The sequence below is a fragment of the Lonchura striata genome, chromosome 9 (assembly GCF_046129695.1).
Source record: "Lonchura striata isolate bLonStr1 chromosome 9, bLonStr1.mat, whole genome shotgun sequence".
Taxonomy (NCBI): Eukaryota; Metazoa; Chordata; class Aves; order Passeriformes; family Estrildidae; genus Lonchura; species Lonchura striata.
Window position 1 is genome coordinate 24,013,596 of NC_134611.1, and position 72,089 is coordinate 24,085,684.

At 36.4% G+C, this 72,089-nt stretch overlaps 1 long non-coding RNA gene across 1 annotated transcript; it reads right to left on the reverse strand.

Moving 5' to 3' along the window:
• Positions 1-3,565: 3,565 nt before the first annotated feature.
• Positions 3,566-53,057, reverse strand: LOC110479558 (uncharacterized). The gene is made up of 3 exons (XR_002466943.2): positions 52,974-53,057; positions 52,187-52,209; positions 3,566-3,639 (listed from the first exon to the last, which is right to left on the reverse strand). It is a non-coding gene; the product is annotated as an uncharacterized LOC110479558 (long non-coding RNA).
• Between the last annotated feature and the right edge of the window lie 19,032 nt (positions 53,058-72,089).

A 72,089-nucleotide genomic window follows, 5' to 3' on the forward strand; every position in this document is an offset into this window, starting at 1 on the left:
AATTAATACATGTAACAAAAAAAATCAGTTGCTGATAACTGCAAAGATTTCAAAAACTGCTATCGCATAATATCAGCTTCACTGCTGACTTTGTGGAATATAAAGAAAACATAAATAAAATTACTATTTTAAAACAAGAAGCCCTAAAGAAATTAATGTATTATGCTTGTAACCTGGTAACAAAACAAAGCTTTCAATGAATGTAGGGTTAACCTTGACATGAGAAATATTTCTGACAAATTTGATTGTGTTTTGCTTGATTATAAGATTACTTAGTGTAGCAATAAAATCTGAGATGCCTTTATTTAGTTTTAAAGGTTTCTTCCTCCCCATCCCCCATACTTTATCTTTTTTGTTTAAAATGATATACAAATTATTTTTATCCAACAAAGCTCTCCAAATTTAACACATCAGCAGTCCAATTTCATATGTCTATACATATATTCAATTTTTTTTTCTTTGTAATTTATCACGTGCCCATCCTATCTCAGTTCCTAGAAATACAATAACAGCACGCTGCACCTTTTCTGCCAGGAAAATTGGATAGCATAAGAAGGAAAAATTCAGGTCAACTTCAATTTTTTCGTTGAGAAATATGTAATGTGAAATTGGCAAGGCAGCAGTGAGGAAAACTATGGGGAGACAGAGGAAGTAGGCCAACAAAGAAAAGGATGTGTACCTCCTATAGCTGGTAAAAGGGTCAGGTAGAATAAAAAGTGGGCAGGAAAAGATCAAACGGGAAAAAGCAATTAACCCCTCGGCACTGGGAATTGGGATTTCCTGACACCAACTGCTAATACTGGCCTTAGGGGGTTAAAGGATCAAATAATAAGCCAAGTCCTGAAATAAAAGCTATCATTTTAGACAGTAAAGGAAGGTATTTCAAGTACATTCTGGGTTTCCAGACTAGCATGGTACAAGGGGAAAGGCATATAGGAGAAACACAGTGAAAGATAAATGGTAAAAATATTTTTCCAGATTTGGACTCAAACAGATTTCAACAAACCTTTTTTATTTTTTTCTTTCTGAATTAAACACAGCTTTGTCCTATATATCTGTGATCTGTGACCTCACCCAGCTCTTTTCTGATACTCAGGGAGATTTAACCTCCATTATTTTTGCAAGTTCCCTCTCATTTTGTGACTAACTTCTGAACATTGTCTATAGTAGCTGTAGGTGGCTCACTTAATTGCCTCAAACATTATGGTTCTTTTATTTCCTCCTTCACAGAAGAGGAAAAAAATAACACAGAGTAAAAAAAGAAAGGAAGTGACAACAGAGGAATTCCATAATAAAAACTCCAACAATTGATATTCAACAAATCTATGAAATCACAGAAATCTAACAGCAATAAAACTATGGTCATTATGGTAGAGGGGTTGTTTAAGGGGGTTTTTTTTCTGTTTTTATAAAAGCTAATAATTTCAGGACATCTCGGGAATTAGACTTATTAACTGTTTTAAAAGTTACTAATTACCTTTAAATTACTGTATTTTGTATAAAAAAGTACTGTATTTATTACTCTATTTTTAAACCAGTTGATGATTTATAGTATCAAAACTCTAGCTGAACAGAGGATGAAGCTGATTGGTTTTCTTCTGTGCAAACCAAGCACTCAGAACCTGTTATATGACTGCTGATCTTATCACAAAACTTCAGTGGATGAAAATAATCTATCCGTAGTTAAATCAGTGGAACTTCATTGATTCCCACTAGCTACAAATCCAACATGACTGCATTCTGAAATTTACAACATTTTTCAATGGCACTTAACCTCTTACCACTTAGAAATATTACAAAAAAAATAAACTTTGACACCAGCTTTAGTGTTTTGTTTGAAATTTTGTTTATAGGTGCAGGATTCTTTGTCAACTGCCTGTCTTCATGCAGGTGTAATAGAGATTAGGTACCAGGAGCCTGAGAGCAATTTTAAAAAGGCACAGAATCTGTTATTCCCTTGCAGTTGCAAAACACCAAGAGGGACTACTAATAACTGCCTACAAAACAGTACCTCACAAGATTTGGGTTTCAGGGAGGAGATGCCATGAACTGGATATTGTCCCATGGTGCTGCCTTTGTACAGTCATGGCTTCAGTTCTGAATTGTGCTCACTGAATTCAGTGAAAACATCTCCATCATCTTCAGTGCTCCTGGTCCAGGCTCTGAGAGAGAACTGGAAACAAAGATTTCTACAAGGATTAAGAGCAGTGGGAAAGAAAAAAGTGATAGAAAAGATGACACAAAAGAGAAATTAGGAGGAAAAAAGACCAAGTTGTAGATTGTAGCACAATCCTACTGTGTTACAAGTAGGAAAAGACAGTGAACGTGTACGTGTTACAAGCTGCTCTACCAAATATTAAATAAATATATATATACATAAAATAAATAAACAAAAAAGTGCTCCCAAATAGAAAGTCCAACACACCTTGCAGTTCAAAAATCAGAAGTAATACATGACATGGCACTTTGCTAGGTGGCCTGAAAATATGCAGAGTGTCACTTCATGCAAAGTTATGATGTGATTCTCTAGAACACCAATCACAAAATGGATCCCTGAGGAAAAGTACTTGCCAACAGCTTCCTCTCCCAAAGGGAGTACCCAGCCAACACATTATATTCCTTTGAAGTGCTCTACACAAACATTCTCTAAATGAAACATCATATCCAATTCTTTGCTTCCCCAATATTCATATAATGAAGTCTAAAATAAAATATTTCTTCCTAGGCCAAAACAGAGATGAAAAAAGTATGAGTTTGATAAAATATTAAAGAACATCTGGATTATTATCAGGATTCTACCATTCTTCACAGTATTCATTGTCCAAACCTTATTTGAGAAGAAAGGAATTCTTGACCTCCTAGAGCCTGAGAACATAGTATTACTCCTTTCAAATGTAGACCAAATGAAGTTATTAGAATATAAACTCAACCTTTGGCTTACCACCAATTAATACTTTTGTCATAAATTCAACAGCTTCCTAGAAAGCAGGGGAAGAAGGTGACAAATGGAAAAGATCACACAGTAAATGATCAAATAAGGTTTAAAATACATGGAACACATACTTTACAAATATGTTAAACTTATTTGAAGTTGCCTCCAAATAACTCAGAGCCATACTATTTTATAACAGTCTGCATGGAACTAAGGCTAATTCTTTTTAAAATTTGCATTATGCAAGCATATAGATATTCTGATAATGCAAAACAGCTTTTCAGTGAATATTCCAGGCCCATACTACAATGCTGTAGGAAATTGCCTCAACACCCTGTAACATTATTTAAAGTCAGTTATCTGCTCTTCCACTGTACCCTTAGGGAGAGACAGTAGCCAGCATGATATAGAATTTAAATTCTGTGAACCAAACGAACATAGGCAAAAACTGACCATAAAGCTGCATTTTGGAGGTGATCCTGGAACTCTATTCTCAAAGCATTGTTCTCTCTCTGTACATTATCTTTACTCTTACCTGTTTGTCCTAAGGAGATTAGTGGTTATAACAGCTCTGTACTCACAGCCCACCACTCCCTTCTCTTACCTCAGAGAAATTTCAGAGTTAGTAGGCCACTCCTGCCATACCAAGCAAACAGGATTGTTTCTCTCCTCGGAAGCTGCTGCTGTGAAGGCAGAGCTGCCTGCATCTACAACAGGCAAAGACAGGGTGAAACCCATCATGACTCAGTTAAAGGATAAAAAGTTCCACCTGTGTGCTGGTGTCTGTGTAAAAGGGCTCACCCAAATTCCTGGGATAGCATGAGCATGCACTTGCAGAAAAGAATGAAAAAACTTAAAGGAAAACTGACATGATTCTCAAACTTTAGTCTCATACTTCCTTTTTTACTTTAAAAAATAAAAATTATGGAAATCTGAGATGGTCCTGCTGAAGTTGTCATTCTTATATCTGCTACAGACATGATCCCTCCCCATGATTTTCAGCCTCACCCCCCACAACATCTCAAAATCATGCCCAATCATTCTCCTTGGAGACAACTCCAGGGAATTTCATATATACGCTGTATGCTGAAAATAGCTAAACTGTTGCTCATTGCACCAATTAATTAAACGCATATATCACTAGTGACATGAAGATAAATTGAAAAAAACCCAAATTCAATCACAGTTTTGGCACAAAGACTGAGATGTTCCTGTCAAGTAATCTGCAAGCCTAACTTCTACACAATAACTTCTGTCCCCCTAAACCTTTCTGGTTTTGAAATCATTTCTGCAAGATATCAGAGTGTTCTGATGTTGCTTGATTAGAAGACTAGTTAATTCTGCCAAAGATCATCTCTCCAAGGTATATTTCAAACAGAAATATAAGTGCTTTGAACCAAATTTTGAAGGAAGGCCTTCCTTCCTTCCTTCCCCACTGCCTATGATGATACATAATCTGACAGGTACTCAAACCAGATCAGAATGCCATTTACTGCTGTTACTGAAAGCCATTTCCTACTTATTTTTTTACAAGTCAGTAGGGTAAGGTTCATGACAAGATTAATCAACTGCAGTCCACAGATGGTTAAGAAACCTTAGCTGATCACAAAAACACTTTGAACTGATGATCACAGAAAAGCAATACATTGCTTTCTTATATCCTGGGGTGGAGAGTGGGGAAGGTGGGAATTCCTTTTTGATGTCACAATTGCTAGTTAACAAACCAGGTGACAGATAAAATGCTCCCAGTTTAGACCTAAGTCAGTTCCTAGACTTAAAGTGTTTACCACTATAAACTGCTCTCAACTTCTAAATGCAAGGCACAGAATCTTTTTTTATCACTGATAAATCTTATATTCAGAAAAATCTCTTTCCCTGCCAGAAGCTTTTCATTCCATGGCTTTTAACAGTCTTTGACTCCTTCATCTGTTCAGGGTTGTGAATAATTGGAAATCAAGCTGTACTTGCAAAATATTTGTCACATATAATCATAAAATAAACAAAATATACCACGAATTTCTAATCGAGACTGGTAGATTAGCAATTCTAAAGTTTAGTTCTTGAATGAATAAACCTGTAATTGCACAGTATAATTTGGCAGGGATCCCTTAGGAAACACGGTATGAAAATACATCATATTATCCTAATTTCATGTAATATTTTCCAAATTATATTGGTATTCCTTCAGAAAGTTCAAAGCAAAAAATAGCATCTACATATATTTGTTTCAATATACATTTCCTTTTATATATATTCTGTAGAAAAGATTTCTCCCCCCCATAGTTATCCTTGGATTGCTGGAAAATGACAGCTATAATTGTACAGGAGAACCTTCTACCTTCCCTGAAGGGCAGAGATTACAGCAGGAAACAGTCTGAAAACCAGCCAAATGCTTGTTTTAAACTGCTTGAATGCTTTGCAAGTGAGGCATTTTTCAGCTGGGGCTCTTCTTTCAACCACACAGAACAATGGCTCATATAAATGCAAAGCAGGTATGAGAAACAGGCAGCATGGTTTCCCCAATCTGAGGCTATTAACCATCTGACCCAGCACTGGCAGGATGCATCTCAACAGCGTCACCACTCCCTCTGACACAGCCCAAGGACCAGGGAACACATTGTGAAAGATAAAGGGGCAAAACAAAAAGCATAAAGTCTTCCATCCTCCTAGGCAAAGAAATATATTGCAGTAGAACTTTTAAAGTATTTTTCCCTGTTTTACACAGCTTGCTTTTTACATAAAGGAAACAGGAGGACAAAGTCCTCTCTTACACAAAACCTTTGAAAAGCTGTTTGAAAAGCTTTACAATTTCAACAGAGGCTTCCTGCAGCCCTTTGAGAAGGCAAACAGTGCTTTTAAGTGTGATATTCTTATTCTTTTCAACTTGTAGATAAAATCCAGGTCTGATGGAGAGCATCCCCCATGTGCACTAGTTTTGCAAGGGAAGTTAAATTTATCTCACTGATAGCGTCATAAGCATGCAGTGGACAAGAAAACATATGTCAGAAAATCACCACAGTAAAATGAACACCACCAAGTCTGCAAATATGAGCACAGCATCAGACAGATACCTTTTAGGCAAGGTTATTAACACAAACTAGTTCAGTAATAGAACAGTACAGTAACCATGCAAGCTCCTCACATGTGGATAAAGACAAGCAGATGGTTATAAAGGTGAGATTCAACACCTAATTCCCATCCCAAATAAAGATATTTTCCTCAGTTAGTATCTAAATTACCAGAATTTAATCTCTAATATCAAAATACCCAAGGAGGTTCCTTGCAATGATGCAAATTTTCTTTGTGACCTTAGTTTCCCTGAATTGTTTCCATTTATGCAGTGGAAATCAGGATGTGAAGATACAGAAAGAGACAACTCACACCTAAACACATGCAAGCATTCCAACAGTACTTGCAGCTAAGTATGTTCAACACTGTATACCCCATGCCTAATTGCAAAATGCTGATTATGGTTTTTGAGAGTAGAGAATTACAAGAGGTGCTGAAAATGTTTACTCATGTTTCTTCTGGCCAGGCAGTGTGAGTCCTACAGGCTGAATTCAGGTGAACCTGTAAGGAAAGCATGGGGGTGTCACCTCCTGTACCAACAATCAGGCAGAACACCTTTCAGTAGGAGTTTCTCTACTGCAGATCTGAACTGGAACTATGGCAAAGGTTCAACAAAACACAGTGAATCTATGAGCCTTTATTGGTGTGAATTGAAAGCATAAATTACCAGCTCTTCATTTCAACAGGGAGCTAGGCTGTGCTTAAACTTTAGCTCACGGGGCAAGGATTATGGTTCTTAACCATGATTAATTAATGAAAAGATGAAATTCACCAACAACTCTATCTTCTGTGCACTCCTGTCATGCATTTAATATGAGCTCATGCTTTCAAGCTTGTTGCTTTTGCTAAAATAACATACATTAGATGTTCAAAATGTGAACTTCCATTCAGTTCCATGTCTCCATCCTGTGGTGTCTTTCACTGAAAAAATAGGAATTTCCCTTTACAGCTCCCCATAAGAACCATGAAATAGGCTGAAAGGGTACCATTTGCTTACATACACATATTTGCAACTAGAGAAAAAAAACAAACAAACAAACAAAACTATTTAGAAATACTGTATATATAGTATTTGGGGAAAATCAGTTACCTGGTCTGTGCCACTGTCATTCATGTTATTTAACACAAACGCAGGCCAGATCAGAAAATAATAAAAAGTGACGGATTTTTAATTGAGAGTTTTTAATTGGGTTCCAATTCAATATTTTTTGAAGAAACCCAAAAATAGATATCATGTGCTAGTCTCAGTGGCAATTGTTCAGGTTTGAAATAAAAAAAATATTAACATATGAAAATATATCATATAAAGGATAACTATGCTGTTTTAAACATTATTTCCAGCCTGTACTTCCACCTTATGTAACACAAGTTGCCTGCTTATTAATCTTTAAGACACAATTCCAGTTTTAGCTCTAAGGGAGACATTTTTGAAGACATTTTCTTAACTTATTAAGGTAAATATGATGTATGGCATTAATCTAACAAGACATGAAATTATTTTAGACATGCAGGAAATGAAAGTCAATTTCCACATGTATCAAAAATGCATGCAGGTTAAAACTTGCACAAAACTCAGCTTGGAGAAGGCTGAAAATTAGTTACTCAGCTGATCTGGGAATATGAAATTAGACTTTGGTGAAATATTAAAATTCTTGTTTTGAAAAATCTACCTATGATCAAATACTAAACATTATTACCATCCTTATTGAAGGAATTCTTATGCAAGGAATTTATTTTGCTCTGTAATAAGCATATACCACATAGGTTTGGGATGGTAACAGGAATTCTTCTGCATACATATACCAGATTTTAAATTACTTTTACCTCTGAGATGACCTCGGTTGGTTGGAGCAATAACACCAAGGTTGTGTGTTTGGTCCCCATGTGACTCGTTCACTTAGGAGTTGCTCTCCATGGTCCTTGTGAATCCCTCCCAACTCAGAATATCCTGTGATGTAATTTTTAATTCTTCCTGGACCACTTTTGAAATTCTAAAATCCAGACTATATCAATGTTTCTTAACTCACACCTTTATTCTACAATTCTACAGTTGCACAAAACTTTTCAGATAAAGACAAAATATAAATTTACTGACAAATGCAACAAAATTTAACTAAATGTCTAATAATATTTCATGACCAGATTAAATTTGCCTTTTCACCTGTTTTCAAACCAAGGACTAAAAAAATCTGTGCCCATAAATATGATAAAAATCTGACTGAAAAAGAGATTAAGTACTGAAAATATAAACCAGCACTGAGTCAAATGGAGGAAAAGAACAGTACAGACTTTTGACAAGAGATGGATATTAAGTCTACTTTTTATTACACACATATGCAATGGTTTTTATATCAACCAACTGTTTGTACGCTGACTGGTTCCTACACTCTCCTATTCCACTGGACTGGAGAAGAAATCCTTGCACTTTTACCCTTTGAAGCAGTACTCACATTTACAGAGAATCTAAAGCAGCTGCCCTCACTGAAACCACAATGAGCATTACAAATGGCATGGCAGGGCAGCACACCACTACCTATTCCACTGGGCACAGTGCCTCTCACCACAAGAAATCCATTATCCTCTACTCTGCTAGGCATGAAAGGGTCATGACTTTCTGTCACGAATCTGTGCCCTCGTTGAATTCGCACTCCCGTTTCTGTACTGTGCTTTAATGACCTCCATACACAGGCATCTATCAGGCACTTCTTAAGCTCCATTTTTAATCAAAATTCTACCAGTTTTGGTTTTTCTCTAAAGAAATATCTATGCACATTTTAGGAGTACATTAAATCATTAAAATATGCTTAAGAATCTGGGCACCTCCTTTCCTTTCTCTCTTCCTACCACAATCTTCTTGGGCTACCAAAAACACCTCCTTACATTTCCTAGTGCATATTTCTGCAGAGAATTGTATAATGAGTGATGCACTTCACTCACAAGACAGAAACATTGGTATATTTGATTGATATAGGACAGTGAGTTAATGGTAAAGGCAACCCTGGTTTAACAAGATTTGATGGCAAGGTACACTAGAATTAGAACAGAGTCAGACAAAACTGTCAGGAAGACCCTGCCTTTGAGCCACAAGGTTGAGAAAGGACCTCCTTGTGCTCTAAACACCTTCTCAGAGAGCTGTCTACAGGCAGATGGATGCAGACAGTCTCAGATGTCAATGTCTATGTCTTTACATCAAAAGGCTCATATACACACAACCAATCCTTTCTGTTAGCCAAGAGGTCAGAGTTTTGATATGGTTGTTCCCACTTTCTTTACTGAGTAACTGATAAGGAATGCTGGTGTGCAGCCCACTGCTGGGCAGGGGAGCTCAACGGGCTGTGGGCTGTCCTCATGGAGTAAGGTGATTGAGCTAGAATCGTGGTCGTTCCTGCGAGGTGCAGGACAGCCCCGGGCTGCTGTGCTCCACTGGCCCCCTGAAGTCCAGCTGAAGCTGGATGCACACATCCTTGGTGGTGTGCACCACTTGTGGGGCAGCACAGCACCACCAGAGTCACTGAACTCTTCAGGCAGAAGAAACTCGAAGCCATGGACCAGCAACATGACCATTTATATTCTTATGATTTCCAGATTAAAATTTTGCTAAATAATTGGTAGTCACTTTTTACTCTTCTGCTTGACCCACTTGCCAGTTTTATCTGTGTCTGCAGTGGGTTGAAGTGGGAATTGCAATATATCAGATTAATACATCTATACAGCAAAACCAGCCAGAACCAGCCACATCCCTGCTTTGGATCAAAATGGGGCATTTTTCATGTACAAGTTAATGAAGATATTCATTAAGCTAACATTACCATTAAAAAAGACAAAAGCAATTTTGGTGTAACTACTAACCAAATAAATGATCAAATACAGAAATACGGTGGTAGACTTCTGGTAAACCAAAGATAGCTTCAAAGATCTATGGGTTTAAATTCAATGTTTTCTGAAGAAACCAAAAGCAAAACTTCAAAGCAAAACCTGATAAAATGCCTGCACCAATACTGATTCAAAAAGTAAAGTGAGCTTCTTTACATATTTCTTTATGCATTTCCTTCTGCAATTTATTTATACATGAAACTACTTGTAGTCCAGAAAAGAGTGTCTTTTTACTGATTAAGATAAGAAACTTCCAAAGTAATTTAAATTTAATATAATCTGATTACATGAATGTTAATAAAGAAGTAATATACTTTGTATGTTCATCCTACCAAATTTCACACCAGTTTTTATGTTTAAACAAGCTCCTATAAAAAACTTTATTGAAACTCAATCTTCAAAAGGATGAATCTGTATCTGGCACTTTGGCTTTGCAATGAGACTACAGCTGGATGCCAAATGAACTTCAAACCATAGGCCAGGTTGGATGGAGCTCTGAACAACCTGAACTAGCAGCTGCCATCCCCACCCATGGCAGGGGAGTTGGAGGATTCCTGCCTGAAAATACGATATATTCAACACACATTGGAAGGAAAGCAATGCCATTATGAACACTTTATTTCATCTCTATTTATTATTAGGGTTATTCAGCATAACTTTGTAAGCTAAAATTAAGCTCTGCATATCCAGACAAGTGGCCTCCCCATTGTTTTCTCTAGGTATTTATGAAGGTGCCTGTCCACAGATAGGATTCAATGTAAGGTGGTGATCTCAAGTATGATCACATAGTGAAGGAAGAGTTGTAAATTCCCAATTTTGTGCTTAAATATACTGTTTTATTTAATGGGAACCCACTTGCAGAATTTAATATAGAATCTCTGCAAAGTGCTCATTTTTGTTCAGCTTTTCAAATCTTCTCTATAGCAAGAGCGACTCAAAAAATTTTCAGTAAGTGGTATCAAGTGGGCCCAAAATACCCATTGACCTTGAAAGCAGAAAATGGAAACAGTCACTTCAAATGATGTAATTTGTATTCTCCAGTAGTGTTAGAGTGAATATCATCCAGCTAATCTGTAGAACTCTCAAACCATTATCATTTACCCTATGAAACAGATCGTTGTCAGAAGAAGAGCAGGCAATATTGGAGAAGTACTCTTTACTCAGCTTTTATACAAGAGTCAAGAGATTTCTGATGTTCTCAGGGATGTAACCATCACAAATATTCTGGGAGTAAAGACACATTTTATACTATTTCCACAGATCACAACAATACAAAAACACCTCCAGACAGTGAGTGACAGCAATTTAAGAACAGTGAGGGTTTTAAAAAAGCCTTTGAAATTTCAAAATATGAGGGTATTCAAGACTTAAGTAGGACAAAAAATCAGGGACGGGTCAGTAATTTACATTTTATATTACCAAAATGCAATAACAAATTTAACGGGTCAAACCAGCAAACTAAACAACCTTCCCTAAGCACAGATCAGCAGCACTGGAAACCTATTATACACAAATGGAAGGAACAATCTTATTTCTTGAAGACAATAATGGTATAAAAAGAAAAATCCACCACCACCACAACCCACCTGACCCCATAAACACAAAGTTCATATTTATAAGTCTGTGTTAGAGGCCACGAGCACTTAACTGCCAGTAACAGCCTTGCAATGCAATCCTTCCTCTGTCTCCCAGAGGTTATCCCTGTGTTAGCATGGTAACAAATATATGCTTCTTGTAGTTCCCAACCTAGATATGAATATTTTTAAATAAATTACTTCATCCTTATGATGCACACCGGACTTTCATCTTTCACACAAAGCCCCTTTTTTTTCCTCCCTCTCTCCTAATACAAATCTATTTCTAGAATGCAATCATATTAGCATTAGCACTTCTCCCAGCCTAAATAATGCAGGTATTCATCTGCTCTCACAGCATCAGCCCTCCCCTTCCTAGAAAGCACTGGCAGCACAACCATCCTCCTTTCCCAGTGGATATGGCTTTGCAGTGTTAATGTGGTGTGGAAGGCAGCACACTCAGGGAATACAGGCCATATTTCACACATGGATATCTGGATTGAATGAAACAAGTATCAGTGGAACTGTCAACTGCAAAGTACAAATGGTGATGATAACTCCAGAATCTAACTACAAATGTTGCTGTAAGTAGCAAAATCCAGATGCTACAAAGTCTGGGGCAAGCATTCAAAATATTTTAATATACATTTCTAAACTTCTTCAACAAAAATATTTTGTCTGATTTCAGGTCAAATTCCTCAAGACTTCTAGTTGACACTAGTGATTTGAAATTACGATCACAAATATATCTTCATTTTAAAAAAGAAAATACACAATTTGCTACAAAACCTGTTTTTAATAGTGTCAAAAATTTTAACATAGCCAAGATAATTACAGATCAGAAATTCAACTCCGTATAGAGAAATTCCAGTTGGTTACATTCTCAGATGTGCTAAACTGTGCAACTGAGGATGCTCCACACAAAATCACTCCACTGTGGAATGAAAATACTATCACATTGAAAAATTATTAAAATAATTTACAATCAAGTTGGCTTGGTAATAAACCATGTGACATGCATCACCTGTGGCAAAAGAAACTGTTGGTATTACACAGAATTTATACTCTTGTTGACAGGGAAGAGAAATCTTTCTCAGAGGTGGTAGAGGAAAACAGTGTACAAAGAGTTCTAATGAAATATATTGTAAATAGTCCTACAATAATTAATTTTGTCTTATGTACCAGTTGCTGCTATGATCATAATTTCATTATTTATTCTATTACTTTCGTTCTGCAGTGTTAGAGTTGTAAATTTGAAGTATTTGCTGCTCTTTAGACAGAGAAAAGGCTATATTATGACTACTGTAGATTCTGGCTTAAAAGATGATTTTTACAAAAAATATTTGATCTGGGGGCATATAAGGAAAAGAAGATGAATAATGCAAACACAAGGAATAAGAAATGCTCAGACAGAAGAAAAGCTTTGGGTTCTGCAGACTAGTACGCAATACAAACTGGGAAATAAGTAGGTAGTATATGGCTGTACCGGCTGATAAAGTCCAGATTGTTCCCATCACAAAATTTCAAAATCTACTTAAATTTTGGTGGTTCCTTCGTCAATAGAGGGAGGGCATAAATTTTGTGATGTAGTTTAAGGTGTTAAATTCCTTCAATCCTGTAAATATATTTTAAATATTTCTTTTCATAATTTTTAGCTCTTAAAACAGTGCTACTCACAGCCTTCCTGCATTTTTTGCAAAGCACTTTCTTAATGCCATCACTTCTATTTTTTTCCAGTGTAGTGATGGCCAGTACACTGGAGCAATACTTCTCATACATGATTGGAAATAAATATAGTTTTTTTTTTCCCAGGTAGTATTGTAACTTGCTAAATACATCACATTCCTTATCTGTCAAAATGACAGCAGCTGCAAATGTCCCTCAACTATATGCTGATATGTCTTGAATGTGGATGAAAACAACTAAACACCTACACGTTAACAGATGTAAACAAGGTAATGTACATGTTTGATGCAACACATATGCAAAAACAATCAAATCACTTAGGCTCTCTCCATAGAGGTCCAGAAAAGCCTTAGCCCAGCTGCTTAGTCTAATCCAAGGTTTACCTTTTACAGACAACTCCTTCTCAGATATTGCTGAATCCATATTTGGGTACAAGTTTTGCTTTTGCTTTATTTAGAATCTAGATTGGTATCTGCATGTAGGGAAAATTAAGACATTTTATAGTCTTCCATAAGAGAAGTGCTGCTGACCACAAACAGCTCAAGCATATGACTACAGGAATTTTCATTGCATATATTTTCTTCAAAGCAAAACAATCTTATGGCTGTTCATTAAAAATTACTTAGGTTTAGCACCTCTTTATATTCTGTCCAAATCCCTTCCTTCTTTGACTAGGGCAGATTTATGAAGGAGCGTAAAATCATGGGCTTTATTTTAAAAAATATATAAGCAATTGTTGGTGAAAACATGCTGGGAGCAATATACAGTTTTTGTGCTTCTTCACTGGTTTGGATTACATCTACTGCATTTTTAGGAGAAGACTTTGAAAACAATTATTTGAGTACATTTCTTTGCATCCCAAATAATTTTTGTAGAGCTCATATCACATCAGAGGTGTGCCTTGGTGGACTTAATCCATCAAATAGATTTTAAAATCCAATCAAATGAAACTAAGCAGCCTGGGTCCTTAGGGACATATGGCAGTAAATGAATTACTTAACAATGAATGAAAGAGATAATAACCATCACAAGACTATATTATTTTTAGATGCATATGCATATAACATACAGAAAAGGAAATGCCTTGTGCAGTATGAATAGTAGATTACAACCTCAATAGATAAACTGATAAAACAATGTCAGCTGAAAGGTTTTCATTTCAGAAATGATAACAAAAAATCTTTTAAGTGGGAAGAAAATGTGGTTTTAAATATATATTTCAACCATCAAAATATGTGATTGTGATGTAACAAAAAGATACCTGTACAATAGAAAAAGCAGATGGGGTAAAAAATTATTCCCCAAGTATAGTCTTAAAAAGTATCCTTTGTTCTCCTCCATGGGTTACCATAAACCTCACTGAGATCAATGGGAATAGTTCAGAAAGGCCCAAGCTGTTTACAGATTATGACAATTTCAGGAGTTTGACATAAATAACAGCAGGAACCAGCACCTGCAAACACTTAGTGGCAATTTGATATTACCTGCAAAATATGTGGCTTTAATACACAGCAATAGATTAATGTTACTATCTGACAGCATAGTGCAAGTGAAAATATTAATGCCAGGATAAACGCAGTTTCAGAAATTGCGGACATTTGAAAAATAAACTACTTGACACTTGAACTCCTGAGTTAGTTTTACAATTTATATGAGGTGTCCAGAGCAGATGCAGAGTTAATTAAAATGCAAAGACTCAAATCAAAGATTAAACCAATACTGCAGATATTATATTTGAATTAAAACTCAAAATATTCTTCTGCGACACAATCTGAGTGGCTGTCATGTAAACTACCTGGTGTAAAACAAAGTAATGTAATAACTGTTTGCAATTTGCTAGGAGGGACATTATGATTAGGCATCAGATATATTTTGCAAAAGAAGCCCCTTGACTTTTGGGCTCTTTTCTCAGCTACGAGATGGGCTGGGATTTGACACTGGTGTGATGGCAAAGGAACTGGGCCAATAAGGAATAAAGAAGTACAGTGGCGATAGTAAGATATACATATATATATATATATATATATATATATATGACTGACCCAAATTCACAGAAAGCTCTCATGACTAACAGCATAACCATTTTCAGCATCCAGCAGGAGCACAAGCAGACATATTTCAGTGTTTTTTTCAGTGGTTTCTCTTTTTATCCTTTTTCTCTAAAGACTACACAAAACAATCGTGTTTGAAATTAAATGACTGTTTTAATTACATTTTTTTAAACTGATACAGATATACTCTCTCACTTGGTTTATATTTTAGAATTTTTCATTCATTATTTTATTACTATTGGTCCCTTAAGATTGTCATATTGAGTTTTTCTAGTCTCTGAAGTAATGAATATTGTAATTAAATCTTGGTTGAAGGTAGTTCAGAGCCAAATGGTGCTCATTTCTTCCAAGCATCTGGTTGCCAATTCAACTTTTAGTTTGCTGGCTTTGATAATTCTTTGACCCCGATCAAAGAACTTTTTAATAGAGCTCTTAGTGGCTATTTATATGAGAAGATAAGAACAAAGAACAAAACTACAGAAAAAGCTTATTAGGAACTAAAATGATGATGTTTTTTACCCTGTCTTGCTCTCCTCTCCTTCAGAGCAATCACAAGGATAGAGAAGTGAAAACAGGTGGAGTTCACTAAAAAAGCCTGTTCATTGTCCCAGAGGGACTACAAATTACATTAACAGTTCAATCCTGTCCTCCTCAGTCCCATGGAACTCAGAGGCAGTTTCGAGTAAAGCAGAACTCAACCTACCTGGCAGGTATATTAACAGAGCTGGAATGTGAGTACCTAAATTTAGTGAAAGCCTGCTGTGCAGATGCTGAGGAGCAATTACCACATGAGAGATGAGCTTTTGTCGTGATGTGCTTGTAACTCTTTCGGGGCCATGGAATCTCAGTCCCATTACATCTTGGACAAAAATACATCAGGACAGGAGAATAAGGAATGAGAAAGGGCAGAGATTGTTCCATAGCACAGAATCCAATAAGGTCTTCTAAGAACTGCAATGGGGAAGAGCTGGTCTCCAGTCAGCCTCATAGACAGAGGAAGTGGCCTGTAAGAGCAGAGCTCTTGTTGGGAGAAAGTGTTTCTCCAAAAATGACAAGACACTCAACTATCACATTCTGTTTTCTTGCTAAAAGTACATCTATTTTCATAATCATATAAACAGCAGAGTGTTACAGCAAACTAAAACAATCCTCAGTCAAGTAACAGAAAATAATCTGTTCCACCCATGTGCTCCTCCAACCATTGACAGCACTCACAGAAACTCTGCCCTAAACCAGCAGGGATATACCTGTAATGGTAAATATGGTATCCTTGGACAATTGAAGTCTTGTCATCTACACTGTTATAGATGTCTGCAGTATTGTCAGAAAGGACTGGGTGGCTGGTAGGGGTTTTGGTTGTTTGCTTCTTTGTTTGGGGTTTTTAATCTTTATTTGAAGGAGCCTTTTGACATCCATTTTTAAGGGATTACAGTTTGACAAACACTCCATCTGTATACGAGTTTCATGTATATACAAACAAAACACATGGACTTCACTCCTTTCTCAGCATGAGCTTTGCTATTCCTGTCTTTTCAATTCCTAAATAATCTTAAACACAGTGATACTGAGAAATAGGAGTTAGATAAATTATGTCCTCCCTTCACCAAAAAAAAAAAAAAAAAAAAGAAAAAAGACCCAAAACCCAAACAGCTTTTGGAGAAAGATTTTCCAGTGGGAGTTTTGTAGTTCTAGCTAATTAAGGTGCAGTAGCTGTGCTTTCCAGCCTTGGAGGAGTTACAGCACTGTCAGTGGGATATTGCTGCAAGCCCAAAGTACCTATCTTCCAGGATTAGCTAAATAGCAAATCATGCTGTGTGCCTCTGGTACCTGGAACTGCCTTGCAATGGCACTGTACCAACACTTCTTATACATTTCATTATAGGCACAAAAACTACACTGTGTATGTACATTATACTCTGATATTCCCAAGGTACTCTGTCCACTTCCAAGCATGTTTGTCTTTTTAATAATTCCAGTATTTCAGTAAGGATTAAACAATTTTAAATAGCAAAGACAGTAACAAACTAAAAACAGGGCTCTACTGATAAAGAATCAGCCTACATTATCTGGAAAAAAACACAGCTAATTCAAGTATGATAGAAAAACATCTATAACAGATGAAGGTTTGTAACAACTTTTGGAACAAATAAAAACCAACTACTGCCAATGAAACACCTGAAACCTCTTGAAGTGAGTTCTTACTGTATGAATAGAGTAAAAATAGCACTATGCAAGATCTTGCTCACCATTCACAACAAATGCATGGAATAATTTCCTCTCTCCATTTCACCTATTTGTTTTCCTGACATAATACATTTAAAGTCTTTTGTCTACAATGACTGATCACTTCCATTTTATATATAATAATCACAATAAAATATTACCAAAATATATCCACTCTCATACGATCAGATCAGAAATCTTGGATTGCTGAGATTTAGCTGATTTTGGTGGCTGAGTAGTTCTATCAGCAGCTTCTAAGACATATGTCAAATAATCATCACCTACTGGACTCCTGAGGAAAAAAAAAATCCTTTATAGCAACAAAGGAATTTGAGCTTAGAATATCTTCTTTTTTGAACTCCATAAGATATGAGAAGAGTCTACACCCCAACTTTGCATCAGTGCAGTTACAACTTTATATTAAACAAACTACTAAGAAATGAGAACAGGAAAATGAAGCTTAGAACTCCTTATTCCATCCACATTTTCCTTCTGAAAACTCTCACCTAGTACCCAAATGTCAGCTTTCTTGTCTTCTTGACAAGACTGCAGCTGCCTTATAGGTCACGTATTAAATTCTGTTCCACAGGATAAAACAAAACTTCCTTTTAATGTATGGATGAATTTAAAACGGAACATGAAAACTATGCAGAAATATGGAAGTCAGGTTCACTGTTGACATTTGAATCAACATCCTAAATCAAACCACCCAGCCTTAGCCCAATTTACAGTGATAAAATATTTATCATGCACACATGTGCTGTAATGACCCGAAGCAGTTATGTTTTCAAAGAACATTAAGGAGAATATGATCCCTTCTGGTGCAATTGTTGTCTGTCTCCTATTAAGACTAACGAGAACAAATTCTACCCAATCCTAGACCAAGTGGAAAATTCAGTTAACTTGACAACTGAATGACAATGATATAATTAGCAACCCATACAGCTTCCAAAAGCTCACAATCTCTTCCATGCAATAAATAAAGGAAATTATTTTTAGTTCCATGCATAAGACAGTCCCAAATAGCATCATAGGAAAGTGACCTTATAAAACAAATAATAAGAAGAATGACCCTCAGAAAAAATATCTCAGTACATTTTTTTCTAGCTTTCTTGCAATAGTTTATCTGTAGTTTAAAGTCATCATTTTGGTTCTTTGTTTTTACTACAATAATCAAGGGCAGGAGAGAGAGTGTCTTTTACTTTTTTTCTCTAATACATACAATATGAAATGCTCAGGAATGCAGAGAATGATGTCCTAATGGGATTTTTTTACATTCTCACAAGACTAAACCCAAGATGATGGATGGCTCTATCTCCACCTCATTGATAATTAGATTCCAAGTATCCTATTTGTTGCTCCCCTTTAATGGTTTTGAACAGCAGAAATTTTGTCAAATAGCAAAGAGGCTATTGAGTCTGAGCAAAATTTGACTTTTCGAAGTCAAAATAGCAGTAAAAATATAATTTGGAAATAAGTTTATCTGAAAGGTCAGCAGGTTTCTAGCCCCTTGTGGATCAGTTTTATCCCAAACAAATATGTCCCAATTTCCCTGACTACCTGGGGAATATTTCCCAGGAGGTTACAAAAGCAGGAATTCCTCTGTATTTTTTCTCAAATTGCATTAAAATCTTAACATTTTCCTTAATGATACATTACTCTGTTACTTTCTCTTCCTGCTTTCACCAAGATTAGGAAACAACAGATAACTTGGGAATTGGGTGTATCCATTAAGTAGGTAATTAGACCAAAAAAAAAAGCATATAAAAAACCAAAGTGAACATGCAGTTAATTTAAGTCACTGGGGTTTTGGTGCTGGGACAGACAAACTGCTGGCAGAAAATTACAATTGGAGCCAAGGCTGAAGGCTTTTAAGGTAACAGTTGCACCCATGGAAATTTCTCTTGAACCAGAAAAATGCTGCATTAGCTTGTTCTATCAGAAAAAACACAACCCCCTCCACACAGCTGAAAAAAACAAACAAGAAAGATCTGAAGTCTTATTATTCTCAGTTTCTATTACTAATTCATCTCATAGCTAAGGATTGCCTCAGCAACATGTGTTATGCCTTTTTACTCCAAATCATCATGCTGAAAAATGTCCAAATTTATCTCCCTCAAGATTCCTGCAGAAGAAAAAATGGCAGAATAAAATTTCATTTCCTATCTTTCTTTCATTTAGCTTTATTACTTAGAAACAAGATTTATTTCAAGTTTTACAAAGAAGTTTTTAGTTTTGGGATAAGAGATGAAGATTTTTTAAATGAAAGCATGTTTCTTAATATGTATGTAATCATATACTCCCACAGAGCTATAGTACATTCAAGAAAATGCAGAGCAGTTTAAAAATTTTCAAGTTAAGAAGTGCAAAGAACTAGAAAAAATATATCATTTGTCAAACTGGAATTTTGCTAGTCAGTCTCAGTCCTTCCTAAAAATATACAAATGGTGGGAAGAGGAGGGCATATTATACTACATGTGGTCAATTTTAGCTTAGCACTTCACCTAACTCACAAAACCATACTCCTTTTAAAATTGGTGCTCAAGACATCTGTACTTTTTAAGATTTAAAAAAATATATCTCTCTATTTACTTAGATTTATTTTAAATCTGCATATATAAGTATGCGAATTTTTTTAGCTTGTTTTTCCATGGAAACAGTAAAGAAATGACACTGAGGAGTTTGACTTTTTATTTCTATTTGCTGCCAGCTTTTGAGAATGATACAATGCCTTATTCTGTGAACTCCATCTTCATTATAACGTCACACTTGGGAGTCAAATGTTTTAATCATTACAGAGGATGTAGCAATTCAAGTGGTCATAATGAGATTAATAAAGCAAGAAGGTCCTTCAGATAGAACCTTATGTCATGTTAGGCCTTATTAGAAGAAGAAAGTATCCTGCTGCTGTGCAGCATAATCTGAAGGGAATGTCAATAACTGACACATGGTTGTTCATTAATTGTGATTCACTGCTTTGAGAAATTTATTTTATGTCCAGGAAAGCAGAACCCTGGAACTTCATTTAGGATGCTGTAAATTCATACCATGCTACAGCAAATTTCAGGATGCCAAAAGTTTCTGGAAGGTTCCTCTAATTAAGGTGTTCAGTACTGGGTGGGAATACAGCTGGCCACTCCTGACCTGCCAGCACAACACATTTTGCTGATCTGCAAACAGATAATGTATTCCTCAGCTGCCTCTGGGTCCTGAAGCCATAAATCAGTTTTTCTTCCACCGGGAAGAGCACTATCCTCATGTCAATTAATTCCTTTAAAACATACCCTCAGCATGCAGGGCCCTGGTTAGCATATTTGTTGTACATTCACAAGCCCGCGAGTGAAAATATTTTTAAGCTTCACTAAATGTACAGTTAGCTGGTAATCCATGTTTGACTTTAACAGAGCTGCCGATATCCAAATGGCAACTGAGAGAATCTCATGGCAAAATGAACTCTGCCCATGTCCCATTTTGTGTCTGCGCAAACACCAATACGGGTTGTGCTGCTCGGGGCTGGGCTGTGTGGCCTGGCTGCCGGGCAGCCCATGGAGCCAGGGCAGGGAGCAGAGGGAAGCTGTTCCCCTCTGCCCCACTGCCCTGGCTCTGGGGTCCAGCAGCCCGGGGCTGCCGGCCCTTTCCCAGTTCTGGCACTGCCAGCGCCAGGGATACAGCTGGCCACAGCTGGCCAGCCGAGCCAAGCAATGCCTGCTGCTGGGAACAGCAAAAATGCTGGGCTTGAAATCCCCTCTCCTCAGCTCACTCAGGTGCACAGCAAAGGCATCACAAACTCCACAACCCCTCAGGATTCTGCACCAAAACATTAAAAATATCTTACCAGTGTGCTTGATTTTTTCTGTCTAGTCTTGTCTCGACAACCTGAATGGTTTCAAGAGAGGCTCAGACTCACATTTCCTTTCTATCATGCATGCCCATCACTTCACCTGGTAAGTGATTGATTTTTACAGCCAATGCAATTTTCACAATCAGACATTATGATTGTAAAACTTACAACTAAATGCTGTAACGTTCAGCTCAAAATTCTTGCAAGTCTTCAGACCACAGTATTGCATTTCAGGGCACAATACAAAATCATAGCTCTTAACACAAGGGCATCTTATGGGGCAGGTCATAATAAGTTTATAACAATTTCTAAGCACTGAGTAAATATACAAATATAACTAGCTTCCGCATACATGATTACAAGTCGATTAGAAAATACCAATTCCATAAATTAAGTTTGAAAAGCAATACCTTCATATAAATCATACATACATTAAGCTGCTGTTTGCTGGAAAGTTATCTAGAGTCAGTTTGGACAGTAGCTCTTTCTCATAAAGAGATATCTCAGAAACATTGTAACCGTTTCAAAATTATCAAGTCAGACCCTTAGTAACCAAAAAGAAATTGTTTTATCATATTAAAAATAGTAAATATGATACGCATATGTAGAGTTTTAATATTTCCACGGAGTGAGATTTTGTTTTAATAAAAATATCTTCTTTAATTTTGTCTACTGCATGTATATTTTAGCCATTAATATCTACTTTCTCCTGCCAAACTTTCCAGACTCACTCTTTTCCAAGATTTTTCTGAAAAATATGATACTCTAACATACCTTAGTAAAAATAAAGTAGTCAGTCCATGGTGCTCTGAGTAAGATTACACTGCTCCTTTTCTACCTTCTATTTCATGATCCTACTCAAGCTAATGAAACAAAATTGAATTGATATACTTGTATATATATGATTATTGAAAAATTAGAAAATATCTAACTGTTCATATTAATAGTGAGAAAAGTAGCTGAAAAGGTGAAAATATTGATATTAAACATCATTCTGTAAGTACTGTAATTATACCAGTGTACTAAGCAGTTTGGCTTTCACAACCACAGGTTTGTCGTTCTTTTTTCTCCCCAAACTTTTCTTACCCTATTTATTGTGATGAAATAACAATATTTTTAAGAAGTCTGCATCCCATTTTAATGATGAATAAAATATGCTGTGGCAAGAATATCTTGAATTCTTATAACCTCAGAAAACCCCAGAATTAGTGTGGAAAGACTGCTACTAGGATGTACAGTTATTGCATCCCTACCATAGTGTGTATACATTTATGTTCTATTAGCAAGGGTAAATGAGTATCATTTGACATTTATACATCTTTGGCTTCAGTAATATTAAGAGCAACAAAATTTAAAAAGGCTTTAAAACATGCTAAATTTGGAGTTTGAGCACACAAGGAAAATTGAACAAACACTTTAATTTAATTTATTCCACTTTACCAACAGAGTTTAATGGTTCTAATAATATTGTTAGTAATGCACATGATTGTAATAAGCAGAGCTCTATCTTCTACTTAATCATCAGTATATGAATATTAGCATTACAAAATACTACATTTATATATTTCTAAGTATGGTTTATTTATTTATCTAACCTTAATTGCACTCAAACCCACACAAAACTCATCCTGAGATGGTAGTATTTTGCAGACATCAGAACGGTTCTAAAACCATAATTCTGATCAATTTCAAACATTAAGGCTGAAATGTGAGAGAGGAATTAAAATAAATAATCACACAACTTTCATTTACACATATCTTACCACCAGACTTCACAGGTACCTATGGATTCTACTACCCAGGTGCATAGTATGTTGTATTTATGGTTTATCTGTCTTTAACTACAAGTGACTGATTGGCTATGTAGGCTTCAAAATATTTCCAGTCATGAACATCATTATTATTGTCTGTCCCAGCATGTGTCGCAGTTGAGATGGCCACCATACACCGTGTCACCATACAATATCAGAAAGCTTCACCCCACAGAGAGTAACATCAAACCACTTCAGGAAGCTGCAGGCTCTGCCCTTCTTGATCTTTAGCCCAGCCTTTTATCCCCTCATGTTCACACATTGCACCTGTGTGCCTCTGTTCCCTTTGGTGGCTGCTCAGTGCACCTGGGCACTCCCTGGCTCATTGCTGTCAGTGCTGCTCACCTGCTGCTCACAGCTGAGCCCACTGGGGATGAGGCTCCCACAGCCCCACTCCCAGTTGCCACCAGCTGTGGACCTACAATTGTCTATTAGCAATAAATAATAGCTAACAACCAGCAATTTTCCCTGAGTAACTTTCAGGATAGTGGGGTTTTTCCCCTCAAATTCAAAACCTACTAAACATAAATCTAGTTCAAAAACTAGATTTCTCCTTTAGAGTCACTCAAGTGATCCAGGTTCTCAGTTAAAGTGGTGCAGAGCTACTGAACACAAGAATTAAACAGCAAGTCTCTGAAAGAAATAAAAGCAATTTCTGTACTGGCAGCAGCCAGTATAGGGTTCATGGTTCAGAGTGGAGGTTCTGGATATGTGGATATTCCTGTGATTCAAAGACAATGACAAGTCTAAATCATGACATAATGAGCTATGAGCAAAGACCTAACTCTGATGCATGTCTATATTACATGATGAAAATAAACAAATGATTACCTGAGCTGCTGCCAGCTGCCAAAATTGCCAGCTGCTGCAACCTGCCAAAATTGTCCATTCAGACCCAGCTCCTCTGCTCTTGGATGTGAGCTCCTGTGTCTGCATGCCATATCTGTGCTGCCCCAGGCACTGCCCAGCGCTTGCCTGGTGTTTTGTATCTGCTCCCCTGCCACAGAAGAGGATTGGTGCTTACCACAAGCAGATGAGACACCCAGGAAAGGTCAAAGAGCTCTCTAGATATTTTTAATTATGGAATGAAGGCAATTACTAATTTCTGGGCTGTATGCGGACATTGATTTGAAATTGCAACCTAGTAGTTTTTAACACTCAATTAGACTTCAGTCGGGTAACCTTGGTTCTGAGGAAATGCCTGAGCCAGAATACACTGCTATACAAAGATATTACATTCTCCTTTTTCCCTCTTTAATATTTCTTCTCTTCTTTGGAATTCATCTGTCAAAAAAATTACAATAAATTTCTTCAATAATTTGCACTTCCCACAGGCAGTTCTGACATTTTTGCTAGGCAACACCATACCTTAACACATAATTTTCACTAGAACATCATTCACATCAGTATAACAAAAGGAGATTGTTAGAATAATTTTTCCCTGAATTGTATGCCATAATCAGGGAAAGGGGGGGAAAAAAGGATATTAGGAGATTTAAAAAGATTCCCTTTTCTGTATCTATTCAAACATCAAATCTTTCTCCTAACATTTTCTACTATTAATTATAGTATTTATTGGGTTTTTTTCTTAACAGTATGGTTCCAGATTTAGACTTTGAGATGCTACAGAGAGGTTCAACTGTCTGCATAATGTTTTTAAATCATTTTTGACCTTGTGAATCTGTGCCTCTCCAACGTGAACTAGTTTACCCTGATATGGTTCAGTGAAACAGTGAATCCAGTGGGTTCTGGATTCTATTCAGTTACTTCTGATAACTAGGTTTCATTTGAAAATGAAATGAACTACATCTGGTTGTGGTTTTGCTTCAATAAAAGGTCAGCTCCTGGACTTCGACAGAGAGCTGTTTGGGAAGTAAGTTGTGAAATGCCTCCTTAAGTTAGAAGCTTCAATGGAAACTGGTATGGAACCCTGTATTTGTTTCAGAGATAAGTCATTAAACGTTTGTATCCACATAAATTGCCATGAATATGCACAATCTGCTGTAAGAGTCTTATGAAAGATTAAACACTGAGTATACCAGAAAAATCCTGTGAGAATATCTGACACAATTGGAAGTTAGCATTCTAGTGCCCACAGCAGTATGCAGTATGAAAAAAAAAATCATGGCACAAGCTCTTTAATCATAAATCCTGTGAGTTTTCAATAGAAATCTTGCATATTGTCAATTTATAGTGTCAATTTATAGTTTTGTAAAGTCTGTGAAGCCAAGAAACAGCCAAGCTTTTTCTTTATCAGAACTCATGGATTTTTTTTGTAATCAGAAACAAATCCAAAAGGAAAAGCTCAAAGTGCACCTCAGTAATTATCTAGGATTCCCCTTTATCAAGGTTATGTCAATCCATCCATTTTCGTAGATAAACTAAGCTCCAGTAGCATCATGCTTCAAACAGTACTTTTAGCAACACTTTGTTCTAATCAGCCTATACCCCTATACTATTCACTGGGATCGGAAAAATCTGAAATGTGTGTAGTAACATAAAGAATTAGGAAGAAAACAACAACTGATAAAGTAAATTGCATTTGCAAGGAAATGTTTTATGAATATTGATTTACAAAGTCAAGTTTTATATATAAAAGAATGCTCAAACTTCAGAAAATACAGGCACTTATGTACAAACGAGACATTTATAGTGATCTTTTATTCATTACACACAAAATTAATCTCATGAAAACTTTCCATGCAATATTGGTTCTACTCCAGATGGCTACAATCTAATAATCATCTATTTGCATTAATTTGAAGAATTATACTCCTTACTGACACATACTTCCTGCAAGACAGAAGGTTATCTTGTTTTGTCAAGTGTCCATCCATCATTAAATTCTGCTTTCTAAATTTTACGTGCTCTGGGTTAGCTAAATAATTGTATTTAATTTTTTTTTTCCTATTCCAGAAGAATAGCACTAGTTTTGATATACAGTGACATTAAATAATATCTTCTGTTTCCCAAAAGCCTTCTTCATGAACTATGTAATACAACTGATTCACCTAAGAAATACAGATTTAAGTTATGTATGATGTTAAAGAGCTTTTCAAAACACTGGCTAAAGACTACATCAGGTTGTAGGACTGGAAGCAGAAAAAAGAAATCGTTTAACCTGTGTTTTGGCTAAACTATCACATCAAGATTTCTCCTGTTAAAAAGTACTGTAGGATGCCTTATAAGCAAGTGTGTTAAGAACCTGAGCTCTTAAATTTCCAAGGCTATAGTTATGATTCACCTAGATAAGACAATGCAATTTCCCAGAAAACCCAGCCAAACAAAAGGGACGAACAAATAAGCCAACAAACCACAAAAACCATGCAACAACAACAGCAACAAACACACACAAAAAAGGAAACCCTAAACAAACCATTTAACCAGCACGCAGCACCAGGCTGGATGCTTTAGCACACACCAAAGCAAAGCCCTGTGCAGGCAGCCACAGGCTCAGGCCAGGGCTGGGAAGGAAATGTTGCTGCAGCATGCACAGCACCCTGCCCCATAGTGGAAGCATTGCCTACACAAGCTTCATGCAGACAGCAAAGCAGGCAAATCACACCCCATCAAACCCAGCCTGCAGGTCCCTGACACTGCAACAAATGAGAGCGTGGATATCACCTGTCAGAGCACTGCACCATATAGAACTTCTGAACTTTTGTTTGGCCTCTTCTAGGAAAATTTCTCAGAATTTCTGACCCTTTTTTTCTTTAAAAAATTACCCAGGGTCAGTGGGTCCCAATGTACTAGACCTCCAAGGTAATGGGCTAGACACTTCAACTTATGGTTTAAAATATTGAGGTTCTCAAGTCTGCCGTTTGATTTCATTTCTGCTCATTTCCAATAGGAGTCTGTGCCTCATATAATCCAGCCCTTATTAGAAAACTTTCCTAAGGTTACCCCTTTGCCAATTAAGCTTTTTGGCATTAGAAGAACTTCGCAGTCAATCTCATGCACCACCACTTCCCATTGCCCTTCCAACCCTGTATTATTTTGATTCCGTGTCTTGTTCTTGAAACAGAAGGACTTTGCACAAAGACAGAGAAGAGAAACACATTTCATAAGAATGTTAATCTTATTTACCAGTACAAAAGGATTTGCACCTACACTCTGTTGAAGCTATTCAGACATTTTTATTCCAAACCCCTTATCTAACTTCATTCTTGACTGTATTTTGAAACAAAAAAACAAGAGAGATTCACTGAAAACAAGAGCCAAACATAATGAAGTCTGAGAAAAAAAATATCAACCATATTAGAGCTCTGCAGTTTGGCATGACAGGTAAGTATTTCTTTTCTTCAAAGACCTCAGTAAATCAGAGCAATGGTGCTGATGCCATGGGATAATTGTCTCTGATATGCTGCAGTGAGTGTTATTTATGGTTGTTTATAAAATATGCTGTCAGAATGGCAGGCTGCCTAGAACCTCAGCCTTATTTATGGATTCTCCTGTCTTCACATGCCCTTTTGTATGCCAAATTAAAAAAATCCCAAAAAGTTTCAACTCTATTCTCTTCAAACAAGAGCTCTTCCTTCAGAACACAAGATTTCTTATATTGCAAATCCACTATTAAGTTATTATGTGAATATCTATTGTGGAATATATATGTTCCTCCAGCAAAATACTTCCCACATTCTCTCATCAAAAGTCCAAATCCTGTGCTGAGTGATGACACAAGTAATGATACTTATGCCATCAGCATTCTACTTGATATAATTCAGTAGTCTGAACTTTTGCTTGGGGTTTTCAGTAATTATCAGGATTTCAGTAATTATCAGGATGCCAATATATCAATCTTTTGCCCCACAATTTTAAAAATATGGCTCTAAATACCCAGGACCTATAAGATGCCTTTGAAAACTACATAAAATGTTTTGTACAATTTTCTACTTAAGTATAGAAAATATCTACCTTGCCAAGTATATCTTTCATTTAAATTGGAAAAAGCCCCAAACTCACTAAAGTTTACTTTTTCTTTGGTAATGCTCTTCAAGAATTACCATTTAGTATCAGAGCATGGCTTGTAGAAAAGACGTAGGAGAGGTGGAGTTGTTTGTTTAAGTGTTAAATAGCAGAGCACAGGCATTCAGACGAAGTAGATCTGCAATCATCAGGGTAGATTTTTTTGATTGTTCTGACTGCTAAAAAATTTCAGTAATGGCAGACACTTAAATCAGAATCTAAGAGTGAGAAAAGTGAGCAGTCTGGTATATTCATGCATATTTTTATATATTTTTCGTACATTGAAGATTGGAGATATTGTCTAATAAGGTGTAATTAGTAAATGATATAATAAGAGTGAGAATCATTAATTACAATAAAATAAATTATTTCAATATGAATATTATATAGAGACCTAAAATATAAAATAAAATGTAAAAAATATATATGATCAAAGAATAAAATATAAAACAAAAAAATGTCCCAATGCTTTAACTCCAATCTTTAGTTGCAGCTTGGCATTTCTTAGCTTCATTAGGGAAGTGAGTTACATAGTTAAAGTGTGAAAACACCTCTAGCAGTTTACTAACAGTACTTCCCAAAATATAATGAACTGAGTTCCTGAGTTTGATTTTAATTGTACTATTTCTGGCCATGTTTTCAAAATATTACATGAAGAATAAACTATAAGAATGCTTTAACTGATTCCTACCGTAAAATAAACTGATCCAAAAATTCTCAAGGAAGTTGAATAACAAGAGAGATGGAATACTTTCTTTCCCAAGAAACATCAACTTTCCCAAGAAACTTTTCTGTCTTTAGGATTAGTTGTTTATATTGTAAAGAGTTAAGTATTCCCTGGCTGTTGGACAGAAATCTAAGGAGCAGATTTTGTTACAGAACATAACACCTGTAACTTCAATGAGTAAATCCAATTTGTAGTTGAAATTGAAAAGAACTCATCTCCTGAAGTTTCCTTCCTGTTGCTATAGAAGTAGCAGATATTTGGAGCAGACTGGTCTTTGCAAAACAAGACATTTCCCTCATCATGAGACCACACAAATTAATTCATAGAAAAAGGGAATCTAGATTAAACAAGCTGTCAGCTACATGCATTCGCTTAACTTTTAACAGAACACAGCACAGCCATGGCATACAATCAGGTACATTTATCCAAGGCTTTTTGCCAATGTTTCTGCCAGATGTTGTCTTCCCTGCATAATTTCTTGCTGATTACAAGCACTATGTGGGGAGGATATTTCAAACTACTATGTGGGGAGGATATTTCAAACTCTAACCATTTGGGAAAGGCAAATCTAACTACAGCCCCTAGGAACAGTAAGAAGCTGTAACCCAACAGATCTCCTTAAGACTCTCCCTTGTGAAATCCTACTGAGAGAAACTGATGTTTTATATTATTGAATTGCATAAAAACAATCAAAGACTACACAAAACACATCATTTAAACTACAGAAAACAGGTGCTGGCATTGGCAATCACCCAAAAATTCAGGTCCAAAGTATGCCTGTCCACACAAGCAGTGCCTAGAACAGGAGCTTTCTTGGCTGAGTGGTCATTAGAATACTGAACAATTCTTAAAGGCTTTGAACTCATCCAGACACCGCTGGAGTACAGAGCTCTTGCAGCTTCCAACTCTCAATAAAGGTAGCAAACAATTCTGATTTCTTTCTGTAAATGTAGACATGGTTGATTTTTATAGAGAAAAAGGTGGAGAAATAACAGAAGACAAACAGAGGTAAAATGCTGCATGGCAGTCACATAAAAGATACAAAGGTCTTGAATTTAGGAGGAGAAAGGCATCCACAGCAGGGGAAAAAGGAAAATAATTTCAAAAAAATTTGCTTTTGGGATGTCAAAATTACTCAGTTCAAAAATCAAATTCTTCATTCACTAAAGCAGTAGGAAGTAGAATAAAATAGGATTCAAAGGGGAAGTTGTACACATATACTCATCCCTCTTCAGAATGATTAGTGAAGGGATAGAGGTAACTATGGCAGTTTTGGCTCATGAGGAAAGCAGACACATACATAACAGTGGGAAAGAATTAAACTTTTTCTTCTCATTTATGACATGATCAAGAACACACAATACAACTTGATCAATCTGAATGTAAAGGAACTGCAGCATCTTTATGAGAAGATAAAGGCTTTTTTTATATAACTAGAGAATTAAGTAATTCTAGTTCATTAAGATCCAGAAGATGCCCAGAATCTTGCCTGAACTTCCCCTTATCCACTGATTGTACATCATCTAGTAATCATGTGGTATTTGCTGCTGGCTAGCTTTCAGCACAAAGACAGATGCCATGAGCTTCCTATTAGCATGATACAGAGAGTAGCAGCACTTGTAAATCAACATGATGGATTGCTCCAGGAAACGAGGTCCTTCTGATCCTTCTGATGGCAGCATTAGGCAACTTAGAATAGAATGTTTTGAGTTCAAAGAGACCTTAGAGATCATCCGGTTCCAACCCCCCTGCCATGGGTAGGGATATCTTCCACTTGATCAGGTTGCTCCAAGCCCCATCCAACCCTGTCTCAAACTCTTTCAGGAATGGGGGATTCACCAGTTCTCTGAACAACCTGGTCCAGGGTCTCATGTAAAGAATTTCTTCTTAATATCTAATTTAAACCTACTCTCTTTCAATTTGAAGCCACTCCCCTTTATCCTATCACTACATTCTCTTGTAAAAAGTCTCTCTTCATCTTTCTTGTAGGCTCCCTTCAGATACTGGAAGGATGCCATACTGGAAGTGACCCCAGAGCCGTTTCTTCTCCAGACTGAACAAGCCCAGATCTCTCAGCCTTTCCCCATAGGAAAAGTGCTCCAGCTAAGGTAATGCCCTCCTCTGGACTTGCTCCAACAGGTCAGTGTCCTGTCTGAGTCAAGAACTCCACTGGGGTCTCAGGAGAGTGGAGTAGAGGGGCAGAATCAGCTCCCTAATTTCTGCTGGTATCTTGTATAATTATTTCACACAGCATTCTACTTACAGCAGATAACTGTAGGTAACTAATCTTTCTTTCTTTGCAATGTTTGCAGAAAACCCTTGTTTCCTGTTCTGCTCTTTTTGAGACTAGACATATAAAGCTAAGACTCATACTACCACCATAGTCTGAAATCAGGGACTGTCCCATGACAGGGCAACTTCAGGATAAGACAGCATAGCATAGATAAGAAGTGCCACTAGCCATTTCTGCTTACAAGGAAAAAAATACAGTATTCAGCCTAGAAGATATTTAAAAATTAATTTGACAGGAATATGTATGAGATACACAACAAACATATGGCTTTAAAAGTCAATAATATCTTTCATTAACAGTAAAAGGACCATATAAATGTTACCTATAAAACAACATTATTGTTGTTCCTCCAACATGCCAATATCATAACATCTCACAAGCTAGAAAACTGTAAGGATGAATTAACATCACACACAACAATATGTTATATACAATTCACAAAACTTTATGGAGGAATCAAACTACATGAAGTAGGTTCAAACTTCCTAATGCCTACAACTGCATTACCCTTGTTTCTTTCATTTGTAACTGAAGGCTGCAGAAAGAAAAGAAAGGTGTAGATGCCAATCTTTGCTGCCTTGTGCTGCATTATTCCTTAGCAGAGAGAACATATTGAGTTGCAAAACACATTCCTCTGTTTCTTATGAGGAAGGGTTTTATTGTACTAAAATCCTGACCTATTTTGTTATTAATGATCTAGTTTTAGCAGAAAAAATTGTTCCAGTTACTTTCACTGTATCTTTAGACATTTTTTATATGATTACCTGCATTACAGTTTTCTGTAAGATCAAAACAAAATAAAGCATCCTTTAAATCCAGTCCATTTACATACAGATGGAGCCTCACACTGAGCATGGCTTGAATAGCTTCTAAACTATCCAAGCTGACTGATTAAACTGTAAGTGAACCACTTAATGGAGTGTAGCAATGTAAGGAATCCATCCTGCACACTTCCTTCACTTCAGAAAGGTGTTTCACAAATGCCACCTTACAGGCCTTTTCTGAGCACTTTTAACTACTGGCTTTAGAAAACAAACTTAGGAATTGAGCAGTGTGCTTCATTTTCTGCATCTATTTTCTCCACCTCTTCAGTGCCGCATGGGCTCCACCTTGGTTACACAAAAAGCAAGTGCATCAACAGCCGATCACTGACCGCAGGGATCGCACCCAGCCCCAGACATGCACCACCACAGCGTGCCACAGCACTGGGGCTCAAGCCTTTGGCACAGCTGCTCTGCCTGTCAAATAAGCAGCAAGGAAAAACTTACAAGAAAACTCCATGTGGCTCCCAAAATATCCCTGACACTTCCCAGCCACAAGAGAACTAATTCCAACAAGCAGGTTTGTCTAGTTGGTTGATTGGTTGGGAGTTTTTTCATCTATTAAAGATTTGCTCATTCACAGATCTAAAGGGATGAAAAGAAAAACCTTTTCACCTTTAGAGAGTATGAAACTTCCTGCCAGACTAAGAACAGTTACAGAAAATACATATTACTGAAAGAAACCAATACTTTTCTTCATGAAACCATATTAAAGACTTCCATCAACAGAGGAATAATTGAGCTTTTGGCAGCATGCACTACAAACACCTCTAAGTGATGGGATTTTTATCTTTAGTTAAAGTATCATCTGGTATTTTCTTGCCTTCCAAGAGAAGCATTTCCTTAATCATAAACAATAATAAAAATATTAGGTACTTATGATTTAATCAAATTTATCCCTTGTATCAACTTGTTATATATACCTTTAATTTCAAAACTCAGCTGTGATGTATCTGAACAACAGAAGCTGTAGTGTCCTCTGTTTTGGAGACATTTTCTTTTATTTACTTAATGTAAATAGCATTAACATACTATAAATGTCTGTCTCCTTGCATGATATGTTTATAAATGGTTTTGTAAATGCAACTTTTTCAAATGAAAACTCAAAGCTTGATTTTTAAGATATGCAAAATTTCTCATAGTTGATAGTTTCAGAAACATCACCATGAATCCTGCAAATGTGACTCAGCACTCCAGTATTTTATTATGTCAACCCAAGGCAGCTGGACCAAAATGAAACCAGACTGACAAACTGCTCAAGATGGATGCACATAGTCCTGTAAGTTTTCTTCAGGTTTCTTGTCTATAAATACAATTGTATTTTATCAAGGCCTGAGGACATGCAAGTTACTATAAACCCAGCTGAAATTGCTATTGTAGAAATCAAGACCTTTTTGACGTAGGACAGGTTTTACCACTTCTGTTGCCATATTCTCCAAAGAGCCTACATTAAAAATTAGCTTTCAGCACAAAGAAAGGTTTGCTTGCTTCCCTTTTATGATTCCCTATTGAGTAAGTTCCCAAGAGTCAGCTACCCTCCTAGAAGACTGCATATGTTATTATGGCAAATTGTAATACTCCAACTACAGGTTAGAAGGAAGGAAAAAAATACTTTTCAATACTACAAAAAAACATTCTCCAATGACAAACCTAGGAGGTTTGATGTTGTACAAGGCACTTTTTAAACTGCCTTGGGCACAAATTTCTGACAACTTCCATCCTTACAGCCAGTGAGGACAGATTGTCTAAATCTGCATTTCACTAAGCTATTGAAAAAACTTCTTCAAAAAATTCAGATTTGTGGTTTTTTTTCCTGCAAAACCTAAGAGGAATTGAAAGATACTTGATAAATAATTTTTAAATTGAGCGATGTATATATAATTGCAAACTAGAATATTCCATTAAGAAAACAGCATTGCAAATTCCTGTAAGATCAGTATCTTATTTTACCATACACAGGCCTCAGATAAGCTCCAGAAGGAAACCTGTCCCACAAGGTATGGCCACACTCAGCAGTGCCAGGGAAGCATCAGCACATTTATAGAAAGGTGACAGAAATTTCCTTTATCTTCAGAAAGACCATGTGTACTGCCAACAAACTTCAGAATCAGCTGAAGATTCAACTATACCAGAGCTCCCACCTCACTGCACCTGAGCCAGCTACATTTGTGGTAACACCCATGGAAACCTTTGTTTTATTTCTGGAAGTGCACACAGTGCCACTGTAGACATTTGGTCTCCATTATGTCAGAGCAGCCCCAGAAGCTGCTCCTGGCTCCACCCTGCCACGGCTGCCTGGGGAAAGGCAGGATAACACCTTCCTTCACTGGCCACCATCCTGGCTGGGCAGCTGGCAGCTTGGGCAAACTGAAAGCCAGAAACACAAAGAACTATTTCCTCACAAAAGGAGCACAGCATGGCAGAATCAGACCTCACATTTCTGCTTTAGCAGGTACAGAGACACAGAAAAACGTTTATTGTACTTTATTAACTGAGCAGTGGAACAACATTACTGTATTTTTTTCAATTTCCTCAAATATTATTAGCAGAATATTCTTGACAAGTTGTTTCAATACAGGATTTTAAGAGGTACCATGGCTAGCTGACACTCAGAATGGAATGTTTTATCTTTCACCAGGAAATATTGGCATGTTTTACATCATTGTCATGGCTTTATGAACCTGTCTCAATTTACTTGCATCTTTTTAAGCTGGTGACTCCAGAACTAAATACACTATTCTATTTTGATTATCAAGGTGATTGATGCAATGAAAATAATCTCTAATGTAGTTTGGGGTTTTTTTTTCAACACCAAAAAATATATTATCCTTTGACAAAACATCACTTTAGCAGTGTACATTCAACAGACTATGGATCAGTTATTTCAGTATATACTATGTATCAGTATAATTTTGTAATCATTATTCACCATTTCTCCAAATACCTCTTCACTGCACTATCACTCTTAATAATTTAATATTTTCTCCCTGGTCAATTGTTACAGTGAGCTCATGGGCACTCTATTTCCCCTTCCCCGGGACCCTGTGACTCTGATCAGATAACCCTGGACCCCTCCTTCCTGCCCCAACGGGGCTGCGGAGAGCCAGGGAAGCCCACCCTGTCCAAAGTCTGTACAGACCCTGACATTTCCTGTTCGTCCTCTTTTGCCCCGCTCTCCCCTGGGACACCACAGAATAAAGAGAGCTGAACCAACATACCTGGGGTAAGAGCCTCTTTTGGAAATCTTTGCCTTCTCCTGATATTCCTCCCCTCACAGCCTTGGACCTCTGGGCTAGCCTGATATTCAGGGGGCTGTTCGAGGGGGGGAACGTCAGTCAATGAAACAGGTGTTCCAAATATTAGTCTGAAAAAAACTATTAATACCCCAAATATTGTTAAAACTACTAATTTAGGAATTCCCTTTATTCAAAGTCCACCACTTAGTTTAGCACCCTTACATTTTCTTACCTGAACAAGTGCTTCCAAGAGTCTGTCATATAAAACACCATTACCTGTATCAGCCAATCTAAATCACATTAAAAATTATACCAAGCCAGTTTGGTGAGATTGATCTTCCATCAAGCCTTTTCAGGAGTTGTTAATTATACTTCCCAATTTCAATTATATTATTCAAGCCTTTTATCAATCACTCAATTATTTTGCATGAACTGAAGATGAAGATCTTAAGTCGTAACAAATGGAACAAGTGTTAATTTTCTTTTGATCTTTTGAAGGAAATCTTTTCATTTTTCTGAAAAAGATCCAACAAAACATCAATTTCCAAGTTTGTCTTAAAGAAATCTTTGAAAATTAGGTGGATTTTCTGAATGTTTTTCCAGTTTTCATAATATTTTTTGTGTCCATTCAGTTATTTGTGATACAATGTTTTATGTATAATTTTCTTAGTGTATTTACATTCCATGTATTATTAACTTCATCATCAATCACAAGAGTAATACAGATACATAATTTAATTCATTCTCACCTGGACTGTGGCAGCTGTACACATCTATTCCACTTCTATTTAACAGATCATGTTAGCTATTTCAAGTACATTAATTCAACTCAATACTGTTATCAAACTATACCCATTTAAACAAAACCTTCAAGTCTTAGATATTTTTGATGTCTTTTTCTTTTCCATCATCTTACTTTCTGTAATTATTCACTCTTACTTTGTAATTGCTCTAGTTTTGTACTGTATTTAGCATGAAATATTGTTTTCCTCCCCTTCTACCACATAAGTCTTCCCCAGTATGCTAAATATTGAGTCAGGAGAGTCATGCCAATGTCTTCAGTGTTGCCCTACTGATATTTATTGTATTTATTATTTTTTGTCTGAGGCTGCTGAGCAACTTTTAGAACTCCCTCTAAATACAATCTCCTGTGAAAATGTCATAGAAGCTGTTAATTGCATGAACCAGATTTGTTTAATTCACTTTTTAACTTTAGAGCCCTCACTCTAGTCTTGTTTACAGGAAGGAATATGTCAGAATGATTGGGATGGGCTTGAAAATTGTTCTACTCTGTGGCCCTACTGCAGCATTCCTTCTGATATGTATTTTGCTCCAAGTATGCTGCCCTCTCAGTGAGACTGAATTTACATTCCTTGTCCTTTTGCCCCTAAAAAGCATTTCCCAAGCCACAAATAAAGTCTCCTCTTCTGAACTGATGATTAGGCTGGAAAGGAGCTAAACTATATTTGACATAATTTTATCCTTAAGAAGCTTTGATTTTATGCAATGAAATATCTTTACTCTTGGGAATAATTTCTTTGTTAGACCTTTACACATATCTATTTAAAGATTTAATTCAATCTTAGATGATTTCCTTCTTTGAACAATTTTGCATATTATATTTTAAGACTTTCTAGTGTCAATGAGCATATTTTGTTTGCAAAGAATTTCATTAGATATCAAAAAAAGAAAATTCAGAGCCTTTTCCCTCAATGCATTTGCAGTTTCCAACTGCAACATCTTCAAGCTATTCTCCAAATAGGATCCAGATGTCTCTGTCTGTACATATTAGTAACATGTGAATATCAAAAAGAGTCAAATCACTATTGATTCCCAACACAGATAATTAGGGATGAATGTGTAAGTAAAGCTTTTTAATAGAATCCTGTCAATCACTTCCAAGCACTACTTTCTCATTATGTATTTGCTGAAACCATAGATGGAATTCTGCTGGTGACATTTGAGTGATAGTGACTTTGATTTCAAAGGAAATGTTTCAGGTTCATTTCATTACCTTGGAAAAGTAAAAGCAAATTTGCCTTATAAAAAGCAATTACTTCCTAGCTGACCAGTGCACAATAGCAATATAAAAAAAGATTTCTCATTCCACTATTCAAATCCTAAACTAGCAAACTAGTGTTTGATTTTGCTTTAAACCAATTTTACCTTGTTTGAATTGCAAAACCATTTAATCTTCATAAAGTAGGTTATTATAATGGAGATCATATTTTATTGGTACAGTACACCAGCATGGGACAAACAGGGTTTTTTTTTATGGTTTGGGGGTTTTTTCTCTCTTTGCTTGTTTTTATCTTTGGAAGGAATGCCTAAACCTGTAATACATACACCCTTGAGGTATGCAGCATTTTGAAACTCTGTAAAAATAACTGCAATAAAAAGTATTCCAACAATAATGCAAAAATATAGGTATTCACATTGTATGTGTCATATAACCAACATATCTCAGATGATATATAAAATGTAACCTCTCTCTTCCCATAATTGTTGTATTCATGTCCCAATATGTCCTATTTATTGTTGATCCAATAAGCAGGAGTTAAATTTTTCACTTACATGGTTTCTACAACGAGTTGTCTAAACTGATAATTTGTTCCCAGGCTTATTAACCATAATTTGCAATTACTTACATGGCAGCAAAAGCATAACATTGGAAGAGGATTCAGCGTAAAGAACTATAACTGCAAAAATTTCAGGTAATTCTAGTACCAAAAATGCTTTTATCTTCCACATTTAAACACAAATTGAGAATATTCTATCTTAAATTGCTTACTAGTCATGTCTACCAATTTAATTACAATTGCCTTGGAGTTGTCAACATGAGGTTACTGAGCATCATCACAGTATTCCTCAGCATCTTCTATTATAAAGTCACATTGAAAAATAAATAGATCAATATGCAATTATAAGCATCAGCAACAAGCATATAATTCAGCAGATCTACACAGTTCATTAGAAAAAATTGAAATAAACTCACAAGAAGTTGCCATATTTTCTGACCATATTTAAAAAGTGGCTAAAATAAAATCCATACTTTTCTCTGTAACACAGCATGTCTAATTGTATAAATTAATAGGTAAGAAGCACAATTCCAGAGCTTTTTAAATCTCTCCAATTGAGATAATCTAAATTTAAGATGCATAAATTGAAAATAAATATAAGTGGAGAAACCATTAAATTGATAGTAATACAAACTAGAAATCCAACAAAAAGCTTTAGAGAAAAAGCAAAATGAAATATTTTAAAAGCAGAGCACTTTCTCTCTGCATTTGAGTGCAAGGTGTGAACTGGTATACATGCCACAGATATGTGGTAGCAAGTGGAAGATTTCAGGAGTCAGTCCCAACTAATTTTTTATAAGGTAATGTATGATGAATCTGCAACTTTGACTTTAGGAATAAAGAGGCATTTAACACAAGGACACACTCCATGGCTGAGGACTGTATGAAGTTGGAGATTAACTCGTAATTGTTGCACTTGTGAAAAAGGTTAAGGAGAGACTGCTCTTGAGCACAAACAATGAAAATATATCAGGCAGCCCCATGAACCCGCTGAAGCCTCTGTTCTCCGCATGCCTTTTGTGCATACAAAGGGGCCACACTGGGACTGAGTGTATGATCTGATAACAGATAGAGTTAAGCGTAATCTTGAACTTTAAGTGGTGCAATTTCTCTTTGTTAACAAGCTGGAGTCATTTCCTGGCCACACAACAACCTTCCTATTACGAAAAGTTCAGATTATGCTGATACTTTGCACATAACCCAATTAATTTCTCCCTTTGCACACATATAAACCTAAAATATTCTGGGACCAACAGATATAATAATGAACTGCAGAACAACGGAGAAAGAGCAAGCAAATAGACTGTGCTAGTGATCATGGAAAAATAACTTCAATTGTGTACCTAAATGTGAAAGAGAAATCATCAATGCCATGGCCTTCCAGCAAAGGATATGAGAGGTTTAAGAATTATCATAAGCATAGACAGAAAAAAACATGTAAAAGTACTTTTCCCTGACAAAAAGTATATCCACAATTCTACATACTAAAACCAAGACTTAGCTGAAATAGAAAACTTGAATTTTAGATCATTAGAAAGTGAAAGGAGAAAACATGCCTCACAAATGTTTTGTAAACAAAGACAACTTTTGAACTTGTCTGCTAATAAACCAGCAGTGCAAAACCCAAATCTGAAATAAAATTATTATCAACATAGTGTCATGTAAAGGAAAATTGAAAATCCTTCACTTTAAAAGAGCATTATGTTGCAAGTCAACAAGTAAGTTTTGCACAAAGGTGCAGAGAATCCCTTCCACTTAATAACAGATATTACAAGGCCAAGCAGAAATGAATTAACACTGTCCTTGAATCAAGATAAATGTCAAATGAAATTGTACATCATCCTGAGGAAAAGAAAAAACAAATTATGATTCTCAGATATAAATATTAAATGAGGGGAACCAGATATTTCTGAAAGAGTGCTGTGTTTAAATCACAGTATAAAACAAAATTAGTACTGTGAGATTCAAAGGGATTAAAACTACTTAGCTGCAAAAATATAACAAAGAAATAGTTAACATAATATGCTGGCAACATAGGAAGTGACAAAGATACTTCAAATAGAAAAGTAATTTCATTACTTCATTGAAGAAATTAAATCTCCCTATAAAAATAATCAAATCTTTTCCCACCATTCTTTAGTCAATAGCATTCCTGTTTCAAATGAAAGCCCGCTGCATTTTCCAGATTTTTTTTGGTGAGAAATGTAAACATTTTTCATAATAATATTTTGATTTTCCAAAATGTTATCTCCTCTTCTTAAACAAAGTGTCAAAATTTTACTAAAACAAAAATAGAAATTTGAGTGTTTTTTCTATATTGAAAGGTATTTTAATTTGTGCTACATAGCAGCTTCCTTCTATTATTTCCCAAGAACAATAGAAAATAATTTTAACTAGGCTATCAGAAAACTCCCATATGTACTGTTGCTTTATCTGTACTATGCCTATGACCACTGTTATCTCATAAATTATTTCTTCATAATGCAAACATTGATTTGAAGCCTTTAATAATTTTGTGGGAAAAAAACCTCAACAAAACACACACCACAGATATGTAAAAGGAAATTAATATAAATGGAAATCAAAGGAAGACATTGTTGTAATAGAACAGTGAAAGTGATTTCAGCAGTAACAGGAACTCTTTCTCCACACAGCTAAAACCAACTACTGAGATTTGTTTCAGAGAATTTTTATGATGCTTTTTGATTTCTTGTCAATAAAAGAGCCTTAAGAGCAATTCCTCTTTAGCAAAGCTATGTGGTTTTCAGCTATGTAAATCATAGCATGTAAATCATAGCACTTCCAGCAGCAAAAATGCTGCAATAATGTTGATTGTCAAAAGAGATGATGATAATTAAAATAAATCATAAGGGAGAAGTTAAAAACACCTAAAAAAGTTCAACTTCAAAGATGCCAATGAGGACAAATCCTTTGGCATATTACCACGAGCAGGTCTCTGTAATACTGCAGCTGAAATTCTTATCACCAATGGATCAGAGGGGCCACAAATGTTCACTGCCATGTTCCTTTTCCCTTCTATAATTTCAGCCAGAATTACAAAACATTTTCCTTACCTCTGAGGGAAAAATATAACTCACACAATTTTTAAACATACACTACATCAAAGTGGTTACAGAAATTCCAGGAATCTCAGCACAGTAACAGAGGCACACAATTAAATCTGTATCACAGCAGACATAATAACCTGCTGCCGCTTGAGTAGAATCAGATGCTCATTAAAATCTAGAGTTGGAACTTAAAAGGAAGAATTTGGAGGAGTCAAGCTGTCCTCAGGTCTGACACACTTTTTGATGTGACATAGAGGTGATCAAGTCAAATTCAATCAAAGGAAAAATGAATAATCAAATTGTTAAAAAAAAAATACAAGGGGAAAAAATCACCACATCATAAAGGTAAAGATTAAGGTAAAGCATGTCACAAAACTTTTTTTTTTTTGATTGATTGAATTTAGTGCTTCTGTAAAGGAGTCAAATTGACATCAGCAGAAACCAGAAACTTTTGTTCCCAGAACAAGCTCAGTACAATCAGCATTAAAAAGCACAAACTCCTGCCACTGACCAGCCACTCAGCTAAACCCAGACCTGGCAGGGGCAACCTTCCTGCAGGGATAAAACAGAAATTCATTTTCTGTCTTCATCCTAACCTTGTTCTCTCCTGCAAGACTGTCAGCTGTGAAACAGCTAGTAGGGATTGGTATGACCTAGTTTATAGATATCCGTATCACAGAACAAAAAGACCAGCAGCTGATTTACACAGGATATTCAATAAGCATCAAATCCACTTATAGCCAAAGGCATGAATTCTTGTTATATTTACAAAGTTTGAGAGAAATGTGGATTCAGTCAGTGACCACTAAATCTTACATACACCTGTATTTTCTGATGAAGTATATGTTACCTGCCAATTTTGGTCTACTTGTGGCCAGATACTTATAAAAATCCAAGTAACCCCCTTGTCTGATGGCACAAAGGTACTCTCTCTTGTCCACAATGTGGAAATATCTACCTATAAACTACACATGGCTTGAGCAGTGAGCTTCCCACACTGCAGAGACCCCAGTTTTCTCAGTCCTTCTGCAATTGCAGAGCTGCCCCTCGCCTTGGCATGGGTGGGCCCAGCACTGGCACTGCTCTCCCTCCCCTTGGTGATTCCAGAGAGATCCCACACACATCCTCACACACCAGGACATGGCCTCAGAAAGCCAACCTTTTGTCTGTGACACCTCCCTTCAAAGGGATAAAATTACAGAATACTGTGTCAAAACCCGTGGCAGCACGCTGCAGAAACACAGGTTTTCATTGTTATGTGATAAACAAAGCACAGGATCACCCAGACACTACCTACTTGGTCCCACAATGCCAGAAAATAATGCCACTCACCCACCCTCTTAGTGTGTTAACCACTGCTTGTGTTGAGTATTACATTGGTGCACCTGCTGTCAATGAAATAGTCTGCCCTGGCAATCATCTGGCAGCATTGTGCTGTTTCAAATGGTCACCATCTCCAGTGACCTAGTGAGAAAATAAAACTCATTTTATCCTCTTTCTTGGTTGTTTAGAAAGAATATCAATGACATTTGAGAAGAATTTATACATGCTTCAGGTCAACGAATCCACTTGCCTCTGAGCTGGCATTACAAGTACTGACAGAAGCAGGATCCAAGTAATTAGCAGTCTTGACAGAAAAGCCCTGATTGGGCTTTGTTAGCAGTATACTGCAGCTTACAAAGGCACGAGAGCTGCCAAGACCCTGCCACATTCCCATTGATGGAAGCAGACTTTAAAAATTTGCTAGTCAACATGTGGCTCTCCAACCTTCCAGTATAAACATTTCATTCACAGTTTGCAGCTTTTACTGATTTTGCAAAGAGATCTTACAGAGGCTGCAATCAAAGCAGCACTTGCCAGGAAAACCTCAGTCATTAAGAAGTGTTATATAAACGCACGGAGCCAGGCTCCAAATGTCAGAGATCACTATTAGCCTCTTACATAAGCTCTTGAGTATTTTGCAACAAATGCACCATTACCAAACTATGGCAGATTACTGAGCCATGGATACATATCACACACTTATAAACTGTCTTACTTTCAATACCAGATTGTTTTGATTAACTATGAGTTATATTATTACTCATCGATACGCTACAGAACAGAAAATTTAAAGTAAAAAGGGACAAACAGGATTTCATTTCATACTTAGCTCATTTTCACTTTGACAAATATTTAAAACAATATCCACCTTCTGTAACCAAATCTTCCATTCTTGCTTCCTGCACTTATTTATTTAATAATATTGAAAATAAAGTGATTCTAAAATATAAAAATATATTTTAACTCTTAAAATACTCTATTCCAAATGTTGAACAGTCAAGCAGAAAAAAAGTCTTTTGTAATATAAAAAGTGTTTTAATATCACTTTCCCCCCTCTTTTTTTTTGCAAAGGAAATACTAGGTGAACCTTGCATGAATCCACAGTATTCATGTTATTATTTGTAAAAGTATGCATCTGAACTTAGAACCTGAATATGTTTAAATCCATTTACTCTTTATTTTCTTTAGCAGTGTACAGACAATTGGCTCAGTTTCTCTTAAGGTTCTGCTAGATATCCATGCTCATTAAGCCTTTTGTATCTCACACTGTATAACTAAGTCCTCTGCATTTATCTGGCTGTGGTTCAGGACTCCCATGCCCCTCTCAGCTGCAGGAGCAGCTCTTCTCAGCAACGTGCACTGCCGAGCGAGCAGCCCAGGGGCTGAGCTGTGTAATAAGGCCCAAAGAGACCCAGGCAGCCAAGGAACCTTCAGGTCTTTGGGCACTACAAACACTCCTTGCCACAGATCTCAGCGTACAAATACTGACTTCTTCCCTATCCTTCCACACTGAAACATTTGTCTTTTGTCCCAGCAGCACAGTGCAAGGCAGGAGGGACTGCCTTCAACAGAGGGTGTAGGGCTGGGCAGAAGGGAAAACCTCAAATTAAACAACTTGCATGCAGGCTTATTTTGTATTATTTCCCCTTGTGTTGCTGTTAATGAAAAGCAAATATGCACCATCATGAACATTAAGAGGCCTGGGAGACACTAACCACAGACATAAGGTTACAAAGTGGACAAAACAGTTTTCACAGCCTTAAGGTTACAAAGTGGACAAAATAGTTTTCAGGGTCTCAAAAAGAAAATGCAAATTACAGCTTCAAAGGGGGAACTCATTAAAATTCAATGTAGCGAGAATGTCAATGAAAGAAATTCCCCTACAAATTACTTGCTGGATAAACAGGTTATGCTTGGGCAAAACAACTCTCCTTGTTCTCCTCTGAAGAAGCACATGTCAAACTCTAGGCTGACAGCTCTTCCAAGCAGTTGATAGCACGAGCAATTCAGATTGTCAGCAGCAGTATGTTTCATGTTATGGCATTTGCAAATATATACATTAAATTCATTGCAATAACTTTTAGTGGTGAGCTGAAGGAAAATAATTCATAAAATCAGACATTGTTTTGCCTGGTATTGACAGCTCTACCAAGCTCTTACTCCTGAGAGGACCAGAGCTCATAGCACACAAGGCTGACAACACTGCTGAGTAGGGCACAGACAGACTGGTTTGTGCTCCTGCGTCTGAGCTGTCTGAGGGGCTACATCACATCCCCTGAAACACAGAGACTCTTCAAAAGAGGAAGAAGCCCTTAGTTTTAATTGTCACCAAAGGGATTGTAAGCAACTTCATGGTCTGTCTTGGGCAAGAAACATTGTGAAGGATTTCTGGGTTTCAGCTGAAGGGAAAACTGAACCGCAGAAATTCAGACAACTTTCTATTCCATTGCAAGAGCAGATTTCACAGCACTCCTGCAATCATCAACTCATATATTAGGATTTCCCTTGGACAACAAACTGTTTGGTGACTAAGACGGATGAAGTTCAGTGAACCAAAGAGTATTTTATTTCATTCTATCTCCATTATTCAATGTGATGCCTCAGGTCTCTAATGTCACCTCAAAAGAAAGCCATTATACCTCATTTTTAATTCTTCATAAGTTTTTTCTGTAAAGCTTTCTCCTCTACCATGTGAATGATCAACAGCTACCAATTAATTCACCATCAAGATGTAAAGTTGTGTTCCCTTATCTCTAGTGGAGAATTAAGGTACAGATAGTACCTGTGCCCTGTTATCTCAGGGTGACACCAATGTGTCAAAGAGGATTCCCAGCATTTGAACAAGCCAATAGCAGTTTATCTATGACACATGTGAATTCACTTTGGACTATTAATCCTGCTGCCCAAAGCTAGCTATGCTCCATTTGCTGGTTTTTTTGGTTGTCCTCATAACTCAGTGTTCCCACAAACATAAAGAGTTTATACACACTTGAGGAATCTGCTTTAAAGTAGTTCCCTTTTTCTGAGTATTTGGCATTTTGTGGCACTTTGAAAAATGTGAATGATATCACATAACACACTATGTGGCAATTCTGCAAAAACATCCTCTGGATTCAATAAGTTTAAGGTCTGAACCCTCTCTTGAAGAAAGTAGGGGCAGTAGTTACTGAGAGATGACAAGTCATCTAATTCACAGGAACTTGGCTGTATAATTATATTAATTACTTTAAGCAGATTTCTATTAGTTGTTTAAATTTATCACATGGCTTCATGTGACAAAGCAGAAGATTTCCAAGGTGACTTTTAACTGCAGTGGTTTGCCTTTTCACTATAAGATTCTCCAACAGATAGAGAAACATCCTACATGCAATATTACATCCTGATATTTTTCACCATATATCCTCATAATGAATAAAGAAACATACATTTGAGGGGTTGGAAATTATGTTACTCTCTTCATTTAAGATCATACCATCATTTCAATGCACAAATAAAGGATTTACCAAACTGTTCATATTAATTTGACTGTGAGCTACCCAAGTCACAAGTATGCACAGTTAAGACCTCTATCTAAAGGAAGCCATCATCAGCCTGCTACTAGAATTCTTATAAATCATAAACACTGTTTGTAGGGTTTAGCATCTGTATAAAGCACGTAGCAGCTGTTTGAAAGCTGTTAGCACTGTGAGATACACAGTGTTGAAATAATGCAGGGCAGAATGCAGAAGAGGTAAAAGAAGTGCAAGTTCAGTCTGAGTTTCTTTACACAAATCAGTGTTTCCTGAATGCCTTTTGGGATGCATGGCACCCAGTGTAACAATCGTAATCATAAGCGACAAACCAGGGGAGATGAAATCCCAGGCAAGCTCTGACAGAAAGGTGTGGCTTCGAATTATCTAATACATTGTTAAAGCCATATATTCTTCCTCTAATAATTTTTCATTTATAAACCAAGTCTGAAATACAAAAACATATATTCAGGTCACTTGGGATAATAAGGGACTGTTTCCTATATTATGATGAAACAAAGGTGATGACTCACTATCAGCTTCTGTAAGTACTTTTTGAAATTGGTTCTATTGATTGGAGGGAAAACAAATTTCCTTCAACCATCTGCTTTTCCTTCTATTGAATAAGATAAAACATTTGGCATATATTTGGGATGCATAACTGCTTTTATTACAGTTTCATATTTTATTATGCAACTGATTTGTAAAAGTCTCAAAATTATGGAAAATGCTGTGATGTATTCTCCTGTTTTGAAAAGATACAGATTACATATATATGTAGATTACTGCTGCAATTGAATTTCTTTTCCTAATGACAATACAGTGATAAAGGTCAAATTAACTTCCATTCTTGTATGCTTTGTTATTTGTAAAATAATTTTTGTCCTAGAGTTTTCTGAATAATGGTTTAAAAACACTCTTTAAATATTAAACATACCAAAATATTGATGGATTAAATGAGCCCTAGTTTTATAATCATAATGCACAGTGTTTAGTGAATGTTTTCTTTGAGTGTGCTTAGTACTGGCTTTCAAGAGGATCCCTTGCATTTTAAAATAGACTCAGTTTCATTATCATAGATGTTTCCTCCTTTTGAAAACCTTTAGTCATTCAGATTTTTTTTTTTTTTAATTTCCTGGATTTCTAAACCCCTGGTGGGATAATCTCTTACCAATCCATATGGGGAAGGCAGTTTTGCAGATCAACAAATCCGACCATTATTTGATTTGATCCAAGAACAACTTAATTGAAACAACACAAAGTCATTAAGAAGGGTTCTTAGGCATATCCTAGTTAATGTAAGTGACAGCTTAAAATAATGAAAATTTTGTTATGACCAGTAGGTGACCCCATTCTCATAATAAGTAAATCCAGGATTTTCTTACATACACAGAACATTCTGGCTGGGCACAGATGATGGTTAGTTTTGTTCCAAAGAAATGGGCTGGTCACAATGATACTGCATGAAATACAACACATATCTAGGGAGTATGAGAGAATGCTGCTACAAAGCTTGTGCCATAAACCAGGCAAAAGATTGAGGCAATGGAAATTCTCTTCTGAGATTTTATGTTGAAGGAGGTTTTCAGTTCAATATTTGCATCAAAGATAATTATTTTGGATTCTAAAAATAAAAACAATGAAACTGCAGTAACTAATCTAAGAAAAAAACCCTGTACAAACATGAAGCTTTTATTGCCTTTGCAACTAAAGCAAGTATTTAGCATTCAGCCAGCATAAGAGAGACTTATGACAGAGAAATTAATACGCTACTGAAATACTCAGGACCACAAAAAAGTCTGTCAGATTCAGAGACCTTCTTGATTCAAAATGTGCAAATATCTTACTGAAGGTACTTTATGTTTTGATTCTTCTGAACAAACTATTTGTGAAAAAGTAATTTCCTACTTACAAAAAAAGAATAAATTTTAGTACTAGGTTTTAGGCAGCCAAGGCTCCTAAATTCTCATTATGGACTTGTGGATATTTCTTAGTGGAAGGCAAGTTTTTTGGGATAGAGAGAGAAAAAAATAAGATTTTCTAATTCACTTTTACTTAAATCCTTCAAGGCAGAAGGAATTGCACATTTTTAAACTGTATTTCAGAAAGAAGAGAAAACCTGTACTTTTAAAGGAGGGAAACCCTATGCCCTGAAAAATCTGCCAGTCAAAAAATCTGGTAGCTGTTCACTCTGAAATACAATCAATAATTTCACTCACAAAAGAGTGTCAATATCCATTGCAATTCACTTGTTGTCTTTAAACAGCTCTGCTGATACTTCCTAAGAACATTCATACAATTAAGGTTTTCTTCAGGAATGTCTATAGGAGGAGAATTTTAGTATTCTATTAACAAAAGCTTATGACCAAAAATAGTTGCATAGCCTATAGCATTTGCATACTCAAGGAGGAGTAGAAACAGGATCCCACAGCGTATCCAAGCAACTGTACCTAAGAGGATATGGACCACAACTACAAATTATCCCTGAATATCTCAAAATGAAATTCCAGAGAGAGAATTTCATACCTTTGAAGTGACATATTCAACTCATAAAGCAAAAAAAACCAAGGGCTAAAATAATCAACTTGTTTTCTGCAAATTATCCCCTCTGTCCAGGTATTTTTCTCATATCTGCAAATCCCATGATAACACAGGTAAGGTGTTTTGTGAGTTAGAGAAATTGTTTGCTGCTCCCAAATAGTGAGTTTTTGTTCTTGAGATAGCAGTAAAGTCTTTTTAATATGTCACAGACTGGTATGTTCCATGCATGGAAATGATGAACCCACCCCTTGCATCTTCCGTCAGATCTTCTGCACAACAGGCATCACGATTACCAATATTTCCCTGGAATATCTCCTTATAACAAAATCAGTTTGCCATTTATTCTAGTTTATTCTCTGATCTCTTGGACAAAACCACATCCTTGATGCAGACCAAAATAACCCGTGCTCAAAGTCCAACACAAATTATTGGACTTTGTATGTATTTCAAAAATATTGTTTTTAATTCAAATTGTTGAAGTAACATTATTGTGATTACCTGACCTGGTCCATAATTTTTTTAACTGGCATATCATACATATTTTTTTAGTCCTCCATGACATCCAATAGTTATTCTAAAGTAACCTAAAAATTACCATAAAGAAAAACATAGCAATATATGGATTGATTGCTCATCAATCAAAGCAATTGTACTTATTCTAGAGAAACAATATTTGGCACCAAATCTGCCAGGCCATCTCCCATGGAGTGTGACTCAGGAAGCAGATCACTTTCTGGACAGTAAATATAGAAATTTAAGAGGGCTTCAGAAAAGTAAACGCAACTTTGGCCTGGTTTTTTACTTTTATTTACTCCACAATTATTACCATTCTTTGTTTTCCAATTCACTCATTTAGATTAGATTAAGGTTTCAAATCACACTCTAATCTTTCTGAAAAGATATCAGAAAAAAGTTCTTAAAAAAAAACAGACCTGTGCTCCTAACTCTAGGACAGACAACTGCAGATTGTGTTGACAACACTCACTGGAGTTACTAAAAACAAACTACTGCAAAATTGGAACAGTTCACAATCAGTTTTTCTATCCTCTACATTATCTTCTCTTCTTTGAAGCAATACAGTTTCTTATTCTGTATCTTTGTTATCCACCCTCTATATCTATTAAAATCAGAGCCTAATTATAGCAAAATAGTTATTCCTCACTGGAGTAAGTGAGAATACAGTCTTGTCAACAACACATTGCTCACACAATGGGAAGTGTACCACGACATTCAAAGCCACTGATTCTACTTTTGTTATCTAGATTAACAAAAAAACTGGTTTCTCATTAAAATGCACATTGGGTCATGAAAATATGCTGGGTTTAAAAGTTTATATATTCTTTAATAGAAATCACGATCCACTGCTGCTTGTGAGATCACAGCTGGTTACTGTGAGGATGCTGACAGTGCTGCAAATAGACAATTATTACTCTAGGTGAGGGGAAAAAACTGCATGTCTAGATAAACTGTAATAAGGGGCAAAAATCCTATTATTTGTGAAAAAAGTTGTAGAAAAAAACAAACAAACTAGAAGAAAATAGCCTGCAGGTAATACATACAGACAGAATTGTTTAATCACACTGTTTTCTACAAGGCTCATGCAAACAAAAGAGTATCTGTGTTAAGTTAAAATATCTGGGGGTTTAGAGTTAGTGAAAAAGGGTCACACTCTCACTGGCATTGCAAAAACTCTTACATTTCAGTTTATCCTGAAGGGTCTCAAGATTTCATGGTAAGAAATCACTTTTCAAGTTCAAAGAAAAATTAATTAGATTTAAGGCCCTGTTTAACAAGGAGACCGAAATGTAACCATAGCTATAATTCAGACTAAAACAGGATTTCTGCAAAAGATACATCTGGATAGATTTACCATTTAATTATCTGGTTTATTTCGCTATCTGTATTCACTGGTTCATGTAAGTTTATGTAATCATAAATTACTAATTTCTATCTTGCTCTATTACAGCCAATGCTTGGGAAAAACTCAACAAAATTTTTCTTACCCTCTTTGAGTAGAACAGAGTTATAGATCACCTGCACTGACTCCTGATTATGCCATCCAAACTGATGATCCACCAATCTAGAGAGATTGTAAAAGTGGTATTTTAAATTCACTGTCACTTCTGAGCAGATGATTATCACGTTGAAGAACCTAAACTTCCCCAAGGGCAATGCACAGATCATCTGCATCCATGTAATGCATCATATTCCCTAGGGACATAGCGTGATTGATCGATTGATTAACTGTAGTTATTAAACCAGAATATCCACCCTCTGCCTTGTCACATCTCATTTACAACCTGCTTGTTGTCATAGGCAAAGCCATTTTATATAAGTCTTTGCTTCAAACACGTATTTTTGTTGTGGATGGGAGAATAAAATGAAAAGATAAATCACAGTAGCAAAATCCTAAGCTAAACAAATGGAAAGAATTTTAGATATAATTAACTGTGTTCATAGTATCAGTCACAAATTATATGGATAATCATTGCTATTGAAATCAGTGACAGCAGAATAAAATCACCATTTTATGGGAATGTGATAACACAAAAGATCAAACTATACTTCAACAATGTGTTGCCGTTGTGTCCTTTATGGCCATTAAACGGATGTTATCTCCCCATCAGCGCAGTGTGACCAGCTGAGGTCTTAGTGCACTTCTTCCCTTTAATAAATGTTCTGAGGCTGAAAGGATCAGTACCAAAAACTATGAGAAGTAGCTAAAGAAGTGCCAAAAACTATATTGAGAAGCAGCTAAAGAACAAACTTGTCTCTGCTCTAATTTCACTTACCCTGTTCCCATTTTCCCAATTTCTTCTTTCTCCTTGGTTTCTTACATCCATCACAATTCACTTCCTCTTGTCCCAATTTTCATACAAATCCTTACTGATAAATGTCCTCTGTGAAGCTCAGAAACAGAAAACCTTCCCAGCACACATTGCTACCACCCATAAAGAGTTATTTGTGATAATTACTCAGATAAAGATTTCCCTTAGGTCTGTCATCATGGTGTTCTGTTGTATTTGTGTTCTTTCCTGTTCACATGTGATCTTGGCAGTCAAAATCACTTTTCTTTCAATAAAACCAGTGAGAAATATTTCCTTGTACTTTTAAGATTGTTCAAGGTTTGATTGCTTTTTCTGTTGAACACAGCAATATCAGAAAAAGGAGGACCCAAAACTCACTGATGACCGAGAAATTTTGAATATTGTCAAATCGCCTTTACATCAATCTCTGTTAAACTGGGCCTTCCTCCCACACGGTGTCTGAGTGACTTGAACTGCACCATGTTTTTGATAGACTCACAAGCTCTGTGAAATTGGAGGTGACATTTTTTTAATGTGTATTGTTTACTTTGAAATTCTGACAACAAATTCCAATGTCTCATCCCCATATTCTAACTCTCCTAACAGACAAAAATAAACAAACTCATTTACACTGAATCCATAAGTTGAGAGTCCTTCCCCACCATGAGAGGCTGAGATTCTTTTTAGTGTCTATCAATTAAAATTACCTTTTCACACAATTAGTCAATGTGTGAATTACCACCAGCAGCCTAAAAAGTCTCAATTAGAAAGACAGCCCTCTTCTGCTAGCCATTAGTGGTAAGAGCATTGTGGGAAAATGAAATTATTTTAAAGACTAATAAGTATCAAACACAGTCCAGATATTTAGCATTAGTCAAAGCCTACATAAGTAAACCTGAAATCCAAATTCATCATTACTTTATGTTACATTTGCTGACATGGCAAAGCCCACTGCAACCACTCTTCCTTTCATTCAGAGAAAGGTGCCAAAATATTTAAGTATTAAAAATTTTCTCGGTGTTTATAAGCAGACACAGACACTTCTGCAGCAGAGAATAGTTTTACATTCTCTGAGAACCACCAGCCACTTAAAAACAAAGTGACAGTTTTCTTTTCCATCTGATAGCAGGAAAAAGTCCCATGCAGGCCACATTACAATGGTCTCATCATACAGGGATTTAAAATTAAAAATCATTGCATACAACCAGAACTACCCAAACTGCATCACTGCTCCAGGGCAGAACCAGTTTACCTCACCTTCACCAGCAGAGTGTAGTAGCCTGAAAGAAGAAGAAAATATTTTATCTTTGAGTTTTCTTTTCCATTCAGGTTCAGAAAATATACAAACAAAACCAAAAAAGATTAAATATTCCAGACTATTTTACACAAGCTCCAAGCAACATATAAGCAAAGAGTCTCTAGAGAGATTAGGATGCTTATACTAATTGTATTTAACACATTAACGTTTTATAAATAAGCCATGGGGCAACTGAATCATCTTGTAAAATTACAGTGCTTAGGATATTTTCCCAAAGGAGTAAACATTTGAGTTTGGCAAGTCCTTTACTTGCATTGCCTGGGGCACCAATAGGTTTATCCTCCACATGGCTGGAGCTGGGATTTCTCAATATCCTGTAAAGCTCATGATGCCCTTCAAGAAACAATAATCAACCTGCTCTTGCAAAGTAAATTTGTCTAATGCAAAAAAATGAAGTGAAAAAGATGTTTTCTTCATTTGAAATTGTAGAGAGTAAAATTGATGGTTCACACTGTTTAAATTGGGGTAAAAATCCAGGCTATGAGGGAGGGGGTGGCTGAGTGAAAATCTTCATTAACCTACTGGCTTGATTCACCTTTGTGGACAGAAATCCTTTAGGCAATATAGAGCTCTATCAAGGATGAGAATATATTAACCAAGGGGAAAGATTAAAACAGAATTATGCGAACAAGATGGCAAATAGTTTCTATGGAAGTAGAAGAAAGAGGTCTCAGAAACAGTAATAAGACAAAACAAGTAACATCAAAAAATAAGCATAAAGCTTACCCCCAATTACAGCCTGTAAGTGTCATGGTGAGGAAAGAATGAGTTAAAGAAATCTGATGGATGAAGGATTTGGGACAGACCAAGATATGTCTTCATCACCAATCTGGGAACTTGTAATTAAGGGGAAAAGATCAAATAAGGTTTTATTTTTATCATATTCCATTTTGTACGGGAACAAAATGATTAACAGTTGGATAGAACAGTTATACAGCTTCTTCACTGACCAGATGAATACCCTGGAGCAAGTAATATCATCTGTGCACTTTTCAATAAACAAAATAGTTTATTGCAAGTCCCTTGGAGCAGAAGCTGTGCCGTGTGTGCCTGCACAGCTCCTCGGACAGCAGTCTCACACTGTAATGTGGTTCACCAGGAGCAGTAAAGACAGAAAATGTGGAAACTGACTGTGAGCCCAAGGCTTTCAAATCCCTCCAGCAGTGAGAGGTCACAATTTTAGCAGATCTCTTTTTTTTTTTCCCCCTCCCTACATAACTAAAGAGGTTACAGTTCAAGAGACACTAAAAGATCCTCAGACAGAACAGCTTGGGAGATATTGTTTGATTCCAAAATGTTCATAATACTACAGGCTGCTAAAAGGATATGGGATGTTTCATGTCAGTAGAAGTATGTCCCTCAGAAATCTGAGTTACTAGAAAAAGAAAAAAACAAGGAAGGAACTTCAGATGCCTTTCCCCAACATCAGTATTTTCATTCCCAGTATCAACAAATATCTCCAATATAAAGAATTTTTGGCCCAGTGCCTGGTTATTTCCCCATCTCTCTCCCATCCCTATTTCAGTAGGGTTGGTTCTTCACTTTTCAAGCCAAACCAGGGACAGTGACAAGAAGATAAGAAATGTTAGTACAGAATGTCACTTATTTCTAAGGGCTGGCTGTCAGCTCAAGAAATAAAGCAGAATAGTGAGAGATGCTTTGAAGAAAACAGAGCTTTTTATACTCCAGTGGGCCAAGAATTCACTCACTGTTTGATTGTCTCTTCAAGAAAGAATCCTCTAAAGATAAGGATCCTATTAGAAACAGTGGAAATTTAAAATAATTAAAAGCAAGGAGGCACCTCACTGTATTCATGAACATGTTAAAGAGTCCTTATGCAAAGTCCAATTGCTTGGTTTTACAAACCAAGAAAAGAAATACAGATATTCCATGTTTCTTTACCTTTTTTTATGATGGATTTGGTATGAAGTACCCAACAGAGTAGATGATCTATGAGAGGTAATAGCTTCCCTATGATTCTTCTTCTCAGAATACATTTTAGCTGGAAGAGAACAAAAATAGAAGCAGAGTCACAGATGGGGGATTGTATTTTTCAGAGTCATTGGTCCAAGCTGATTTGGAGTAAATTATTTTGTTATGCTGAGGTTCTGGACAGAATTCAGATCTGAGCAAAACATGCCTTATCCCACATCCCCTATCTTAGTGATTGCTGGAAAAATATTCAGAGTGGAAATAGCATGACCTAATAAAATCCTTAATAGAATAAGGGAGAAAGACAATATCTAGTAGAACTGAAAAACATCTGTGAAAATTAAGGCAATGGCTGGGGAATGTTTAAATAGTGTTTGGCTGTAATGCACAGATAAGTAATCAGTGAAATAAACTAGAACTTAGTTACAAGTAATTACAGAAGTGTGTTACACTTAGCACAATCTTCTGAGCTTCAGCCACTGTTAACTGGTGAAGAAATTTGAGAAGTTGCCTTTACTTTGGGTTTTGGGTTTGGGTTTTTTGGGGTTTTTTGCCTCAGCAGGTACCTTTTCAGAATTACTTGGAAGACGGCTTTTCCACAAATTGCTGGACAGGTATGCCAGTGGTTCTCTGGGACTACAGAAGTGAAACACCTAACCCTGTCACATTCCGTTCAAATTTTGTGCAGAAGTTTCACATGCATTAATCTCTCTAAAACTGCCTTCAAACCATTACAGGTCCACATAGTGTGAAGCAATTGCATTTGTCTAATATAAATTAAAAATCACCTAAGAAAACATCATGAACAATGAGAAGAAAAATGGTATTCATGATATTCCTACTTGGAGAGTGTGCTCCTATGTGTGCTCCTCAGTGTCTGAAACTTGTCTTCTTTTGCTGTCAGATATTCAGAATACAATATAACACTACCGTGTAATAACAGACGGCAATTCTGTTTGATGAGCTTCTTTCACTCTAAATTAATTGGATATCAAACCTTACAATGCAATGTTTTCCTCTTAGAAAGACTTATTGCTCTTATGGTTCTGTTTTTTCCTAACCACAGTTTGAAATAAGTTTTTTTGTACATCTCAGGTCTGTAGACAATTCAATAGATGAAAATAGTTACAGTAGTTATAATTTTATTGTCTGCTGTAAAATACAACAGGTCTGCAACCAAATAATTTTTTAAATTACATTTGTGAAATCTTAACTCTTTAAAAAATGGAATAAACACTATTACAAGTACTTAATTTGAATAAATGGCTCCAGAAGAACCCTGGGTTAGCAGAGAGTAGTGCAAGTAAATAATGTTCCCACATCTGGCTCAAAGTCTTCCTCCCTACTCACCTTTTCACTGCTGCTTGTCAAAGGCAACAGCAGTAAATAACTTTCCAAAACCAGCTTCCCTGCTTGCCTGAATTGCAGAAAACCTCCCAGTCCTTACAAGAAAAATGCAGTGAAACACATATCACTAACCCACGAGTTTCTGCAGAAGTTCAGGGAGAAGGGGAAAGAGCACGTGGAAAATGTTGGATGGGCTGATGCCCTTATTTATGAGGGTGACTCACACCTATGGAAAGCTCTATATACCCTCAACAAAATCATTCTCTTAAGATGAACATACAAAACAGAGTTTCAGATGGCTTCCTCAGTGCCTTGAAAAACACTTTTCCTACATTACTGCTCATTTAAGTGCAACCAGACGTGCTGATAACAAATACATTGTGTACATGTTTCAAGTAAATTACACAGCCAGACCATACATAACTTGACAATATATCTGGTTTAAGAAGCACCTGCTAAACTGCTGCTTTCCCAGAGCACTTGATTGTTACAGACATGCTCCCTGCTTTCTAAAATATTAATAAATGTCACAATTGATATTAAAATGGAGCATTACTTGTTTTCTATAGCTGTTCCTGTCAGCACTAGTGGTTTTAACATTATAGGAAAACTCTTTTATCACTGAGGTAAATGCCTTTCTAATTACATATGCCAGGATTTTCCCTATTAAAACACATAGTTTAGGATGATTTCTGTTTGCAGGGGTGCCTGAAAATAACCTCTCCCTTTTTTTCCTGTGGTGGAATGGGATGCTCTTTGCTAACAATTCGTGAGAGAGCAGCAATTACTACCTATAGGGCTTTTTGTTCTCCCAAACCCAAAATATCTCTCTTCTGATACATCACAGATAAACTACTGCTGGGAATCTATTTAAGTATAATTTAAAAAAGGAACTGTAAAAGGAAAAACTGGGTAAACATGGCAGATTGTGCATTTATGGTACTTATAAGATGATCTTATCCTCACTGCAATACAGCCATTACATGGATTATGCCTGAAGTGAGGCAACAAGGTCTGTTTCAGAACTGCATTATCTAAAGTACCATAAGGCATTTTCCTCCTTTTACAGCTGATGATGAAAATGGCTGAAATTAATTTTTCTCTACGCATACACCCAGATAGTGTGTCATTTATCTGCATGTACTCTAATATTCCAAGAAGATGGCAACTGCAGTTCAATAGATGATGATGTTTTAATCTACATTAAATATTTTAATAAACCTACAGTCTTAAACAGATCTGTGGGACAGACAAATCAGCATTTAATCACACAGTAACCCAACAAGGCTTTCTGTTTTAAAACACACAGAATGAGAGGGCTAAGGTTTAACCTAGTATTTGTTATATATTAAAAGTATCACTAAAATACATGCTGGGCTATAATACACAACCTCCAACTGCAGGTACAGAAAAAATATTTAGTAAAAGGTAAGCATGGAAATAAATGAAACAAATTATTCTAAATATCTAGCATGTTGACATCACTGATTTTTTTCATATGTTTATATTTTTAAAATTTATTTAAATAACAGTTAAGAGTACAGATATTTCTACTGCTTAAATTAACTTTTTATGGCTATATATTAAAAATGTGAGATCAAATGTAAAAATTTTATGTATTACAGCACTTGGTGAACAGTCAGATTCACTGGTTCTGGGCATTTTATGTTCTATAATGTTGAGACAAGAATGGGGTTGAAACATAGGAGTAAGGAATAGATATTCACAGCACTTCAACCTGGTCTCCAAAACTGTAAGAAAGCTATTTCAGCACACAGCACACCATGCTTTGACATGTCTTAACTCCTCTGAAAACTCTCGAGTCATGAAAGCATTTTACAGTAGGTCTTAGATGAAGAGAGGGAGAAAGGAACAATTAGGTAAAACTGTTCAGCACATGGAATACATTCTGGGGCAGTGACATTCTGGCTTCTTCCTGAATTTACCTCTACAGTTCTCTCCTGGGTTACCTGACCCAGTCATGATCAGGCTTTAGAGATAGGAGAACAAACTGAATAGAGGTGCTAACTGAAGCAGCATAGCCATAAAGAGATTAGCACGTAGGAAAAAAAAAAAAAAAAAAAAAAAAGAAACAACCAAATCAAACAAAAAAACCCAAACAACTTTGCCCTCTCCTATTAAGAATACAGTCTAAAAACCTACTTAATGTAAAATTGTTATTTTTCAAGAGCAAAAGAAAAGAGTAACTATAAACAGAACTCCTCAACTTTATGAGTTAATGTTTTGTTTTCTGGAATGTTCACTTGAAAGTGAATTTAAGTCAGTCCTCATTATCAGATGGCCTGTGAGTCACAATGTGCACCATGTAGGGCAGCATAGCAATAGGTTCAAAAAGCCTCATTCAAAACAAACAACAATGCAACAATAATGGCACCAAGAGAAAAAAAAAAAACCAAAAAAAAAACCAAAAAAAAAAAAAAAAAAAAACAAAAAAAAAAAAAACAGGCCCACCAGTATTACAACAGCATGCTAGTACACAGAGTACACAGCCTGAGGAGGAAAGCTAAAACTAAAATGGATTGAGAAACCAGTATGTTCATACCCATGAGTTGCTCAACTTTCTGTTATACTGCTTCTATAGATAAAATAACCTCCAGGATAGTACAATTGATACACTGCAGAAAAACCAATATATTTATAAATATTTGCTGGAATGGAAGATTCATGTTGAGGTAAGGAGATAATTTAAACAGAGTCAGTTGGAGGTCAGGCACAGGTAATCAAGTAGGAGGATGATACTACATTCCCCTTCTATTTCATAAAGTCCACACTGCTATAGCATTCTCACACTCTAATAGAGTTCCTTTATTTTGTATTCTCTTCATGGTTGAAAAAGAAAACTCCAACTTCAAATTGTTTCAGGATGATTAAGACCCTGAAAACCAGAAACAAGACTAGAATGTGAAGCATCACTAGAGTAGCAATAGGTGCTGATATTACTGATGGCACAACTAATCCTTCAGGAACTGGGGAACCCCAACTCATCTAAAGACCCCTCTTCCCACATAGGCTACAGCAAAATTATCAAAAGAAACTCACTCACAATATATGATGCTTTCCCTGCTGACAAAGTAGATTATAATTTATTTTTAAAGACAGACAATTTTATTCAGACCTAAACATTTTGTATCACAGAAGAGTAGGGAGAGGGGGCAAGAGAGTCAAGGGAATCTGTTCTTTCCCTTTTGTACTCTAAACTAAGTTTTGTAGTCTAAGAATAAACCAAGGGGAAAGGACAATAACTTGCCAATTAATTTACTGCTTGTTAACTGGAGTTTTTAGAGATTCCTATATTTTGTTCCCTAAAGAATACATAGCTCAAAATATCTGCAGTTTCAGCCTCACAAAAGATTAAGTCACCTAATCATATCTACAAAGAACAAGTGTCCTTGCCATATAATGCTATTCTGAAAAAGCATAAAAATAAATTCTGTGACTAGTAACTGGTAAGTGCCATCTCCCATCATTAAATCCAAACCTAGCCTATGACAATGGGCCACACCAAGCACAAAAGCACAGTGCAGCACAGTGAGCAGAGCTGCCTGCAGCAGACATGGGAAACCTGGAGAAGGGAAAAGGCTGGAACCACATGGCTGCTCAGCCACTCTTCACTGATGGATGAGGAAAGGCTTCATTTGCAGCACCCTGTCTAAAATCATTCTCTCTCCAAAAAGATATGAAAAACTTACACTATTCTTTAAAAATACAAATAAACAAAAGCCCCAAACAAAAAACCAAAGCAAACAAAATAGCCCAGACAGATGAGACAAAAGTTTATTGAGTATACAATACTCAATACTTCTATAGAGGAAATGACCATGCAGATGAGTACAGAAAATTAAAACACACTTTCTCTGCAGAAGGAGACAGTTGTAGCACTGTCATCCCACTGAAATTAAAGACACTGACTACAGGAAGGGAAGTAGTAATGGACTTTATCTGTATGTTTGAGCACCTCAGTCTCCTCTATAAATTAATGTTCTTCAAACAGCCATTGGAAGAGGGATAGTGCTCCTGCTGCTTCTCTTTAATTGGAGGAAGGGGCACAACCCCTTTGCTTTGAGACACTCCTAGCTACTGTCACAAACCCTCCTGACATGTAGGGCCCTACACACGTCAGCCTTTCCTTCCAAGTGCTGCTGGAAGGAGTGTGGTTTGTAAACACAGAACAGATTGCACTTTAGCAATAACAAGAGGTCAGCAGGGTGTTGGGGGTTGACAAAGCTATATATGAAGGAGATTTGTCTCTTCACTTATTTCATTTCACAGTTGAATTGAATTTTCTGATTAATTACAGAATACTTGCAGGGAATCAAAAGCAAAGAATTCCTGTCTCAAGTTCATTTTTAGATAATAATGTTGCTTGACTCTAGCAATGCAGCTCTGATTTTTTCTGTCTGCATTTTACGTGGCAGCAGTGACCAACCAAAATTTAAATAGCCAGATACTCTCACATCATTTTTCTAAAGATACTGAAAAGTGTTTTGCATGAATTTGAGCAACTTGGAGTTAACCTGGTAATGCTTGAGTAATAATGCACTATATTTATAGGCAGTTCTTGAACAATGAGATCCCAGATATGCTATTATCTTTACTTTCCAATAATTTGGCTCCATTATTCCTCTACTGCAAGTGAATCATTTTCATAAACTCATTTGCATCACAAATCTAAATCTTTTCTAGTTAAAGCTTTCATATCACTTTTGTTTTTTCCTAAGACAAGCAAAACAAATTTCCCTAGTGCTCTGAATTACAAAAACAATATATTCAGTCTACAAATCTCAAATTAAGGTAGTTGTCAATGAACTGAGCTAGGCATTTTGAAAATCCCTTAAAAGATTTTCACGTTTAAAAGCACTTCACAATCAAATCTAATGGCTCCTGTTCACCAAAGATAGCATGCTGTCCATGCTGTCTCTGCAAATTCCTGAAGGCTGCTCCTCATGCTGTCACTGCTACCCTTTGACAGGGCCTCCTCCAACAGAGAAAGGTATTTGCTAAACCTACTGTAACCATTCCATATAAATGAGTATAATGGTTATATAGGAGTTAGTTCTCTATTGTAAACACGGAGAAAACAGCATAGCCAAGAAGGATATACGTAGCATTTTACTAAGTGTACAATTTACTAAGCATTTAGCTGCTCATTCCTGTGTCTCATAGTGTGGACCTTGTGTAAAGCAGGAGATAATGACAAAGGATGAACTCACAGGACATTGAAGATCTGAGCTGCAGGGTACTAAAGCAAGAGTAAACACAGACCTTGATTCTGCCATATTCTCATGAAGCAGGGAAAATGCATCAGTGTCCCAGCATTCACTGGAAGAGCAAACTCCTCCAGATTGCTCACCTGTCCCACAAGAGAACTGCACTGACTGCCCACTGAGCCCCCAGCTGCTTCTGCTCCCCTGACTTGTCTGAGTTCTTACAGCAGCTGCCAAAGAAAAAGCCTTGTGAGCCTGGTAGCTCTCCATGCACAAAGGCACCATCCAAAGACAAAGATTTAAAAGGAAGCACCACCACTCTCTGGTAGCTCCCCATACAAAACCCATTAACACAAAACTCCCTCTGCCCAGGGGGTTATTTGTTACAGCACCGAGGCCACGCTGGCAGGACTGGCTGATATTGCCACTACAGCATATTTCTGCTAAGCTACACGACAGCAAAGACACTGCTTAGAACAAACCCAAAAGCCAGAACTCAACAAACAGCTCAGGTGCATTGTCACAAGTCAAGAAACAAGGAAGGGCAAAGCCTGGGCCCTTGCAAGGAAAGGAGACAAGGAGGGCAGGGAAGGGAGCTCAGCCCTCTGAGCTGCTGGCTCCTTCATCTCCCAGCTCCTGTCTGTGTCTGCCCTCAGAACCAGGGGACAGGAGGAGCTGCCGACAGCATCTTCAGCAGCCAGGGGCTTCGCAGCCTGGCTCACAGGCGAGAGGGCAGAAATCACAGCTGAGCAGGGCAATGCTGCTGGGTTGTGACACATAAATGCAACCCAAAATGGATGGATGTAACATTAAGACTTTTCAGAAAATTCCAATATATGTAGTTGTTTTCATCAAACTTACCTTGCAGCTATTGCATCTTAAATATTGTGTTGCTAACCACCTGAGAGCCAGAATGATTACAAGCCCACAGAAACTAACTTCATCCATTTCTCTGTCTAAACAAAGTGCAATGCAAAAAAGGTAATCAAACAAACAACCTTAACTGTGAAAACAAAATTGGATTTTTTAAATACTGTCATTTTTATTAATCTGAGGTGATATTACTGAGCTGAAGATTGCCCTTTCATTTACAACAAATGTGTTTTTTCAAGTTAACATTCACTATTTAACTGAAAAAAAGAATTGTTAAAAAAAATCTGCTGTATTTCAGACAAAAGCTATTTTTTACCATGAAGTCATAAAACCCCATGAAAGGAGTTTACAATGGGAGCATTGAGATCCCCTTAACTGCAGCAGCACCAGCTAAAGCAAATGTAATGGGGAAAAAATTTCAAATATAAGAATCAAAGTGTTTTATCAAGGTTGCTCATCCTATTAAAATCTCCACTTCTACAAACCTTTTAATGCAGAAAATCACCTGCTGGACAGAAAGCTGTTGGTATGAATCTGTATATAAAAGCATTTTTCAGTTACTGTCTGAACCTGAAATGCCAATAGGATGTCTTCTGTGGAATTCCATTTTAATAAATTTTGGCTTAAATGATGGTCCTAAAGTAGGTTGAGCTTGTCATTTTTTCTCTGGGTTTTTTGACATACAAAGTTGTAGTCTATGTAATAATTAAAGTCACATTCTGCTCTCAAAAATACCATCAAAGTGAAACCACTGAAATGTCATATCTCAGCATAGGTTTACATTGCTGAAGTTCAAATTAGAATCTGATTATGGAGCCCTTGAATGTTGCTGTTGGTATGACCTTGGAAACACTGAGAATAAGCTAAATGTGGCCAAGAGTAATGTTATCTGAACAAACACACTTTTCCAAATATTTTCAAGAAGAAACGGGGAAGCTACTTTAATGCATGGCTAAAGTTAAAAAATAATTTTGAGAATTCAAAATTATCTGAATAAATTAAAAATTTTACTATTATCTCATTTCAATTCTGTTTGAGTTTGCTGATATGTAGCATAATCTCATAAGAGTTAATAGTGTCAGCAAGATCCCACTGGATTTGTTTTTACGGAGATATAGACATATTAATTAAAAAACAGATTAAACCACTGCAGGTCTCATTTCACTGAGCAACAGAACAGCTACTGAAATATTTCTGAGAATTACTGCACATTTCTTATTTGTAAAATAGAAGTAAAGTATTCCGGCAGGTACCATTAACAAACACCACACAAAAAGCATCACTGGTTTATGTATTTAGCTATACTCACTTGTTCCTCAGCATAAGGCAACAGTTTCTGGAAAAATATATGTACACAATGAAATTATCTCTTCACCTAGTTGTCCTTTAAAGGAAATAACTGGACTTCGTAGGTTTGCTATATATCCAATAAAGGAAATGGATAAGCCAAACATTTGTGCTCATACAAATCTTGTAAATTAAATCTATTAAGGAGTGAATAATTTTTAAGGCTTCTCTAGCAAAATATGAAAGATTTTACTAAAAGCTCTTCACCTCCATTATTTTGTTACAAAAAGAGTGTTCTCTTGCTCTTTTATCACTTGTGAATTCAGAAGCCTAAAAGCACTGTTTCTTCATTTTTGTCAGTATATGTAAGTCAATGTTTAAAGAGTCAAATTTTTGCTTGGATAAAGAGACAATTTTAGCCAAGGATATTAATCCCAAATTCGTAGATACTAAGCTGAGCATTTTTCTGTTAAAAAAATTACTAAAAAATGCAGTTTCAGGATCTATGGGAGGGAATGGTTCAATCAACATTTTTTTCCCCATGGGGAAAATTAAAATTATATACAAGTTTCAAGCAGAATTAGCCCAGCTTGAAATACTGCAATTACAATATTGCAAAACACCATTTCTGAGTGAATGCAGGATTTTGTTTAAGACATCATCAGGAGAGCTGGAGTGTCCTCCAGAAGCTCTCAGAAGCACAGCTCACCATCCTGTCCTTGCTCTCCACTGATCCCCACTGGCACCCGGACCATTGGTATGGTGCCAAGGAGTGCTGATGGCTGTGAGAGGCCAGTGATGCTTCACAGATATTCCAGGGCTCTTTTTGTGCTCTGGTTCTCATGGTTGCTTTTTAATCTGGTTTAAATCTTTGAGCACAGAGCAACAAGGAGTCCTGTGGGACTTGGCAAGAAGCATGTCTGGATGCTACCACACCAAGTGGCAGGTGACTGGCAGAAATTCCAGGATCTGTGTGTGCACAGTTACAGGCAGAATGCCCAAAGCGTTGCAAACCCAAAACAAAGGCCAAATTTTCCAAATTTTATCTCTGCATATCATTATCTATTTTAAAAACACTTCATTCTCCAAAGAACTTGTATTCCCTGACCAGTGTCTCTGAAGCTGTCTCTGAAGCTGTCCCTGACATGGAATATTCTCTGCAACATCATACCCCTTCCAAGGACATGGTAGCACATAAGGAAGGAGGCTTTAATTAAGTTTTCCCCTTAGCAACAAACTAGCCAGGAACCAGCTGCACCATTCTGGCTTTCCATGAACTTTGCTGCGAGGAAGACATGCCAGCAATGTCAAATTTAGGCCAAAGTAGAAAGGAGAGGCTTAAGGAAATTAGAGTGCAACCTGTATTTCTGAAATATATTCCTTGCTCATTCTGTGCCCAAAAAAAAACTTTCTAGAATTTGCTGACAATACCTTTTCCCACATGGACTATTTCAAAATTCCATTGATTTTTTTTCCTTCTTCTGTTTGTTCTTTTACCTTATTTCTTACTTAGCCCATTTTCTACCATTCCTTGAGACACTTTTTGATACAAAAAGAAATCTTGCAAACACAAAAACCTGACATGCATCCACAAACTTGTATCATTTACCATAAATAAACAGACCTTCTATTATTGATCACAAAAGCAAAGAATGATAAATAAAAATCTTATAATAATCATTTGGTCATGAAATTGATAAGCAAAAACATGAAACAGGTTACACACCACACCAAAATTGCTAGCAGCAAATGTATTGCAAACTCATTTACATTGATTCTTCTCAGGAAAGGAAGGAAAAAACATGGGTGAACACAAAAGGATCCATTTCAGTTCCTGTTTGAGGGCTTAGTAACAGAATGCAGAATAGGGTACAAGACCCCAAACAGGAAGAGAAGGCCCATGCCACTGTCTCTTTGGGTTTGATTCCCATACAGATAAAATTGTTAGCCCTCACTTGAAGACACCAGCTGATGCATCTCTATTAGAAATAAACCCAATGGCAGCCACAGAGCAGGAAATCCCCATCCCTAAATTTGCACCTGCACTTTTGTCCTTATCATCACCCACGACTGCAGCAGAGCTCCTGTGCAGGAGCACCCTGGGCAAGCAGGGCTGTGGGAGAGCTCTGTCCAAGCACAGCACATTTCAGTGGGGATGTCCTGCAGGTGGGCTTCACAAGATTAAGGTGCAAACATATGCAGGCGTTTAATATCACTTCATAGAGAAACTGTCAGTACTGGTAAATTTAATCCTGTTTTCAAATACCTGAAGATAATAAGAACAGGCATATATTTTGCTTAGAGAAAGGTCCACAATTAGAAAATATTATAAGAAACCGGGAAAATACAGAAGGGCATGTCCATCCAGCAGGACACTTTGTCTATCAGCTGAGGGAGGAATTCTATCTGAAGATGCATTTTCTTTAAAATCCACAAAATCACACCTATTCATTACAGCACAAAGTAATCAAATCCTATTTGAGCCTATTCCCATTGCATAGCTCCACTATACCCTCTGGCAGGGAATTCCACACTTTAATTACCTATTTGTGAAGCAAATATTTCCATTTGTTGGTTTTAAAACTGTTGCATAATTTTATTCAGTACACCATCATACTTACATTACGAGGGAAAATAAAAATGTTATCTTTCCTACACTATTTGTCAGTTATTAGACCTTTACTACAACCCCAGTCTTCTCCTTCCAAGGAGAAATTGCAGAGCATTTTAATTGGTCCTCAACAAGAAACCCTTCTCAGTCTACTATTGTTCTTTGTAGCCCTTCTAGTTCCTCTGGGACCTTTTACCACTCTTGTCTCAATATTCAAGATAACAATGCAACCTAGATTTCAAAAGGATTGAATTCATTATTTTATCTTATTTTTTTCCCAGGATGTTTTATAGAACTGTATTTTCCTCTTTAGCTGGTGCTGAGGTGACAGTTTTATTGAACTAATCACAATAATGCCAATATCTCCCTCCTGAATAGTAACTACTGGATCAAAATACATATTTAAATACATTAGTTCCTTTCCATTTACCAAAATTGAATTTCATCTGCCATTCAGTTTCATAAATAACATGTTTTACCTGTTTAGAATCAGCTTTGCTTTTGAGCATTCAAACAAATTTAATCAACCTACAGCCTGTATCTCAGACCTAATCAGCCCTTTCCAAGGTTATTTACATGCCTGCTGAATACAACCAGCATCTGAGAAGCCAGATTTAAAATTCTCCCTTCAAAATTCAGATTTCCAAATATCAGTAACACCCTTACACCAAAGGTACAAAGCTTCATTTGGGGCGTCTTGACTAGGACTGCAAATGTTTCCCACTTCTAGAGATTTTATTCTGCATGGGATTTTAAATGTGAGACCTAGTGAAATATAGGAAATGTTTTGAGAACAACACATTCCAGCAGAATCATTTTGGATTTGAGCTGTTTATGATTTATTACTAATTTTGTGAATTTTTAAACTTATTTGCAAATACTGATTTTTTATTTTTATTAGTAATATTGTTCTGTTTTATCAAATAAAAATATATTTTATAAGAAATTAACTCATAAGTGAACAAATTTCCTGGAAAATGTCATATAATCTAATTACGGCAACCAAACCACTGACATACCAGAACAACTCTATAGCTCAGATCACAGATTTCAATATCCAAATCACACACAGAGTAAACATCACAGACTCTGTCCCTGTATTTGCAAAGGGAAGGTTTTTTTTTTAGTTCACCATAAACTATCTAATAATTATTTTAATTATTCTTAAATAAAAAGTATGCATTGTTGAAAATATGATCTTAAATTAATCTGGCCAACTACAACCACTATTCAGCTCCTTGGCTGGTGTAACCTGCTCCGTGGCAGACAATTTCTGCAAATACAGAATAATATCCATTATACTAGTTTGGGAGAGAAGAATGTAAAAGATGTGGAAAAGAAGAGAGCTTCATTTCCACACAGTTTTCAAAGTGGAATCCTTCTGGTCAGTCTCTGTGCAGACTGAAATAACAAGCAGCCACCTCACAGAGATTAAGGCTGACATTAGAGGTTCCTTCCCTTAAACAACTGGGGATAATCATATCCTGCTCCCAAAAAATGGGAAACTAGCTGATGATGCAGGTAACAATCAGAAGTAGCCATTTCAATCCCTGTGGCCACTTAGAAATCCTGTCTTGACAGCAAGCTCTACCCAGAACAAATGTATTTTATTGTTAATAGCAATTAATTTTCACCTTACAGAACTTACTTTATTATCTCTGCGGTAGTTACATTGGCTCACTCAATGGCCTAATTTTTCTCGCTCACAGCCATTTAAAACAAGCTTTTTCAAACTTGTGAGCTGGCTGATCTGAGGAGCTCTTTTTCTTTTGAATGTGTATGCTTGTCTGGCATTTCTATGCAAGCTTCTACAGCTCTGCTTAAGAGTTAAAAAACTGTAATAAAATTGAAATATGTTAATATAAAAATGAAGAATGGGATTTGTCTTACCATATTAAGAAGATTAAGCAATGGCTAGATAGTCCTGGACCATCTAGGGTTTAACTTCTGCTTGTCAAAGCTGCTTCCTCATCTCTATAAAGACACTGGATTACAGCCCTTTTCCAAGGTCAGACTACCCTGTCTCTGCAAGTGGAAAACATGAAAGAGATTTATTAGGCAGCAATATACATTTATGCATTTATCTTTCTGCAGTCTAAACACCTAGGAGACGCTTGAGGCAGAGTTTAAGAGGAAATCAAATTAATTATAAATTATGGTTAAACCCAAATTGATTCAAAACTGATGAGGTTGCATCATTTACATTACCAGTAATGTTGAGTGTCATTTTCAAATGTTACCTCTTTTTTTTGAACATGTGTCATACAACATCTATTAGCAAGATATCAGTATACACAGACTAGCTTTCAATTGGAAGATGATCACAAGCAGGCCTGATATTATAATGAGCTTTTAAAACTGTAATCAGTTTACAGGAAATAGCTGAAGTAGAAACAAGCATCTCCACAGCTCTCATAGGCCACATAAATGCAGACACAGTGTGTATTTCTGTACAAATGTATATACATATCTCTCATAGATAATACTGAACAAAAAGAAAAGGCAAAAGTAAGGAATCTTTTTTCAGAGAGTACTTTTCTGGCAGATAATGGACTGACAGCTAAATAAAGACCATTTACACAGATAACAAAGTGAAACAATGATACGTAGCCCTGCTAAACAAAGCACTGGCACAAAACTCAACCAGAGAGGCTCCCCAGGATAGGTCACTTCAGAGTACATCCATGGGCATTAAAAACAACACAGCATCATTGTCAATATTGCCATGCATATTGTATTTCTCCTATGGTATCTCAAAAGCAGAGTCAGTGTTACATCATCTTTCATATCACTGGAGCACTAAGTAAAAATTTTTCTTTGCTAACAAAAACCGTATATTAAAGGTTAGTATTGACCAATCAATTTTTGTCCATTTATTAAAAGAGAGAAGATTTTTTAAGCAAATAATTTAAAAACACTTTGCAGATAAAGAAATACAGACTGAAATACCTGTTCCTCAGTCTTTGAAATTAGTTTTGTAACAAAAATAAAATATTCAAAGCTTTAAAACAAATTTTGTAGACACACTTCCCACAATGAACAACTTCAGTTCCTCTTGGTGTCTGTTTTCTTCTTTCCTTGCAAGCACTCAGAGCTAGTTTTGGGAAAAAACGGGGAAAAGCACCAAACCCACTCAGCAGATGACAGAGAAACCATCCCCATGAATAAAATGAACCAAACATGTAAGATTGTTTTCAGATGAACCCAAGCAGCCTGTGTTTATTATGAAAGTGTCACACTTACACAATTGAGAATTAAGCTAAAATTTTTCACACACTCGGTATTCTAAAAATCAACCTAGACAGCAGATTCTGATACCCAAAGTTGCATTCTCCCTCTTGACTCGCCCCTGCTTGGCTCTGGTGGGCACTGGCACTCCTCCAGCCCTGTGCTCTCAGCAGCCCAGCACTGCAGGAGCAGCTTGCAAGCTTTCTTCATCCCTACCTAACATTTCAAGTGCAAGATTATAACTCTCAGAGCCCCTGGACCTTATTTTTTCAGGCTTTTCTTTATTTATAACATGATTTTTTCTGCAGGTTCTCATAAAAATCTACTGAGGATTTCTAAATAATAAAAGAAATAAAGCGAATATTCACAATTTTCCCTAATCCTCAATCCTAAAAATTCTTTCTAAACACGATCCTTAATGAGTTATTTAGATGTGTATCTGTGAACAAATGTATTATATTTACAGATCAAGGAACTGGGAAGTCAGGATTTTTAGAGATATTCTCCCAGAGGACAGACACAGCGTCCTGGTGTAGCTAGAATGAAAACCCTACCTGTCCCTTAAATTTGGTCCTAATAGAAGTGGACCTATTCAAATAGGCTGCAGAAAATTGGAAGCAGGTTGGGAAGATGAGATTCCTCTGATGAATGTCACAATACAGTCCTGTACTGTGGAGGAAATTGTTTAGAGTGCTTTCCATCTATTTGTAATTTCTTGCTCCTTCTGTGCAGTTTGGGATGCAGCTCTGCCTATCATCCTTTGCTTGAGATCTGTGCTCACCCCAGCCCAGAATAACTCCATAATATATCATTTTGGATCACATACTTATCATACCGTAAAGATCCTTGGAATCAAATTCCCACAAAAAATGTCATCCAAACCCTTGTGTATTGTTTAGGTTGACACAGGCTATTTAAATGGTAATAGTTGCAAATGCTGGCCTGTGGTATTTCTCCTGAATATGCTATCCTGCCTCTCTCTGAAACCACCACCACCAGTTATCTCAAGCTGAAGGTTAAACAAAAACTCTAAGCATCTTTAAATTGGATTAACCAATATGATCAAAGCTTGACAGTTTCATAAATGTCAGCATATCTGCAAAACAGGACTTGAAACCTCTAAATAAAGCTAGGTCCACACCTTTTTCTATTTAGGGATCTTAAATGCTACTTGACCTTCAGGTTTAGAGTGGTAAAAACTAATAAAGTATTGATAAATTGGAAAAAAAAACCCAAGAAATTATTATAGGTTTAGGTAGATCTTAAAAAATATATTTTTGAAATTAATTGCATCTACCTATTTTATATCACTTAGTTCTTAAAACCAGATTTTGGAGCAATACGATAATGTTAAGAATAGACAAAATTGTAAGGTTTTCACTCTTCACCATTGATACTGGATTTTTTAAAAATCTCATTATTTCTTTCTATATACAAATTTATTCCAAACAGCTGTAGTCCTTCATATACTCACTAAAAAAGATTGAGAGGAAAGCTTTGTAGTAAACCTTTCACTGAAATGCCCTCATGTTTATATCTCAATGGAATGAAAATACCATAAGAGACAGCAAATCATTGACAGATTATGACCCACCCCACTGGAAAATTGATTTACCAAAGTGACTCAAAGAAAAGCTTCCCCTGCTACCTGCAGTAGTTATATATTTCAGTTATTCCATCCCATACTCACTGAAAGGTTGGCTGTATTTAGTTTTCAGAATTCATATAACTGGAATGTATTTTTTAAGGCCTCACATGCACAGCCTCATTAAGAAAGAGACATGTACATAAATAGGAATCTAAGGAACTTAGAGGCAAAGAGATTACCAAAAGCAAACAGCCGACTTGTGTTTCTGAAAACCATCAGCCTGTGGCCATGCAAATGCTGCCCTTGCCAATGGCAAGTGCTCACCTCCTCGGGCACGGAGCTTGCCCACCTCTTGCCTGGTTTGCAGTCATCACCTGGCTCTGCCTGGCAGTGATTTGCTCATGGATGCTGGTCCAGCTGCACACTTGATCACAGAATTTGTTATGAAAGCAGCTGTGAGCTTTTAGGCACCACTGTGTAACACCTGGACACACCTTATTATAAGCACTTTTTGTGGATGCTGTAATCTGTGTCCCAGGGCAACTACTTCTCCATTAACAATTTTTTTTTTTAAAGTACTTTAAAGTAGATTAATAGATAACCAATATGAATCAAAAGTCACATCAACTTTTAAAAATTTCATCTGAAATCCTTCTGGGTCAAACTACTGATTCAGATAACTATATTATTTTGTATCAGTTGAGAGACCAGTCATATCTGCTTACATTTTGCTTCCTGGTCAGATATGATTAAACTGCTCAAAACAACTATGGCATTCAATATTTCTATTCTATAGCTACTTTGTATAAAGCATACATGCTCCAGTGTCTTAGATATTAAATGGCATTTGTGCTCCTATGTCATCAGAGTTACAGATTTATTTGAAGCCATCACCTGAGGAATTAAGATTTAGTACCTGAATTGTCAGTATCTAAAGCAAATTTCTAATAAAGTGGAGCAGATAACTAAAACATTACAAGTATCAAAACTATATTTCTGTTTATACTGAGGTTTGAACACTGGCTGATATACATACACACAGAAATACCTCCTTCCAGCCAAGAATGGCAGTAATTCTAAGATCCTTGCCAAATGATAAAAGAGATTCTCATAAACTCAAAAATTTTGGTTTTCTTTCCAAATAACCAGTTAGATTCCAGGTCCTCAGATAGGGCTTGCATGGTTCCCAAAACTTGCTGCTAGTACCTGTGTACAGCAAGGAGACAATCTCCCTTCATTAATAGTCTCTGATGATTAATATGTAACCACTGCAGCACCAAAACTTTTATTTTCCGTTTCCCTACTAATCAAAGACCACATCACTGAAGATCTGCTTTGCATGTATCCTTGTAATATTCAATCAGACTCTCAAACACATACTGTAACACAGCTGTAGTTAAACAAAGATGCTAAGCCTCCAAGAGCATTGCTTTACATCTCAACATTTGACAAACAGCATGCAGAATCTTAACCTGTATCCTACAGGATATAAAGACAATGCATACAGAGTCAGTTGAAACATTTAACAAGACAAATGAGATCAAAACAGATTTTGCTGCTATGCTGCAAAATGAAAACACATGGGTATTCATCTTTGACTGCATGTCTCTCTCACCACAGGGTATAACTTTAATTTCCCACAAAATGCTTCAGTATTTACTTTTTTCCCTGACAATCCGTTCCATAAAATTGTTCCACCTTTCTTGTTCACCAGATATTGTGCATGTAACAAAGCTTTTTTCCTTGTGCTC